Source organism: Callorhinus ursinus, unplaced genomic scaffold (assembly GCF_003265705.2).
Source record: "Callorhinus ursinus isolate GAN/ISIS: 27379988/994484 unplaced genomic scaffold, GSC_fseal_2.0 scaffold7, whole genome shotgun sequence".
Classification (NCBI taxonomy): Eukaryota; Metazoa; Chordata; class Mammalia; order Carnivora; family Otariidae; genus Callorhinus; species Callorhinus ursinus.
The window spans coordinates 44,989,909-45,061,997 of NW_027397069.1; the positions used below are offsets into that span (position 1 = coordinate 44,989,909).

At 35.0% G+C, this 72,089-nt stretch overlaps 1 long non-coding RNA gene across 2 annotated transcripts; it reads right to left on the reverse strand.

Moving 5' to 3' along the window:
* Positions 1-31,523: 31,523 nt before the first annotated feature.
* Positions 31,524-48,548, reverse strand: LOC141373057 (uncharacterized). 2 transcript variants are annotated; one of them, XR_012378687.1, is made up of 3 exons: positions 48,458-48,548; positions 32,744-32,933; positions 31,524-31,581 (listed from the first exon to the last, which is right to left on the reverse strand). It is a non-coding gene; the product is annotated as an uncharacterized lncRNA (long non-coding RNA). The 2 variants fall into 2 exon arrangements; XR_012378686.1 differs by having other exon boundaries at positions 48,292-48,537.
* Between the last annotated feature and the right edge of the window lie 23,541 nt (positions 48,549-72,089).

Genomic DNA, 72,089 nt, shown 5'->3' on the forward strand with positions numbered 1-72,089 from the left:
TATTTTATCATGCAAAATTTTAAAATAGAGATTTAGTAGCCAGTCAAACCAATTTATTATTCATCTTTAATTTAATAAGACACTCTAAATTCAGAAAAGTCTAATATTCTAAAAATGTGGTTTAGGCTCCCCCCCCCACTTTTCATCATAACAATTACATCAACATAAACAACAATTAGATGTTTCAACATGCAGTAGATGAATTACTGACTTCCATTAAAGTCAGTTTCTGACCCTCTTGAGTGAAGGCCCCTTTGTTGCAAACTATTGTGAGGCACAATTTGAGACTTAGCATTTTCTGTTTCAATCGTACTCCATATCCCCTTAGGTAATTCTATCTGTGCTACTCACACAAATCAAGATAATTCTGTGATATGGGTTTTATATTATAGTTTCTTAGGTGCTTATTACTTAGAGGCTGATGCTTCTGAAACTTTTTTTTTTCACTGCAATGTAAACTGACAGCTTGCCCTGAGGGGTTCTTCCTTGAGGAGCAATGACTAGAGGCTGTATTTTATTTTTGTAGCTTCAGAACTGCATCTGTAAATTGATTAAACTGAAATGCATATGTGTTATAACTAGGAAGGAAAAACAGGTTCCTAATGGACTTGCTAGAATAGTTTTGGGCTTTTATTTGTAGAGTTTCAGTTAATATATAAATAATTGCTGTATCAATTAGGATATCTTAAAAACAAAGTAAATAAATTATGTTCCAATCTCAAAATCAGGCAACAGCTTTTAGGGAGATTAACCAAAGTATATTTTTTTAGGACTCTTCACTTTCTTCACTTAAACCTGAAACAGGGATATTAACATTTTTGTTAACTAAGGACTTCCCTGTATTTGAACAGTTATTCTAGAATGTGGTGGATAAACTGACCACAAATATTTATTTAAGGATTTTCTTGTGCTCTGCACATGGTTTACACTCCCTACCTGCATTATTAGTTATCACTCAAGTGTATTTCAGAAAATGCAAGCAAGCAAATACAAATAAAGAAGAGTATGTAAGCTATATCGTATCTTCTCTAAGAAATGTAGGGAACACACAAATAATCAAAGAAACTGGAATACAAGCAGATATCATTATGCAATTGAGAGAATAGAAAAATAAGATAAACTGGCAGAAGTAAATAAAAATTATTTAAACTAATGAAAATTGTAGGGCAAAATGTTTATCTCTGGCACAAGAGCAGAATAGAATGAACATTGTCAGCCACTAATAGAGGTTTGAGTTAGTTGTGGTGAAAATGAAAAGAGTTGGAGGTATAAGAGAAAGAACAGGAAAAGAAATAGAAATCAGAAGCCCGGAGAGAAATACTGCATGAAGAGCTTCTATAACCGACCAAAGCGTACATTTAACAAGTTACATTAATAGGAATTAATTAGTAATTCGAGAAGCTTGGTGTGAAAAGTCAGTCTATGCATGGGGACATTTGGAAGCAAGCACTTTCTAAAGTCAATATTCAAACTGAATGAGGATCCAGAAATGTCTTTCAGGATATCATTATCACCATCTATTTTCAATCAAGCTCTTGAACATACAGATAGGTTTGACAACACATTTTTTTCAGAGTATTTTTGTCCTATGGGAATTTATTTTAATTTAATGAGGATCACACATACTTCCTCTCACTATTGAACAATTTGGAGTGTTATTAATCAATGCCAGTATAGATGATATTAACACCTAATCCCCGTGGTCAGTTTTATATAATTACTATTTTTTAAATATTCTGATCATTTTAATTTCTCTTTTTTAAACTATACAATTAAAAAATGTTTTATGCACATGCCTAACACTGCAGTAAATTATAAGGCTGCAAGTACTTATGGAATATTCAGTAAATGCATACAACTCAAGTTAAAGGTTTTATAGTTTTACAAAATCTCAGGTTCTACATTGTCAAAGACAGCAGTTATTATGGTCCTGGGAAAAAGCACTCTGAAACCAACAAAACCACCTTTTTTATCAAGTGATATGGTGCTAATAAACATTAGAAAATATTTTGTGCCTGGATGTCAAGTACTGAGAAATGATACTGTGCCCTCGAATATGTGCTTAATATTAGTTGACTGATAAAGTCACTGAGGGTGGCATTTATTGCCATGAACTATAGTGCTTCACTTTATCACTCAGACTAGATCGCAATGTTCCAACAGCTACAATCTGTTAACTCTCATCCAAATAGCTAAAATGCCCTTAAAGGAAGCATTACTTGCCTCTGAAGGTTCCCTGGCAATTTTGAAGATTTCATAAAACTTGGTAAGCTCAATATCAGCTATTGGATTGAAATTCAAAGAGAAAAATGTTCTTTTTTTTCCACAAGAAACCAAGCCTTGTATAGTACAATATTTGTAAGATTTGTATGCATATTTCAGTAAAAATAAAGAATTACGCTCTATGGTATTGTCCTTTCAAACTATAAAAGATAATATGCTCATTGGATTGAATGACATAAAATGTACATAAAAATTCAGCACCCACTCCCATCTCTCCATTCCCCTCTCTCACCTCACAAAGAAAAAATATTGATTGTATAAAGTACATCTTTCCAGGTAATTTTCTATGTCCATGTAAGCATAGGAAAACATCTACACACACAAAAATATTTTACAAAAATGTCATCTTTTATGTATATCACTCTGCATCTTGCTTCTTTAATAGAATGCTATATTTATATGGAAATCTATTTTTTTCTTTAATGACTACATAATATCAAATATTTATAAATATGCCATCATTTTCTTAGTCATTCCCCTATTGGTGGTATTTAAGATGTTTTTATTTTTTATCACTTCAAGGAATTCTGTAGGAAATCTTTATATGATGGGGGTTCTCCTTTCATATTTTTATTTCAAAGTGAGAATGTTGAGTTTAATGGAAGGTATACTTCAAAATTAGATTCTGCTATGTTAGCTTCCCAAAAGGTTGCTGTAATTGGCACTTCCATCAGAAATGGAGGGGAGTGCCCATTTTGATACCCTCACCAGCATTGGATGTTATTAATCTTTATTTGCCAATATGATCAGTGAAAACTGTTATCATTGATTAGCTTTTCCCTGATTAATAAAGAGGCTGAACATCTTCTTAAATACTTACTAAATTTTGAATTGAACATCTTTTCTACTCTATATGTTCTTGTCATAGCCTTTGCCATCCTTCCCATTGTAGATTCTGTGCTACATGCTTACAACCTTCCAAAGAAAAATTATGAGCAAAGTAATTACATTTCTGTTAACATTTATGTAAATAAGCATAACAAAGGAAAATATCTCACAGTCTTATGAATTATAGTCAAGCCTTATGTTTTAGATAATGTGTGGGTATTAATGCTGCTTTGGATTGGTTTTGCTGTCCTTAGCAAACACAGCTGCATTTACAGGATTTGGTCAGTGCTTATTCTGAGAACACATTTCATGAATTACAATAATCATGAAACCTTGCTTCCATAATATAACTATGTTGCATATTTATGATTTATCTGAATCTTCTAATTTCGATGACATTCCCATAAAGAAAAAAAATAACTTCATTCTCCTTGGAAGCATTTAGGAAAAGGACCTAAGATGCTAGTACATAATATCCAAGTTTAAATCCAAACATTGAGTACTCAACCTATGTCATAAGAAGTGCTTGAATAAAAGTAGATTCTATATTATGTACGATATTTTGTGCATCACTATGTACAGTTATTTTTACATTTTGTTCATGCTTATTTATCAAGATATTTATGTATATGATCATCAAGAAAACTCTCTTGCAAGAATTCGAGGTTTTAAAATATTAAAACAGTGGTTAATATAGTGAATCAGAAGATATAAAAGAAAAGTATATGATTATACCATTAAAGTCAAGAAAAAAGACCTATTAAAAATCTCATTTGTAATAAAAAAAATTCTTAGTTATACAGTAGGCTAAAAATTTTTTTAAATATTTTATTTATCTGAGAGAGAGCAAGAGCAAGAGTGAGAGAGAGAGAGCATGCATCAGTGGGGGAAAGGGGCACAGGGAAAGGGAGAATCAGACTCCCCACTGAGCAGGGAGCCAGACATGGGGCTCAATCCCAGGACTCTGGGATCATGACCTGAGCAGGAGGCAGACACTTAACTGACTGAGCTACCCAGGTGCCCCAGGCTAAAAAATTTTTAACTAATTAAGGGAATGGCCTAAACATACCCACAAACAAATCTAAGCCCAGCATCACATTTACAGTTGCTTTAGATATATTTTCAATAAAATCACTAGTAAAATTATACTCACTATCATTTCCATTTAACTTCATAGGCTATGTGTGTGGTCAAGGAGGATGGCATATCCTGGCCAATTTCAATAAATCTAAGAATTAAATACATGATATAAAATTAGAAAAATAAACAAAATTGTCATTAATTTTATAAGACAGGTAAACTTTAGAGAATCTAGAAATCATTAGAAATAAAATAGTGAATAGCAAGGTTTTTTTTGGCATAAAATCAATATTCAAAAGTCAGAACAATTTACAATCCTAATTAAATAATTTAAAATATTTTAAATATCTCATAAAAACCTAAAACTATAAGGTACAAGCAAATCATAACTAAATGATGTATAAGGCTTTTATAAAGAAAATTATAAATTTATATTAAAGCAAATAAATGATTTGAAAGATTTGAAAAACATACCATGTTCATGGATGATACTATTTAAAATTATGAAGATTATGGTTTGTCTCCCTCTCTGATTTCTTCCCATTCAGTTTTTTTTTTTAATTATTATGTTTAATTATTATGAAGCAAGTTTTCCTTCCCTTCCCCTAAGGTCCTTTGCACTATTCCTCAAGTTCCACATATGAGTAAAAGTATATGATAATTATCCAAAATTAATTCATAAATTTATAAATTCTCACTCAGAATATGAACAAAATTTTCGTAGTACTAGACTATCTAATTTGAAACTATCCATGTATAAAGACAAACTGTACAAGTGCGAAGGACAGCCAAGGAAATATGGAAGAAGAAAAGATGATAAGACTTATAAGAGTGGATGTTAAAGAAACAGCAGAGATTTCTCCAGAGAGAAAGAGATGCCGATATAATGAGTCTTCATGGCGGAAGAAAAAGAGGAAGTGAAAGGACTCCTTTCTCTTATTTCAAACTAAGTGAGGAGGTTTTAAGCCAACCATCTAGAAAGCTGAACAAATATTCTCTCAGGTTTGGGAACCATAGAGCCTTGTGTCTGGTTTCCATTTGGGGAGGTGTAAAGAAGAAAGGTATAGTTGGGATAGTCTTCTTAGCTGACTGCATTCCAAGCACTCTGTACTTTCTAAATGGTGGTATAAAGATGCATGGTGGGTTACTTGAATCCTCAGAGGCAGTGGAATTCCAACAAAAGAGATATATGAGGCCTCTAGACCTATCAGTGAAGAAAGGAGTGTAAAGCAGCCTTCCAGGAAAAAGACATCATTTGCAAGTAGCTTCAGTCAGAAGTTGCCACAAGAGAATCTCTAAAACTGCAAAAACAAAAAACAAACAACAAAAACACCTAAAAAGAACAACTAGCAACTACCTATCTGCATCACTCAAAGGAAACAAAAGCCAGATTAAATACCACCCAACAAGTAAAGTGGGGTCCTTTTACCTGTTAAAGTTTGATTTTCAAAAAGTTTAAGCATATAACTCAAATACAAAATGAACATGTATCAAAGAAAAAGTAATTGAAGAGAAACCATTATGATGGTTAAAAAGAGCATCTGAGGAGTTGACGTTTGTAGACAATGTAATAAATGAATACTAAAATAAGATTGCTTGGTTACTTATAAAACTTGTTGATTTCTTATAGAACAACAAATCATAATTTCTGGGATTATCTTCTTTAGTAGAGAGAAAGTATCTGCATCTCTCTTGGACAAAAATACACAAGTTAGCATATAATTTCACTAAGTCTGGGACTTCATTTAAATTGAGTTAAACAAGGGACGCCTGGGTGGCTCAATTGGTTAAGCCTCTGACTTCAGCTCAGGTCAGTATCTCAGGGTCCAGGAATCAAGCCCCACCTCCAGTTCTGTGCTCAGCAGGGAGTCTGCTTCTCCCTTTCCCACTGCCCCTCCCCCTGCTCATGCTCTCTCTCTGTCTCTCTCTCTCTCTCTCTCAAATAAATGGTCATGATCTCAGGGTCCTGGATCAACCCATGTTGGGCTCCCTGCTCAGGGGGTAGTCTGCTTCTCCCTCTCCCTCTGCCTCTTCCCCTGCTCATTCTCTCTCTCTCTCTTTCAAATAAATAAAATCTTAAAAAAAAAAAAAAGATGACTGAAGGATTTCTTCTTTGACCAACTATGGATAGTGGTACTATTTATTAAGATGAACAACATTGAAGGCAAAACCCCTTTTTTTGTGGAGGGTAGAGAGTATAGGGTTATGGTTTTTCACACTAAGTTTCAGGTGCCTTTTAGATACCAAAATGAAGATATCAGAATATATGAGTCTTGAGATTAGGAGCAAATGTCAGGGCCAAAGATGTAAACTTACTATCATCATACAGGTGAGACCCGCTGAACACCTAGAAAGTGAGTGAATGCAGAAAGAAGAGACCCTCAGACTAAGCAGAGACTGAAGAAGAAAGTAATGAGACTGATGGATTGGAAGCTACGTTGTAACTGAGTAAATGTTGAGGTGGAAGTGTTACAGAGAGGGTGCTGGGAAAAGAGAAGATTGTAAATAAAGTAAAATTCCTTAAATACTTATATTGAAAAAGGTACAATTGTTATTGCACCTTCTAGGCTGTATGCATTGTCGAAAAATGATTGAAAGTGGAAAGAGAAACAAAACTGTTGAAAATAAGAAGACTTGGGACACCTGGGTGGCTCAGTGGGCTAAGCGTCTCAGGTCATGGGCTCAGGTCATGATCCCAGGGTCCTGGGATCGAGTCCCACATTGGTCTCCCTGCTCAGCCTGGAGTCTGCTTCTCCCTCTGACCCTCCCCCTCTTGTGCTCTCCCTCTCTCATTCTCTCTCTCTCAAATAAATAAATAAAATCTTAAAAAAAAAAAGGGAAGTTCAACAAAATGTATATTTCTCTGGATAATCCTCAGATAGGTCTGTTAAACAATGTCCCTATATGACCTTAAAATGACATATTGCCCATCTTTTAGTCTTATTTCCAACTTGGAATAATTATTCTTAACTTGTCTTTATCCTGAACTCCCTTCACCTTGCCAATCTCCAAGAATAAAAATCCACTTGTAATGACATCTCCTAACCATGCCCACGCTTCACAGCCCACTTCCAAGTCTGAAGCTCACCCCAGATGGAGGAAAAGCTATCTATTTAATTTGAATAATATTCAAGGCTTTTATGATCATACTGTATTATACATTTTAGTTATTAAAGAAAGACTGGTAACGCCGTTTGTATATTTGAAATTTTCTGAGAGTAGAACTTAAATATTCTCACCAAAAAATAAAAAAGGTAAATATGTGAAGTGATGTATGTGTTAATTAACTCAATGGGGGGGGACTCCTTTCACAATATTTACGTATATCAAATCATCTTGTTGTACACTTTAAAATCGTACAATTTCAATTGTCAATTATACCTGAATAAAGATGAAAAAAAAAAGGAAACTGGTTTTAAGACTAAGAGTTACACAAAATGCTATGGAATAAGTCAGATTTCTTTTTCTATAGAATAGATTGGAGAGACAGTAGAAGAAAGAGGAGAGTTGCTTCATGAATCTACCTAAATGATTTCAACTTATTTCATAAAAAAATTAGTTATATTTGTAAGAGTGAAACTTGGAAATAATTGCCATCTACAGGAGAATAAACAATAAATTGTGGCATAATCATACGATGAAATACACTATAAAATTAAAATGAATTAACTCTAAATGCAATGCAGCATCTTAGATTGGATCCTAGAACAATAAAAAATCAAGAATAGAAAATAATGGCAAAATTCAAATAAAGCATGAAGTTTAGTTAATAGTAATGTACCTGTGTTGGTTTGTTGATTTTGACAAATATACGTGATGGTAATATGTACACACACACACATCTATTGCTTCTGTTTCTCTGGAGAACCCTGTCTAATATAGGAACTGTCTATACTATCTTTGAAACTTTTCTATAATACTAAAATTATTCCAAAATAAGAAGTTATTAAAAACACTAATTAACTAAAGCTACACACATAAACAAAGATAAATCACAAAATATGTCTTTGAGGAAAGTTATAAAAAACATATTGCTTTCACTTTTCTACTCCACCTGTAATCTAGCCCGTGCATACAGATATTAAATTCACTGATATTTAGACTTCAGAAATACAATGTCACATACACACTTATATCAATAAAATAAATTAAATTTAGTTAGTTATTAAAGAGAGACTGGTAACACCGTATGTATATTTGAAATTTTCTGAGAGTAGAACTTAAATATTCTCATCAAAAAAATAAAAAAGGTAAATATGCAGTGAATATGTGAAGTAAATAAATACTCATTGGTACACCTTGTTCATAAAGTAAGAGCAGGTTAAAATGTTAAAAAAAAAACACTGACATTTTAAGAACATTAATCATTACTATGTAACATTTTTATACTTTTCAAAGTTAATATACATAATTTTATTTAACTCTTACAGTAGTCACTTCAAGTAAGCAGAGAATTATACTAATTGAGGATATTCAGGAAAGTTAAATGATGTGGCTAGATAGAGTATAGTAATAGTTAAACATGAATCCAATTGTTTCAACATTTTATGAATATAGGATGACTATGGAGTCTATTGAAAAGTTAATGAATTAACAACTTCAAAATATTTTGAGGGTCCTCAGGTGAACCTCTGCTACCAGAAAGTATCCCATGTGCTAACCAACTTGCTCAAAATGTATGTCCTATAGATCTCACATTACCATATACTGGAATATGTCAATATTATGAAATAAATAATAAAGAAATAGGCAAGCCACATTAATGGTTGCAACTTATGTTCCACGACCATGACAGATCTACCAAATATGCACAGTAGAGATGAAGCAGGCCCACATCTATTTCTTCAAAACAGCCAAATGGCTACGTCAGATATATTGTGTCTGAAACGTAACAAAAAACTATTTCCTGGTCAGAGTCCCCTGAATGTACATTAACTCTATTTGACTAAGTCAGGTAGTGTTAATGAAATCTATCAATTATTTTGGTCTTAATACCTTCTCCTGTGGGTGAAGAATAGAAATAGCTTCCTGCTATCTGTCTTATTCAGTAGAACCCCACATTCAGTGAGAGATGGAGGAAATTTTAAATCCAATTGCTATCCATAGAATCCATTTTACTCATACATCTTTGCTTGCTATCCAAGAGGATATCAATCGTTACAATCTTTTTTTCTTAATTTCCTAGGATTCCCTTTCTTTTCAAGCATGTTCCCACTTATACAAAACTCATAAACTTCCAATTTGCAAAACATATGAAATTTCAATTCCTTTTTACTATTTTGTTCCAGTCTCTTTAAAAGTCCCACAACTGTAATAACACATTTTATTTAATTTATGGATCTCTATCCTGTAATAGTTGCAGCTACTTTTGCCAGTCTTAACTTTGTTGTGTTAGATGGTACAACAAATTACAAATGTTTGTTTTAGTTACTAGATAAATACAAGTAAAAAAATAAGTAAAAAAATATGTATTTAGGTAATAAGCAATCAAGCCTATGTAAAATCTCATCTCCTTTTCTGAAAATATATCTATGAAAAACCAATACTACTATTCTCTCCCCAAAAAGCCTTCATTTTGCTTCTATTTCCACTTTTATTTCAATATCTGCCCCATTGTGATAATTTTATTAAGTATTACACCTGTGGAACTAGTTGTGTTAATAATCTGTGTAAATTCTGGTTTGTATCTACTCACCCAGACTGTCTAATAAGAACAAGAGGACATTTTGCTAGTCTGTATTTCATGTCTTACTTCTAGCTGTGAACTATTAAGAAGAAAATATAATATGGTTTTCTTGTCTCCTTCATAGTATATGCAGGTCAGTCTCCCCAAAGAGACCATCCTTGAGGCAAAATTCAAACTCCCTTGTATTGCCTTGGAGAGTTTTTCTCTACTGCTCCCTCAACATGATTAATAGATTCTTTTTAGAAAACATCACATCAATCTTTGCAGAACCTACTTTTTGCTTCAAGAAGTGATATTGTTCCCCACTTCAGAATACTTTCAGCTAGTAATTTTTTGTTTTATTTTCCAATTATATTTAAAGTTCTTTATCCAAATAGAGCAGTTATGAAATTCTTCCTTTCTTTTTCATCTCATTAATGGAAGTAGAATGGAAAGAAAACAATTTACTCTTTTGATTGATTTTACTCAAGTGTAAGTTATAATAAGATGGAAATAATTTAAAATAATGCTGCCCTACTTGAAGAACAATACCAGAGCAAGCACAAGATAAGGATAAAACTTCAGGACAGAATGCTGCCCTGCAAAATGAAAATTCAACTAATTGAAAGCCTTGGGCATCTGGTGACTCTAAGTGAAAATTTGATATAAACATTTTTGCCTTCAGTTCTCCCTATGAATTTAACAGACTAAGCAAAATGTACAGTGCAATCTTGCATAAAGGAAAAAACATAAAAATAATTGACTGAGTTACCTTGTGGATTTGATAAATTTTACATCAGGATTCGATACTGGGAGCATTCTCTCTCCCTGTGCCCTTTCCTGGAAACAACTCATGAAAGAAAAAGAGCATTAGGGAAGCATGATTTTTTCCTTCTACTTGATTGCTGTCTTTAACCTCTCCATTTCAGCCCAATCCTAGGGTCTGTTAACCTTTTTACTCTTAGGACTTGATAGATCATATGCCATTTTTAAAAACATTTCAGGGGCGCCTGGGTGGCTCAGTTGTTTAGCATCTGCCTTTGGCTCAGGTCATGATCCCGGGGTCCTGGGATCGAGCCCCGCATCGGGCTCCCTGCTCTGCAGGAGGCCTGCTTCTCCCTCTCCCATTCCCCCTGCTTGTGTTCCCACTCTCGCTGTGTCTCTCTGTCAGGTAAATAAATAAAATCTTAAAAAAAAAAAAACAAAAACATTTTAAAACTGCTTGTGTTCCCTCTCTCGCTGTGTCTCTCTGTCAGGTAAATAAATAAAATCTTTAAAAAAAAACATTTTAAAACTAGCTTATTTCTGAAATTTAACACTTTCTGGCATTTTCTGGCTATAGGAATAACAGCTCATGCAAAGTTCAGAATTAATCTTTTTTTTATAACCATATGCTTGACTCATTGCAACTACACTGCATATAAACCTTTTTTTAAGTTTTTATTTAAATTCTAGTTAGTTAACATACACTGTAATATTAGTTTCAGTTGTGCAATATAGTGATTCAACACCTCCATACAACACCCTGTGCTCATCACAAGTGCCCTCCTTCACCCCCATCACTCATTTAACCTACCGCCCCTCCACCTCCCTTCTTGTAACCATCAGTTTCAGAACTAATCTTTAGGTATCCTTTACAACTGAAGAAATGCCTTATTCCTCTTTATTTTTTATGTACTTTTTGTGGTGTTTTTCTTGATTAGCAACTCTACATGTCAGGTAACAAATGTGTCACAAGTACAAGATTAATAGAAAATGGAAGGACATTAAAGTAATCTTAATATTGGGAAACAGGGAGTTCCCACTTTCATTGAGGTTCCCAGCTGCATCAATTCCAATCCAACTCCATCCTGATCCAACAGAATCTGGACAAGTGTCTTTTGTTTCAGGATTTCTCTGCAAAAATAGGTACCATTTGGAGACGATATTCACTACATTTAAAAAAAATCATGTAAAAAACACAGCTTAAAAATAAATGTGCTCTGAATGGTGATTTTAATCCAAATCTCCTTCAGAAAAGCAAACGCACATTACTTGATGGATTTACACATTCTAATATTTTTAGTCATTGATGTATGACTACCAGTCAACCCCTTATCAATATAAAGTCTTTTGTATTTAGACAGAGCAGAGGTCTTCAGTATCAGTACAGTCCATTTTTATTGTGGCTTGTGGTATCCCCACCTGGGCTAAACAGGCATGCTTTCATTCTCATTGGAGTTAAGTGAAGTGTTCCCCAAGAAAAAGGTCTCTGTTCAGCCTGTCTCTAAAAAATGAGAGAGAAAACAAAAACAAAAACAACTAGGAGCTCTCTTCTCCGAAATATTCCTTTAATCCAAAGGCGTAATTGGCAGATTGTTAGATCCAATTTTGCTCTAATATTTTCCTATAGTACCCTTTCTTTCTTTCTAGGTTGCTTTTCTTAATGCTAGAAAATGAACCCATCTCTTTCTTGCATCATGACCCATGCTTAGTAAATTCACTAAAATTAGCATCCTATGGCATTTTTATTTCCCCAAAGCCAAATCATTAACACTAAAGATAAATTGTTCTTCATCCATAACTTGATTAAGAATTTATGATATTTAAGGATTTCTGAAACTATTCTCCCATCTCCCCAATTTAAAATGCTTTCTGTAATATACTCCATAGATCTGTGAATCTGGCACATCCTTTTATTATTCCAAGGCTGGGTTAAATTCCAAAATCCCTACAACAATAAAGTATTTAATAAAATCCACAAACGTATTAAAATGTTGTGAGAAGAACTGACATAAAATGTTTGCAAAAATCCTGGCTGGTTTTGTCCCGACAATTACCCCAGTAATTTCCGCCTTCATTTCATTTTCCTACTTCCACAAAAGAATCACGAGCTTAGAGAAATTCCTTCCTATGTTTGGTTTCACAATTTATGATTTCATATTTTTTCAATATCCTTTTCATCTCACTCTGTCAAAACTTCAGGAAACGAGGTAGTTTTAACCCATAGATGATGGAATATCATTATTTTTCTGTTTCTTATGAGAATGACCTTCTTAGTTGTTTATTCACTAATTAGGATTTTTCTGTACATATTTGTGCATCATTCATGGATTTTCCTTTTGTTTAGGATTTGGAATACACCATTCTTAAATGCAGTGGATTTCTTATATTCTAGTTTAAATAATGGCATACATCACTCCACATTTAACATCAATTTAACAAGTTTGGTAAGTCCTTCTTCTCTTTGGTCCTAGAGGAAAAGTTTGGCAGAAAGAACATTCCATATTTGGCTCTTTGCCTCCGATAGATAACTCCTTTTCTTTCAAAACCACTGCTACTGATATAACCATTTTCTCACTTTGCTGTTTCCTATAAATGCAGCTTCAATAAACAATAGGTGCATGTATCCCCATAACTCACACATCTATGAGGCTGTAAGTATCCCAGAGAAAGTTTGAATGAATGACAACTGTTTATATTCTCTAGATTGTTATTTAAGAAGAGTGTTATTAAATACCTGGTACTTACATTATGAATCATTTATGATTGATCTTTGTTATTAATTATAATAAAAACTTGACTCTGAAGATCTAGATAGTGTTTGAGGCTGTTATTATTTCAAAATGGTGTTGTAATCAGAAAACTAATATTAATCAAAATACTTATATCATATTGAAATAAAGTATTTTGATGGCTACTGTTAAAATTCCATATAGTTTTGAATCTCAAAGCTATAGTAGGCCTTCTCTATACTTTATGCTTTGATATTGGTTCTCAAATGTCAAATTCTATGTTTGTCTTTTGTTCTCTCTTTAGCAATAAATTCCACATTGCAAATATGATTTGAGTAAAAGATCTTCGATTAAGCTCTTTCTTTGCTACTCTCACTGCAGTGCCAATATACAGGCAGCAATATAAAGATTTTAGTACCAATGTTTCCCTTGCGTGTGATAAAACAGATAATGAAGATCGGTTTTCCCTAGGTACAGACTGGCCAATAGTAGCTTTAAAAGACACAAAATGTGCTCCTCACATAAGTTATCTACTAAATAAAATACTCAAAGAGATAAAACAGGACTCTTTACAACTATATCAACCATGTCCAATGCCAAAGTGCATGAACATCTGGAAAATTCAACAGGACAAGAGATTTATAAAAACAAATCTGATGATATTATATTAATAATAATTTTAGTAATAGTATTATGGTCAATATTTATTAAAGGATTTCTATGATCATTACACTGTGTTAAATATTTTATATATATATTATCTAATTCAAATTATTCCATAATACCTCTGAGATAGATGTTATTATTCCTCTCAATTTTTTAGATGAAAAACAGTTTATCTGAATTATCTAGTGAGAAACTGTCACAGCTGTGCTTCATACCCAGGTGTGTCTGTCATATCCAGGTTCCTAGTCACTCTCATACACTACATTAAGAATAAATTCATCTTTGGCCCCTGTTAATAGGCTTTATTTTATTTGTGCTCTTCTCTGGAACATCTTATTTCATCCAAACATTATGAGTCACCTTAATATTTATTAGAACTCTATCTTTTATGTTATTATAGGTATTTTATTTTCCTGTAATTATGTGCTATATTTGAATATGATACATATAATCCAATGATACTTCTTGTGGGATTTCTTTTCTTTAATCAGTGTTGTCAAGGCCACTCAACACATACTGAATTTTTCCAACAAGCTCTAATGCAATGCTCTGACTTGCTGATAATGAGGAATGTTGTTATGAAAACACTGTCAGGAAATTTTGTTAATAGTTGCAATATCCATAAGAAGTCTATGCTAGATATCTTCCATTTATACCTCCAGATCTTTTTATTCTCCCTCCTTCTCCTGCGCTCTGATCTGGCCAGCTGGACTGCATAGACTATATTAACAAGTTGCATGTACTCTAATGGCTTCCAGTTGTTTTACCCCAGAGGTAACCAGGCAAGAAGTTGGAGCTATAGAGGAGAGTAAGATTTGTATACTTTTTATTTTATTTTTTAATGATTTTATTTATTTATTTAACAGATAGAGACACAGCGAGAGAGGGAACACAAGCAGGGGGAGTGGGAGAGGGAGAAGCAGGCTTCCCGCGGAGCAGGGAGCCCGATGTGGGACTTGATCCCAGGACCCTGGGATCATGACTTAAGCCGAAGGCAGATGCTTAACCATCTGAGCCACCCAGGCGCCCCTCGTGTACTTTTTTAAAGCAGATTATATTTTTTACAGCAACTCTAGGTTTATGACAAACTTTTGAGTAGAAAGTGCAAGAGAGTTCCCATGTACCTCCTGCCCCCACACAAACTACTGCATCTCCCACTGTCAACATCCTGAGCCACAGTGGTGCATTTGTTACAATCAATAAACTTATAGTGACAGAGTATTATCACCCAAAATTCATAGTTTACATTAGGGAGTTATACACTCTGTGGCCTTGGACAGGTATATAATAACATATATCTACCACTATAGTATCATACATAACAGTTTCACTGCCCTAAAAATCCTCCAAGTGCTATTCCTCTCCTTTTTCCTAACCCTTGACAACCAATGATCTTTTACCATCTCCTTAGTTTTGCCTTTTCCAGAACATTTTAGAGTTGGAATCATGCGGTATGTAGCTTTTGCAGATTGGCTTCTTTTTAAAAAAAAAAAAGATTTTTATTTATTTATTTGACAGAGAGAGACATAGCAGCGAGAGAGGGAACACAAGCAGGGGGAGTGGGAGAGGGAGAAGCACACTTCCCGCTGAGCCAGGAGCCTGATGTGGGGCTCGATCCCAGGACTCTGGGATCATGACCTGAGCCGAAGGCAGACGCTTAATGACTCAGCCACCCAGGTGCCCCGCAGATTGGCTTCTTTCCTGTAGTAATTTGCATGTTGTTTCTCCATGTATTTTCATGGCTTGATAGCAGATTTCTTTTTGGCACTGAATAATATTCCATTTTGTGGACAGGCTATAATTTATTTATCCATCTACCTATTGAAGAACATCTTGGTGGCTTCCAAGTTTCACAATTATGAATAAAGCTGCTGTAAAGTTCCATGAACAGGTTTGTGTGGACATAAGTTCCCAACTCATTTGGGTAAACACCAAGGGGTACCATAGCTGGATAGTATGGTAGAGAATAGTGTACTTTTTCATTTTGGCTCTCTTTCTGCAAGCCAGGAATCTCTACAAGATGATGTCTCCAGTTAGGGTCCCTTCCTTCATTTCTTTAGGACTCTAGGTGCTAATAACTGCACTGCTTCTAGACTCAGATTATGGCACTATCCTATGTGGTTTCTTTGTACCTAACACTCCTCTTTCCGGTGTGCCATCTGTTTCTTATTTTGACAGTAACTGATAGAAAATCCAAAGTAGACAAAGACCCAATGCCTTTTTGTCTGCATTTAGCTATTATTTCCACATGTGGAATATTCAGAAGAAAAGTATTGCAAAGTAAAAATGACATCTTACCAGCCTCTTTACTAAATAGTCTGCAATGTGAGACTCTTTGAGTACAGTAGCTTGAGGAAGGAAAAAAACAAAGTACATCCTTACCGCAGCAGTACTTAATATCTCTACGTCAAAATAATAATGGAGTACCTTTTATAAGAGCTTTCTCTGTACTATATTTATGATAAGCAGTTAGTTATTATCACTTCATTTATTACCAATAGCCATGTAGAAAACTATTATTATCTACATTTTACAAATTAGTAAACTAAGGGTCTTTTACCAATCAGGAATTGAAATGGAATTAAAAACTCGATCTAAATTCAAGTGTTGTGCTCTCCTTAATCTCAGTTCTGCCTTCCATCTGTAAAATCAAAACATTTAGTGTTCTGTACAATATATAAATGACCTGGTTTTAAATTCCAGATCCCGTAATTGAAGGCAAAACTATGAGTTCCCACATGCGTGAACCATCTCTCTGCATTCTGATCTCCCAGCTCCCAGATCCATGTTCAGCAGATTAGCAATGAGGGTGAATGATGCTGCTGCCTCTGACCCCTGTCCCCTTTTACAGTCATCCTGAGACAGTCACAAAGCTCAGACCCTTGCCTCTCCCCACAGCAGATGTTCAACCTGCACATTCTTCTTGCAGGAAGCCATCTCTCTCTTGCACTAGATTAATAAGTTAATTCTGAAAACTGTAAATAGAAGACAGATTGCTTAGAAAAGCAATATATCCGATGTTTTAGCAGCCTTGACCAAAATGAAGTGAAGAGTGTTGGGAAGATGGTAAAGGCACACAAAGCTGCTATGATTACAAAAAGGCAATATTGATAAATTCCTGAAAACAAATTTACTGAAGAGTATTGAAGTGTTAAACAAATATAAGGATATCATAAAAATGATAATATCAGAATTATTAAATCAATAAAAAATATCAGAAAAGCTACTTGTCTTCTGGACTCTTTCAAATATTAGAGTTTCATCTTTCCTGCTGAATATTTGGACCTCTTTCAGAATTGATTTCTCACTTAGCTTCCAACCATAGGTGTGACCTAGACAGACAGATAGAGAATTCGGATACTTAGAAAAACATTTGTAGAAGAAACAGAGGTAGAGAAATAATCACGTTGCCCAATTGTTACAAAACAGAAACAATATATTTGTTATATTTCTTTCAGCTGACTCTCTCTAATGACTCTAGATTATGCTTTTAAGTACACCCATGGAAAACACGAGAAGCTTAATTATTCATGTTTTCTAGTGATGCTTATAAACAAAACACAAAAACAATCATAAGGGGTAGAAGAATTAATAATGACAAAAAACTGGATTACAAAAAATAACACTAAAAAAGAATTTAAGTGACTAGAAGTCAACAGGTTATATACAATTAGTCATCACTACATGCATCCAAAAAAGAAAGTCCTAACGAGTAAACAGAATAAGATAAAGTAATATGCAATTAAATCAGATAGTAGACTTGCAAATTAGTGATAGTTAAGACTTTATCCCGATTTTTGGATCAAATTGTTGAACCATGGATTTATTTTACCTTATATAATGAAGGGTTGTAGTTATTAGCCTGGGATGAAGGAGAAACATAATCTGCATTCTGTGATCACAGGATAGGATCTTTTAAGATGTCCTGCTTTTTAAGCAGACATTGCCGAATATAGCTCATAAAAAAGTGGTCACTCTTCTTTGACTTATCACATCCCTCAGATATTTTAGTTTACCATGACAGTTGGCTAGAACATATTTGTGTAGAAAGACCTAAAAATATGTTCCCTACAACTAATGACACATGTAGATCCTAGTAAAATAATGATTTATATTGCAAAGATTTCTTAGCTCTGTTTCCAAAACACTTTCTGTATAGAAGAAAGTACTTCTACTAGATGTGTGTTATTAAGCACCATACTATTTCACGAACTAAATCCACCTGTTCTCTGTGTTTGGTGGTTTTAGGAGGGCTCTGTTTTTCAGAAGACAATAAAACATGTTTACATCACAGGAAAAATAAGATTTTTATTTTAATTTATAATTAAAATATATATTTTTTAATTTGGTACATATACCAAAAAAAAGAGTAATTATATTAATGTTCATGTTTTAAGTTAACCTCAAATCAGGATCCCTACCACTTTCAAGGTTTGTGTTATACTGGATTGCAGTAAGGACGGGAAGCAATTGAGCAGTTATTTATGGATGACTATGTGTTCTGGATTTGTCTTTAATTCCAGTCCCTTAAAAAGATACAACCCATACATACATAACGTTGGTCCATAGATATTCAACTGCCCTTACAATTAGCATGGGTTTAATCCCAGGAATCCTGCAGGAGCAGATTTTTTTTCCAGTCTAGATTCTCTAATAACTATAAATTACGCTTTTATACATACTCATGAAAAACTTAAGAAGCATAATTATTCATGTTTTCTTTTGCTACTTATAAACAAAACCAATAATATCACATCTTAAGAGTTTCAAATGTACTGTATGCCTCACCCACAGCCAGCATAACACATTAACAGGTTAGTAGTTAACTATTATAAGCTAGAATTTTTTAATACAAATGTTTGTGTGTGCATGTGTGTGTGTGTGTATCAGAAACTCCTCTTCAGCAAATGTGGAACAGCGTAGCATTCTGATATAAGATAAAAAGATATAACATTTGTCAGACACAATTCCTATACCCACAGAAATATGAGAATTCCGTGGGACATGACCCCTTTCCCCAAGTGCTGTGAGATTTCAGAGAAATAAATTATATTCCATTTGTTGAAAGATTTGCTTTTATAACTAATTGGTTAATTGGCGCTTTGGGAAAAGGACAGTGGCTTTCAGGAAAGCTCTATTACTTTGGAGCTTTGAAAGTATAATGGGATTTCAAAGGAAACAAGAAGAGTAAAACCAATACACTAGAAGTAAAATATGTTTAGATACGCTAAAAAACATCAAGTAGACAAGGGAGATGATACATAGAGTTTTTTCATCTATTTATTAGATGTTTCTGAATATCTACCATGTTGTGCCATGCACCATATCAGCTTCCACCTAGACTTCCAAGCTGACCAAATACATGCTCTCAAGAAGTTTATATGTAGTAGGGAAATAAAGCAAGTAAATAAATACATAAATACATTAAATAAGTATAAATTGCAATAAAGGGTAAAAAGGGAACAAGTTGGGATCTAAAAAGAGATACCAAGAAAAGTTTGCCTCCTATTTACATTTTCAGGGAATATTTCTCTGATAATGAGATATTTATGATAAGAGCTGAAGGAAGAGAAAGACTTAGCTTGGGATTATGCGTAAAACAGAACTCTATGCAGAGGCAAATGTATGCAAAATTCTTGGATCATGAAAGCATGGTAGAGCAGAGGGGATTAGGGCATAGGTGAGATGCATGAGATGAAACAAAAGAGGTGATCAGGACCAAGATCATGCAGGGCTTTTAAAACTATGTTGAGAAATTTGAATTGTACTCCGCATACAATGGAAGCCATTAATGAATTATGAATAGAAGTTGACATGATCCAAATATGATTTCTCTGGCTGCCTTGCGAAGAATGTGGAGGGTAATAAGAATGAAAACATAGAGTTAGAAAGATGTCATAGTTCAAGCCAGGAGAAGTAATGATCTAAAGCAAATTGGTGACAGAAGATACAACTATAAATCTGCTGATTAGTTGCATTTGGGGATGAGACTAAAGAATGAAACAAATAATAAATATGGATTCCTGATTTAAACAAGCAGGAAAGTGGTGGTATGTACTGTGATGAGAAATATCTGGGTAGGGACACAGATTTCAGATGTCAGAAAAATGTTCTTTTTGGACAAGTTAGTTCTGAGATGTTGGTAAGACATTGAAATAGAAATAACAAATAGGCAATTAAATGTGTACTTTCTAGAGGAAATCAGACTAGAGATATACATTTGGAACTCCTAGCACATGAATGACTTAAATGTCATGAGAATAATGGGGATGATCTGGAGAGAGTGTGTAAAGGAAAAAAAAAGAGAAAGTGAACACATGTACTAGAATAAACAAGAATATATGGCATCACAGGACTCAAAAAAGAAAAGTTTTTCAATATGTATCATGAAAAAGATGCTTAAACACAACGCTTATGTGTATAAATTGAATTAAATTTTACAGTGTATAAGTAGTCTTTAAATACTTTTCAGTATAAGAGTCATGCAATCTTCATTGTGGTGTCCTAAGACCAGTCTAACAATACCATCTGGGAGCGCCTGAAGGATAAGTGGTCATGGACAATTTAATACTCTAAGACCAGAGTGTACACTAGAGGAAAAGAGCATGTTAGAGGCAGAGCAATGTTGGATTACATAATCCTGGGGAGAAAGGAAAACAGAGGAAAATGCAAGGTTAATATTCTCAAAGTACATCAGTGAGGGGGGAAATAAAATTGGTAGTTATCAAAGATTTATTAAAGAAACCCTTTACAAAACATACAAAAGCAAGGAGTTGGATGATTTTTTTTTTTAAACAGATTGGTAGGGATGTGCCTCATGAACATCCTCTTGGAGATACCCATAAAATGTTTAAAATAAGGGGTCAGTCTTATTTCCCAGATAGGTACCTACTAGCAGATTCCATGGTCATAAAGATAGCATTTAAAAGGGTGGGTGTAGATACTCTCACTAGACTGATGAAGCTATATTTAATGACAGGCATGGAAAGTAGTCTCAGCAACAGCTAACAAAGAAAGCTAAGAATACAATGGGCATTCCAAGAAGAGTTGTCTAGAACAAGACAACATCTTTTCATCTGGAGGAAAGGCTTCACAAAGTCAAGGATTGGAAAAGACTGCAGAATTTCAGACCACATTTTTGTTTAGTGATAAGAGATAAGACATCTTTTAATCTTTTGGGTATTTTTCTTCTACATTTTTAGCTTAATTCCTCCCTTCCTTTTTAAAACTACTTTTCATTTCAACATTAAGAACTGAGATGAAAAAAAAGAACTGAGATGGATTCTATCAAATATTTTTGGGGGGTTCAACCTTGCTAAATTAAGTCTACGTGCACTTTGGGCCTAAAGAATTGAATAATATCAGTCAAACACCTGTTTTTTCTTTCTTTCTCTTCCTTCCTTCTTTACTCTCTACCTCCCTTCCTTCCTCCCTTCCTTCCTCTTCTCTTTTTTTTTTCATTAAATAACTACAATTAGCTGATTTAATAATCACATTCCTTAAGTGGTAGAATTACTCTTTTGAATCAGCATTGGCCATGTATCTGCCAATTTTTGGCCCACTTTCTGTAGTAAATGGGAGGTGGGTTGGGTTAACTTTGAAATTTTTCAACTGTGTAGTTTCCAACACTTGCTAAAATTTTCCAAAATTAATTAAGTAAATAAGTAATTGAGTAATCTTAACATACTGCCTTTGAGTCTCAGCTTTTCTTGAGCTGGAATTGGTACAGAGCAGGTAATGGGATTTCTCAGTGGTTCCTCTATACTTATTTCTAAGATGGACCTTCTTTATGCATTTCTTTCTGCTGAGGCTTCTGTTACTTTTTGTGATCTTTATGTATTTACATATGTGAAGACCATAAATTCATTGAGATTAGAGACATTGTCTGTTCTTATCGTAGTCCTAGAAACAGGTAATAGTGTTTAGAATACTGTCTGGGGTGAAATAAATGCCTGTCTGCTAAATTAACAAATGAGGAAGGAATTCAACTGAAAAAGAAAAAACTTAAAAAAATGACTGAGCATTTACAAAACCAAAGTGGACAGTGCTGATAACTTTCGGCAATATCATATTTTGCAAAGAACTTCCCCTGAACAAAGTCAATTGGCTACAGGCACTGGGTATGGATGTTCAATTTCATTTTTCTTAAAGTAAAGGGTACATTTCTATCTTTCAAACAAATTGGTGCAATTACTGGAACCAGATAGAATTACATTGCTTGCTATTGTATGTGTTCAGTTTCCCAGAATATGGAATATACCTTCAGGGATTTATTAACAACTTTCTATAGTCAGACAATTTTAATGTTATGAATGCCCTGGACACTGAATCCTCAAGGTATGAAAAGAGTTTTATTTCCAGAAGTTTTTACATAGCACTCTTATAATTGTGATAGGAATAATGCAAAATTTAACTCATAAATGTTCATTGGCCTTTTTTCCTTTCCACAAATCCTCTGAAGAATATGCTAACACTGTCTGATTTGCCTTCTCGTTCTTATCATGGCATTTGGGATAGTAAATTATGGCTGGGGTTGCAGGGTAGTGTTAAGGGAGGGGTGGTTGAATTAGAGAAGTGGAGATGTAGAAGGATTTTACATTTTATGGGCAGAACATAACTGGTAGGAGAGAGAAAAATAGAACAAAAAGTAGACAGAGAAAGGAAAAGTAGAAGATGAATACATATAAACTAGAGATAAAGTTGTAGAGTTTGAAAGGGGGATTATTAAGAGACTGGGTCATCTGCAAAGTAGGAGGGACTTAGAGGAAGCAGCCATGGGAAAGATGATTTAAAAATATTACTGAACATAATAAATATGTTCCTCTATTAGTAGCATTTCAGAATACACATTTCAGCAATATCAATTGTGTAAGCATTTACAAACATCGAAGAATACAGTCATCCTCAACTTTTAGAAAATTAAAAAAAAAAACACCTAGTCTTATAAAATGCACTTTTACTGATCTCCTTCCCTCCCTCCCTTCCCTGCCTCTCTTCCTTCCTTCTTTCTTTCCTTTCTTCCTTCCTTCCTCCCTCCTTCCTTCCTTCCTCCTTCCTTCCTTCCTTCTTTCCTTCCTTCCTTCCTTCCTTCCCTTCTTCTTTCCTTCCCTCCTTTCTTCCTTCCAACCTTCCTTCCTTCCTTTCTTTTTTCCATGTTTCTCCATTAAATGAATGAATACACATGAAGTTATTCAAACAGGACCTGCAATATCATTCAATAAACGGTATACATTATTATGTGCCTAAAATACAATGTAAGGATTTCATGATCCTTATTAAATCAGAATAAAGAAAACATAACAACAGTTTAATCTTTAGAAATCTTTGATGATGATCCACACCATGGGAAATATGCCAAATCTTAAAATAAACCTAAACCCATCATATCTATTACATAATTTACTTTTTAACCTATACAGTTGGTAAAATATGGGAATCTGGATATTTAGACATGGAATATGTGTGTATTAATTAGAATAACAGCATTTTCTTTAACTTTACCAAACTATTCAAAAGAAATATCTCATGGATTGAAAAATGGGCAATCTCTATGAAAATTTAAATACAAATTTTCAAACTGGGACTTTTGAAATAGCTAATATTAACCACTAGTAACACAGCTAGCTTATCTTTTCCATCTATTCTCTTTTCTATCTTAATTTGATTCATCATTTTAGCAATAGCTTAAGTTGAACATTCTTTATGAAGTCTCCTATAATGAATTTCTCTGCTGAAAGCTGATAGCCTTTCTGGATTGTCTTTGACTCTTGTAATTAAGCAAATGCTGACTTAATTTTTTCATACATATGTGTGTGCATTTGTTCTTATCTTGTAAACAAAATTATGTCTTCAACGAAGTTTTTTTTTTTCACACAGCAAAAAACCAAATGCCTGGCAAATGGTAGGCATTTACTGAAAATTTTTGAACACATCTAAAACTTTCTCCATTTCTCAACTTCCATCTTTAATTAGTTAAAAATGTCTGGTCACTTTTACTTCTCCAATATCTGTCAAAGCACTCTCTTCATTTTCATTGCTGTTGTCATTGTGTTATATTTTTATAACATCATTTCTCACAAGGGCTATTTCTAGATGTCTAATTGGACTCTCTATTTCCTTCTAGTCTGTCACCCAGTCCACAGTCAGAGGTAGCATCTAAAATTGTAAATCTCATATTTATCCTCTCTGGGATTAGTAAAAGATACTACTATTAATAAGAAGATCTGAAAGCACAGAGATTTAGAGAAGATAAAAACTCATTGTTCTCTCAAGTAATAGAGTAATACTCACAGGGTAATCTAGCCATTCAGGACCTTTCTATGTAGTGTTCACCATTTACTAGGATGTCACTTCATTCACACCACCGTGCCTGTTTCTGATATCGGGAAAAGAGAAAAAGATAATGGAGAATAAGCAGCTTCCTTTTCAGACATGTCCTCTAATTTGCAGACATACCTTCCCTTCACCTGCTATTGACAAGAATGTATTCACATGGCCACACTTGAATGCAATCTCTAGCTGACAAGTATTTTATTTCAAAAGGAAAATTTTTCCTCAGCCAATCCCTATAAACACAAAAGTACCTTTGTTTTCATATATAAAACATATCAACACACACACATACACACACACACACACATTCTAGGAAGACATCCCAACATCCTATTCATGTTCTCTGTCCAGTTCAAGGTCCGTCCACAATCTCTGGATGAGGAAAAGTCCATTCCATCAGGTCCAGATGTGGCTCCTTAATGTTATGGTGACCTCTATTTCAACAAATGGATTTATCTACTTCCCATTATGCTTAATTTACAAGGAAGGAGTATGAGCAGAGTAATTGCATTAAATTCTTTACTCAGAAAACTGAAAGAATGAGGAACACATAACAGTCACTGTTCTATAGTGTTATCAAATTCTGCTTGGCAGAAATTGTGAAGAATCATTCTTTGGCAGCTACTAACACCATCTGCAATCTCAGTAGCCGCTGCTTGTTCATTGTTCTCTGTGTCCATCTCTGTAGTTGCCACTGAAGAGTATGCTCTGACAAGATCTGCCCAAATTTGTCCTAGTACAGATTTGTCCTTTTCAGGGGGGGAGGGGTTTAAGAGACATAGACTTTTGCAAGCCAGGATTATGGTTTCTTTGGCAACATACTTCAGCTCTTTAGGCTTCCAAATATATGCTTCCAGTTAGTTCCATGTACAAGTGCCTTTAGCCAAATACTTTATCTAAATGTTTCCTAACCTTTACGTCTTTGTGCTGAGAATATCCCCCTCTCCTTCAAGCTATTTGTGATTACCTTGATGCCACTTGAAACAAGATGCTTTGTGAAACTAGAACAACCTGAATCTAATATTTACTACTGAGCTAATTCCCATTGGGTAGCAAAGACATTTAAACAGAAGCTGTGAAGCTAGCTTGAGGTCACAGTGATAAATCCTGCTGTTTGGGGTTAAAAAGTAACTGGTCATCCCAACACTGGAAAGCCTCTAATGATTAAACTCCTGGTCATGTTATAGTGCAGGGCGTGGCAGAATCTTCCATAGAAGAACTATACCTGTTGCCATCTCTGCTTCAGTCTGATTCTTCTATAAATTCATATTTCTGATGATACCTTGCTAACTGCTGTAAGATGAAAACTAAAAAAACAAACAAACAAACAAACAGGAATATTCTAACATTTTCTCCCATCCAAGTACTAACCAGGCCCGAACCTGCTTAGCTTCCTAGATCAGATGAGATCGGGCGCGTTCAGGGTGGTATGGCCGTAGACTATTATAACATTTTCTAACCACTTCTAGAGCTACAGATTATGTAGAAATGTGATCTGCTTTCCAAATTGTTATAAAATGGTTTAATATTTTCCCCTACTAACCAGGATCAAAAGCTTTCCAGACTATGGTGTCTATATCCTTTGCTGTCCAGCTTGTGATTATGAAATCGATGCCATATACTTTAGGATTTTATTACAAAAGCACCTAATTGCCAGATACCATTCTTTTTTCTATTGCATAGGAGGGAAACTAAATTTCTACAACTAATAGACCACCAAATACAGTAGTTTATAGAAAATAGATGTTAATACATTTCTCAGCAGAATAGTTCAGGGGTTGGTGAATGGTCCAGAAAGAATTAGGCTACTCCTCCAAAAATTTTGCATGGATTCAGAGTCCTGTCTTCTTACTCTGCTTTTCTCTCAGGTGTAGCTTTCATACACATGATTGTAGCCCGCTCATCAACCAGAATAACATTCAGGTCCTCAGGAAGGGAGAAAGGGAGTGGAGGTTAGCAACTGCTTTTTAAGGCCATGACTTGGAACTTGCACGTTACTTTTTCCTCATATTCCATTGTCAAGAATCTAATTTCATAGGTATATCTGTGTGAAGGAAGAAAGAAAAAGGGTCCTCTATAGTCTTTTCAGCTAAAAGACAATAAGGGGAGGGGAAGTCTATTGATAAAGAAACAAAGGGGTAAACAGATATTTGAGAGATAGAATATAAACTCAAATCCTAACCCTTTCCATTGCATTTGTTCCTGACAAGACAAAAGGATAATACACAAACTACTTAGCATGGTGTACCAACATCTCCCTGGTCATTCTTTTCAAATAATAAAGCTGGAAGGGTGAAATAGTTTTTTCAGATATTTCGTTCTATCAAATCACTTTACCATTAATTTGTGTGTTTCTTTTGCTGTAACAATGAAAACTCAGTAACAACAATTTACGGTCCCCTAAATACAAGGTGTCTTAATTGGTAATAATTGCTAATTAAATGGAAATTACTTTAGATGAGTTCATGGAAGAATTATGGAGGAGGAAAAAAATTGCAAAAACCACTGTTTTAGGTAGGGTGGCTTCTATAAAATCTATTTCTCTTGAGTTATTTATTAAAGCAATTTGCCATCCAGAACTACCCTTTGTCTCTGTCACACACTTGAGGAAATCAGCCATTATTTATTTATTTTTTTTAAGATTATTTATTTGAGAGAGACAGAGAGAGAGAAACAGCATGAGAGGGGAGAGGGTCAGAGGGAGAAGCAGGGTCCCCGCTGAGCAGGGAGCCTGATGTGGGACTCGATCCCAGGACTCCGGGATCATGACCTGAGCTGAAGGCAGTCGCTTAACCAACTGAGCCACCCAGGCGCCCCCAGCCATTATTTTAAAGTAATGTTGAGACACAAGATGCCACTTACCATAATAATAAATATTTTACTCTGTGAGCAGAGAGCAATGAGTTGGAGGGTTCAATTAGGACAGAGAAGGTAGGTTCAACTTGTTCTTTGATAATACAGGTTGATGCAATGGAGAAGTCCAAAATTCCTTTGATTTGAGTGAATTTGCCTCAGGGAATTGGACTTTGTTATGTTCCAATTTTAAACAAGGAATCCTGAAATGTATGTGGCACAATTTTACCATAGGACAGTTCTTTTCTGTGGAAGAAGGGATCCTTCTGCCTTCTTAAGAATACTGTAAATGCTCTTCAAGGAGCTGAAGAGGATAACTGATAAATTTTATATATTTACCTTGGTTTAGTATACATAATTGGTGTTCCTGATTTAAAGTGTTGTTTACATTTTTAAATTCTCTCCATTGTGCTCTGCTCTGGATTAACATAAATATCTAAGAATTTTAAACAAGATAATTTATGTAAAAACAAGACTTTTGAATATAAGCCTGTCTTAAGTCATTAGAATTAGTGCGAAACCGTCAGATTTTTACGTACCATTAACGGATGAAAATTCAAGATTTTTTTTTAGCTATGTTTAAAATCCACTCAAAACATGGTTTCAAATTTGAATCAGATTTAAATCTTCCAGAATTCAAGGGGATTCATATATCAAAAGTACATTATTTGATTCAAAGGACATTATAAGTTAAATAAGGCTTATAAGCTTTACCAATCAACAATTATATCACAAAAAAGAGCATTCTGGCAAATTTAACTTTTATTATATGTTACTATGTTGTCTTTTCAAGGCATGGAGTACTTGGACTCTAATTATTTGTATAAATTTTGTGGTTTTCCTAGAAAACATTTTATCATTCAATCACTTCTGCTTCTGTTGAATACAGATTGGAAAAAAAATACAAGGATAATTTTGTTTATAATTAATTTTTATATTTTTACATTAATACTTGTACATATTTTAAGCACAAATTTATGATGAAAAGCTTATAATAGAACTTAGCAGTAGCCTGGCTATCCATTCATCTGTTCCATACACACACAAAAAAGTAGTTTGTCCTTTGAATCTACTGTTTTCAACTCTTATAAATACTATTTAGATAGAGGCTGGCTTTTATTTCCCTATTTATTAATATTTTCAATGTGCTGATAACCATTCATAATATATTATCTGTTGATTTGTTATTATTATAGTTTTACACTCTCATGTATTATTTTGGAACCTCCCTATTTACTACTTACTGGTTTGCCTTCAATCTTTGATTAAGCATGTCTTCTAATAGATTCCCAGGAAAGGGTGAGTGGGGAATAAAATGTTGACATTTCATTGTCTGAAATTATCTTTATTTTGTTATTTTCCTTGGTTTGCAGTTTTTGCAATTTGAAGATTTGAAGACAAAAATAACTTCATCTCAGACTTTTGAAGGCAGTGCTCCATTCAAACTTGATTCCCAATGTTTTTGAGTAATTTAATGCTATGCTTGAATATTTATCATGACCTTATTTTTACCCTATGAAATTCTAGAATTGACTACTCAGCCCTGGTGATCTATAATTTCAAAATTATGTTAATGATGCATCTACTTTTCAATTCATTGTATTTGGACTTGGTAGGCTATTTCCATTTGGAGTTTTATACTCTTGAGTTCTAATAAAGGTTCTTGTACTATTTCACTGGAAATTTCCTCCCCACTGTGCTCTTTGGAACTCTTATTAATCAGATGTAGCAATTACTTCTTCAATCTTCTAACTTTTCTTCCTTATTTCTCAACTTCTTTTTTTCTTTTACTCTTTGAAAGATCAACTTTAACTCCTAAATCTCTCTAATGAACTTTTATAAAATTTCAGCTTTCATAATTTTATTTATGTATTTTTTTAGAGATAGAGAGAGAGAGAATGAGCAGGGGTGGGGAACAGGGACAGAGGAAGAGGGAGAGAGAGAGAATCCCAAGCAAGTTACACACCCAGCCCAGTACAGGGCTCAATTCCACGACCCTGAGATCCTGACCTGAGCTGAAATCAAAGGTTGGAAGCTTAACCAATTGAGCCACCCAGGCACCCCATCAGCTTTCATAATTTTAATTGCCAATTGATATTTCTTATTTTCTTTTGTTTCTTTTTATAGCAGCATATCCTTGTTACACAACGCAGTATCTTCTCTCTCTGATAGGTGATCAAATTTTCTTTGAAATTTGTCTCTGCTGAATGTCTCTCATGGTTTCCTTTGCTTTATTCCCCATTTACTTTAGAAAATTTTTTAAAAGAAATTTATACTTAAGGTTAAATATCTAAAAAACTAATTGCAAATACTCCCCATGGGCGGACCGAGTTTGTCAAGTGGTGAAATCAATCATTTGTACTCTTTTTACCAGGGGGTTTACTTCCCACACTTAGTTTCTGCAAGATAATCTTTTAAAGACATTCTTTTGCTCCAGAGAGGGGTCCTTTACTCTGTTGTGACGAGGTTGAGGGGGTGACTGCGAAAGAAAAGGAATGAGATCAGGAAAGAATCCCACCTGCATTTTGGGTCCTTGTGAGATCTGGGGCCACATACTTCATTGTGTTGACTTTCAGTTATTCTTTCTTGCCCCATCTTTTACCTCTGCTTTTCTCTGAAACCTTTCAGGTTCAGGTTCTAAAACACATTGCCTAGGACTGGTGGTGAAGGGGAAATGTATCCAGGTCAAATAAGGAGTCACTGGGGACCTGGCCCCCATTCTACTCTATTAATAAGCATTCAAGCAATACCTTTCGTTTCAGCATCTCTCTCCACCTCCCCCTTGTCTTCCACCAAAGTTGTCCTCTCCAATTTCTAAGATTTTAATTTCTGCAATGTGAAACAATTTGTTTCTCATCTGTGTTATCCTCTGCAAGCCTCACTAATCTGTTTTTGCTCTTCACATAGGTCTAAGTTACAAATATCCTCTAATTTCAACAAATTTGAGCATTATGTTATAACTATGTTTCCGCTTATTTTATTACTTGGAAATAATTTTTGAGCCTAGGAATGATGTTCAATATAAAGAAAGAAAGTTGAGTCATTTGTAAGAAGTATAACCGATAAAATGATATTATCTGCTCTTACATTGTCTTGCAGAACTAAAAAAATAAAAATCATATTCCCATTCAAGGGTTTTCCTCTCCCTGTAAAATAAGCAAACCAAAATCATATGAGTTTACTCATCCATTCCATGGCATTTTTTTTTTTTTTTTTTTTTACTAATGTGCCAAGCATTGTGCTGTTGACTGGGAATTCAAGGGTGAACAAGGTGTTTTGCCATCTGGTGTGGGGTGCAGACAATTAAACAGGCAATTACACATTAGTGTGGACATAGAACAGTGTTTTATAAGAGCTCGTAAGAACAACATCTGTCTCAGAATTACAGGGTCAAACAAGGGTTAGCACCTAGTGTAGAAAATTATGTCTAAGCTGACATTTGAGTGATGAGTATAAGTTAGCCAGGTTAATTTTGGAGGGAAAGAATGTCATAGCAGAAGTATGGAAAAACCTGAAGGAGAGAGATAAAAGAGCACATGTAAAGAAATGAAGGAAGTTTAGTAAGGCTTCTGGGAACTGGCAGTCAGAGACAAGGTCAGGACAGAAGCCTGAAGAGGTGAGCTAAGGTTAGATTCTCAGTGCCTTAAAAGTAATGTGAATGGGTTTGAATAGTTATTAAAGGAAATAGGACATTCCTCTGAGGTGAAGTAGATGGTGCTGCGTGGGAGAAAGTGTTAATAAAGGTAAAAGATGTTAGCACATAATTGATGTCATCCAACCTAGATACATTGGAGGCCTCAAATAGAATTATAACAAAGATGATAGAAAGAAGTATATAGAGCAACACCACCATTTTAATAATGCACAAGTAGGAAACTAAGTAAAATAAGAATTTTTTTCTTTCCCCCTTTTTTACTAATCTTCATGTTTAAAATTCAATTTCTTTGTTTTGCAAACTGTCAGCAGCAATTGAGGATCAGTAGCAATTGAGGAACAAGTTTGCCTAGCTAATGGAATTTTTAGGGATCTAAGGCTTAATCTATTAATTGTCTTGATCTATCAGAAGAACAATCCTGGGGTGCCTAGGTGGCACAGTTGGTTAAGCATTTGACTCTTGGTTTAGGCTCAGGTTGTGATCTCAGGGTCATGAGATTGAGCCCCGAGTTGGGCTCTGCAATCAGCATGGAGTCTATTTCTCCCTTTCCTCCTCCCCATACCAAATAAATAAATAAATCTAGAGGAAGAAGAAGAAGAATTGGTGATACTGATGGGACCTCTGGTACTCACTTTCTGCTGAGTGCAATTTTCTAAGTATATGTGTAGGAAATTATACTTCATTGACTGTAGATCATCTATGGAACCAGCAGTTAATGAACTATACTGTCAATAAATTGTGAAACTCAAAATCAGTAGACTTTAATGATTTTAACTAATCAAAATTACCTCATCCCACAAAATGTCACATGCAACTTTATAATTTCATGAATTAGCATTTCTCTTAGACATAATATTTAATTGAAAATGTAGAAAATAGAAATTATCTGATAAGCAATAAACAATTTAAAAATATTATACAACTTAAAATGTCAGACATAACCTTGATAAGGAAACATGAGTTAAGTTGAATATAATAGATTCAGTTAATATTCTATTATTTTGGAAATTAACAAATTAATCCAGAAATTATTATTTTTACTAGGTTCCAAATCTTTGCTTCAGCATCATTTCTTTCCATAAAGTCATCCCCATGATGAGGAGTTCTAGAGCAGTAGGTAAATTAGTAGGAAAAAAAAAAAAAACAAACAAACCTGCCTTTATTTACCATCTACTATATGCTCAGACATAGTGAATAGGTTTTGAGAGATACATTTAAGACATATTTATATTATCAAGTTCCCAGTGGGGAAAAAAAAATGAGATCTCTGCTAGTCTACATATCATACCAATAAGAGAATTAACAATCACCCAAATCAGTAATTATCCTATTATTATACAATCAGCAAGCAGCAGAGCCAGGGTTTGGAATTAGGTCTGACTGCCTCCATTTTTCATGCTCGTTCTACCATCCCCAGCTGCTCAAATTCTTTAAAATAATACCTTAATAGAGCATAAGTTGGGAGAACAATATTAATGGCTTTTTAAAAAATTTTTTGATTAACTTTCTTATTTTTGTGTGCTTTACTTCAGTATTATTTGCATATTCACTAACCATTTATTCCTCTATCAAAATTATTTATTGAATAAATTAGTATAATACATTGCCCCTGCCTTAAGGAAACTTTATGTCTGACTTGAAAAATTAATTAACATTGTGAGATGAGAATATAGTGCCATCACAAGAGAGCATATTACCAACAGCTAATGACACTATACACATAGGAATGCTTTTGGAGTTTAGAAAAGGACAAGATAATTGTGCCTAATCAGGCATAACAAAATAATTTTTAAAAAGCAGAAACTTTATAAAAATAAATATTCCTGAACCCCTCCCAGGAACACTCTTGTAGACTTAGCCTGCTTAACGATTCCAAAATGCTTTTACCTATCTTTGATCGTTCTTTGGAATTTAATTCATATTGCATGTTTTATAAGTTGGATTCTGACATTGCGCGTTGACATAAGTAGGCTCATGTAACATGCAATCTGCTTCCACAAATTCACTACCATCTGCAGTACAAGTATGCAGAGTCACATGCTCCAATAAAACACAATCCTCCTCACTTTATCAGACACTGTAGAAGAGAGTGGAGTACAATAGAACAGAACACAGTAAGGCAGTGCACATCTTAAGCAGAAACATGTAAAACTAATGTTGTACATGGAAGCCCAACTTTGTCAACATTTGCATTTACTTCATATACGTTTTATAATGCCATCACACACTCCTAATCTGTCCCTCTTCCTTTGCTTATCTATAACTTGCATAATTAAATCAATATAAAGAATTATATCTGTCAAGTCACATTTTTCACACACCTACAAACAAATATTATAGCAATTCAGATTTTTCATGAAATAAGCCACAATGAGGATAAGAAGATAAAACTACTTTTCATAAGATAATAGAAGATGGGTAACTGGGAAGGATGAGAATCCTGTCTTTTCCTTTTTTATTTGACAGACTTTGTGGCTTGGTTTCCTCCTATGAAACAGTAGTATCTCAGAAAAGAGAAGTGCTAAACAGAAAGCAAAGATTAAGTGAGGTGGCTGACAGCATCGGGTAGGTTTTTGAAATCTTGAAGTCACAAGAATGGGACAAATAAGTGAATATCACCAATACAAAGTGCGACTAAGTTTTTGGAGATATACTTCACGGGTTCCTCAGGCAACTGCAGACATTAAGAGACTTCAGTGGAGCCTGGGTGCAGGGGTATAGGGTGGATCTGAGGATCACGGAGAGAACATTGCCTTCATGTGGGGATATTTAAAAGAGAGGCTAGGAAGGTTTTGAGATAACACTGGAATGGAGTTGTTACTCTTTCACGAAATCACAATTACAATTTCCATCTTGACTGTTTACTCCATGCCTGGTGGGATACTAGATTGTTACATTCATTATCTAAGTTAATCCAATCTTCAAAACACCTTTATGACTAGGCATTTAACAACATTTTAGAAACAGAGAACCACATTTCAGAAGAAGGAAATAACTTTCCAATCTTAACCCAGAGAGTAAATAATAGAATTGGCATTTGAACCCAGCTCTGTCTTATCCCAAATTATGTATTTGCCTTTCTATATTATGATGTTAAATCATCATTGAAATGTTGGCCCAGGCGTTCTGTCCTAATCCACAGAAAGTATTCATATAATATTAAGATATGTAGGAGCTCCTGGCTGGCTCAGTCGGTACAGCACGAGACTCTTGATCTTGGAGTTGTGAGTTTGAGCCCCACATTGGGTGTAGAGATTACTGAAAATAAGATCTTAAAAAAATAATATTAATACATATAAACATTTTTGATAAATATATAATATTTCCTATTTGATTCAATTAATGATTTTTAGTAGATATAATTTTGGATTTTCCTTCTTGAAAATACATGCTACTGCTTATTTTTATTACTGATGTAAATACTTAATTGAACAGAAATGTAGCAGAAATACTTCAACCTTAAGAAATTTTCATTATTCTATTAAGCTTATATTACTAATAGTTTAATATTTCAAGATGTTTTTAGGGAGACACAGATTTCACTGATTAAAACTCTTTTGTTTTAATGACAAAGTGATATTCACAACAGCTCTTTCTTATTTGATCAAAAATTAAGTGAATTTCTAATGTCAAAATTTTGTTGTTAACTATTTACATTTTCACTTTGCTTTTGCAGACTTATGCCGATACTTTGGCATAAGCTTGGCTACCTCAGGCATGATTATTTATTTCCCTTAATTTGAATTTGTGCCAGAGCCTTGGGTGAAGTTGCCCATTACTTTGTTAAACATCTTCAGTTCTTGGTCTACTCAGAACACCTTCACTCAGCAAAAGGATTACTTATAATTCAGTGTGAATGGCTAATTATCCTCATTTAGTATACCCTGCCATTTTGCCAAGCTATATATTCTTGAAGAACTCCATCTGGTATCAGAGACGCCTGGATTGCTAAATATTCACCTGCCAGAATTTAGGAATTACTGAGCAACTGGTGAAAATTATTTTCAAAACTACCATAATAAATAAGGTGAAATTTTCTCTTAATGTGTTCAAGAGCGTAGCACCTTTATTTGCCTATTTTCTAGCACTTCATTAGAATAATGGGAGTTTATTTTTTCACTTTTCTCTGTTTCAGTAGATTCTCTTTTAAGCTCTAGGTTAATTTGTTCCCTCTATCTACATTGGCTTGTGTCACCTGACGTCTTCCCTTACTTTTTTGTTATATCTTTACCCTTTATTTTCCCTTCTTTCATAAATTTTCTTTCCCCTTTCCTATTACCTATGACAAATTCATGTTTAACTTGCTATAGAATCTTCCCTACAGTCTCACAAAATATTCAGTTTAATATTAATTCCCTTCCCCTTTTCACAAAATATGTAGATTATTTAGAGGTCTAAACTGCTCTTGTCATTATTTTTCTGGCAAGGGCAGAGTCTGATACTTCAGACTCTGCTGACAACTTTTACTGCCTAATCCTAATGAAAATCCTCCACCTCTTATTGTTTGGCCTTTTTCCATGTTTATTTTGAGGATTCCAACAAAGCAGAAAAAAATACTTAAATAGTCTGTTTCCCACCAGTCTTCAGGATTATTTTGTTTCTCATAGATACATTAAACTTAATTCTTTCAAATCCATCAGAAAGCTCATGATTTCAAATCATGATTTTAAAGTCCACATCTAATTTAATCAGGGAAATTTGTTGAAGTCTTTCCCAAATGTATTCTAAAATAATTATTCCACAGCTCCCCTATTCAATAACTGCTTACTAATTTTGAAATAAATAAACTTGATTTCACCACTCAATATAGTTCACGACTTTATCACAGATCAATTTAGAAAATTATATTCTACAAGACATTACAATTAATAATGAAAATTGTATCTCATGCTTTCTTTAGGCTATTCCCAATGATGATTAAGATCAGAATTTAAAATCTTACAGCATACCCTCCAGAGCCTATATCCAGAGAATTACTATTTTCTATTCCTTAGAGCAAAGATTCTAGATTTCTTTTTCCTTTTCTTTTCTTTCTTTCTTTTTTTTTAGAAGCTGTTTATTTTCCATCAACCTTATTTCCACTTTCTGTTTAGAGTCAGTAGTCGTCCCCACACTCAGGCCTGAGCAGTGGGAGCTGCAGACCAGGCCTCAGCAGGGAACCAAGGGCCCGAAGCGCCCGGAGGGCACCGGTGCACCTTCAGACCCCACCACCACCTCGGGCTGAGTAGCAGTGAACTCTGGAGCTGGGGCTGTGCATTCGGCCTGAAATTCCTCCTTGCTCACAGCCTTTCCAGCAGCAGCCAGGTCTTCCTTGTCAGTCTCTTCAGGATCCCTGCGGAAGCAGAGAGCTGGTGTGACTTCCCGCCAGAGCTCACAGGAACCCGGACCACACGTGCGCAGAACTTCCCAGCCGGCCTCTGCCTCCTCAAACCCACCGAGTTCCCTCCCTGTGGTTGCGCAGGACGGCCACGTCCACGTCGGTGGAGGAGAGTCTGTCACACAGAGTGAGGGCAGGCAGGTTAACCTGAGATGCCTCTGGAGAGGATGGTGGTGAGCACTGGGAGCAGGAACCACCAGAAGTCTCAGCTCTGGAAGGCTGCCTGGATCGGGTTATGGACGGAAGGTTCCAGCAATGAAGCAGCTGGCAGCAGGAGTGGCTCCAGGGGCAGCCGCAAACTTCAGCACAGCCCGCTCGTCAGTATTCCGAGGGATGTGACATGACATCACCGGGTTTTCAGTGGCAACAAGGGCAACAATGGCACGAGCTGCCAGCAGAGCGTCTTCCAGGCTGTCTTCAGATTTATGGTGTAGATGCCATTTTCCTTTTGTAGATGTACCGATCCATTTGGAGGTCAAGGTTGGTGCCGTCTAAGTGCATTCCTGCTGTAAGAAATTTAAGGAGATCCCCTCCTTCACTTGTAGGACATCAAGGGCTCTAGACATTGTGAAAATTTCCCTTTAAGTAACGGACAGAAACTCAGAATAACACTGTATGGACCCCTCTCTGGGTAAAAAAAAAAAAAAAAAAAAAAAAAAAAAGCCTATATTTCTTTTTGTTTTCATACTTTTCAAAATTTCTTTTTTAATTTAAATTCAGTTAGCCAACTTATAGTACATCAGTTTCAGATATAGTGTTCAATAATTTATCAGTTGTGTATAACACCCAGTGCTCATCACAGCACATGCCCTCCTTAATGCCCATCACTCAATGACCCCATCCCCCCACCCACCTCCCCTTTATGCTGAGCGAAATAAGTCAATCAGAGAACGACAATTATTATATGGTTTCACTCATATATGGAATATAAGAAACAGGGCAGAGGATTGTAGGGGAAAGAAGGGAAAACAGAATGGGAAGTCATCAGAGGGAGAAAAAACCATGAGGGACTCTTAACTATAGGAAAAGCATATATTTCTTAATTAAATTTTAAAAACAGATATAAAAATATAACCTTATTTTAAAATAACTTGTAGAATTATAAATTTGGCAATGGAAAGAGCATTAAGTATGATCTTATCCAGTTATTTATGCATAATGAAACTGAGGCACAGAGCCTAAGTGACACAAGAAAGTATAGCTCTTTTGTTTGATGAACTCCAAAAATCTAGGTTACTATTTACACACAAAATTTAAAACACTGATATTTCTTTATGTACTTTAGCCTATTTAAAACCAAAATTAAGTGTTTCTATAATTATAAAATGTGAAGTGATTCATTAGATATCACTTTATGGACAGCATTGCAATAATTTCTTAATAAAGAATGATAAAGTACTAGCAGGCTTCTCAGATACTGGTTTCTTAATTGATTGTCCCATGTACTTTAAATTATAAAAACTTTATATTCCTTAGATCCTTCCTTATTTCTAAAAAGTACCTTGGAATGATAGTTACCTTCTTTTTTTTCTTTTTTTTTTTTTGATAGTTAACTTCTTTTCTACATTCTTTTACCTGTTTTCCTCTTTTCAGTTATTTAATGGATGATATTTGTTTGTTGGCATCTAAATACAATTAATAAATACCTGCTATTTACCTTATGATGGTACTCTGAGAGTCTCTCGAAATGGGATGCTAGCACAAGTAAACTAGTGGGTGTGTTGTAATAGATACATTTTGTTGGATACTGAAGAAGACAAGTGGAGGAGAAATGAACTCAAATATTGTGCAGGTTGAGAAATATCTGTAATTACATTTTCATTTGTATGCATATCTACATGTATTTATTTGCTTTCTTTAGTGGGGTAAAATGTGAACAGTTACAAATGCTTCTTGTTTCATTATGGAATACACATGCCTGGACCTTTAAGATTCTCTTTAAGTATTTATATGTGTAAGGAAAAATGGGAAATTCTAATACTTACTGATTCTTGCTTTAACTTCAATGTATATCCGTGGATATTTAATTACTACCATATTTATCAATAAGCCTAAATATTATAATGTATTTTTTTCACTTTCACATGAAAAAAATGAAAATGACCTCATAAAATCTTCACAAAATGGTATGTAATTTTTTGAAAAAAAATAATTTGATTTTAATAATAATGATAATAGTGGGGCACCTGGGTGGCTCAGTTGATTAAGTGTCTGACTCTTGATTTTGGCTTAGGTCGTGATCTCAGAGCTGTGAGATCAAGCCCCAGGGTTGGGCTCCCCGCTCAGCAGGGCATCTGCTGGAATCTGCTGGAGATTCTCTCCTTCTGCTCCTCCCCCTGCTCACATGGTGTCTCTCTCTCTCTCTCTCTAAAATAAATCCTTAAAGAAAAATAATGATGTTAGTAATCCTTGTTGGATTTTATGGTATGCCAGGGAGGGTGGTACTCAGAGTAAATGAAAAAGTCTATGTCTATCTCAAAATAATTGTTATTTATGCACTGTTATTAACTCCATTTTATAGGTGACAAACCTAAGGTTCATGTACTAATTTCTCTAAATTTAGGTATTTTGTAAGGGCTGGAGTCGAGATTATAATCCTGGCATCCTGATTCAAGGTCCATGATCTGGCCTCTGTGAAATGGGAATTAATGTAAACATCATTTTATTGTTTTTCCTGTTACAAAAGTCCTGATTTCTTCAGTGAACATCATTTTGAAATTGAAGGGAAAAGATCAACAGTGATACAAACAAATTTTTTCCAGAGAATAAAAAGAAACTGTTCTATTGTTTACAGAAATCCAGATATTTAGATTCATACTGAACATGTGTATTAAACAGATGGCGCTGTAAAACTGTTCTTATTTCTTTTTGCTTGTACTGCCCTGAGTTTGAAGAAATAATAGATTTTTAAAAATTACACAGCTCTTGCCAGAAAATGAATTCTCAATTTCAAAAGTGGTTAGTGATTGTAAAAATGTGCTTTATTTTGTGTGGCTATGTTTTGAAGTACAAATCTCAGGAAGTGTCTCAATTATAAAGTATCTGCATCTTCTTTTTTTTTAAAGAGAGAGAGCTTTTTTTTTTTTAAGTTTTTATTCGTTTATTTGACAGAGAGAGAGAGCACAAGCAGGGGAGCAGCAGAGGCAGAGAGAGAAGCAGGCTTCCCGCTGATCAGGGAGCCTGATGTGGGGCTGGATCCCAGGACCCTGGGATCATGACCTGAGCCGAAGGCAGACGCTTAACAACTGAGCCACCCAGGCGCCACAAGTATTTGCATCTTCTGAATGTTAGCTTCCTAAGCAGCTGAAAATATGTTATTTCCACTAAAAACTTCCTGTAAAATAGGAATTTCAGGAATAAGTGAATGTGTTCTTGAGACCATAAGCAAAATAAAAAAACTAGAATTCATGTTTGAGTCCATGGTTCTATAAAGTCTCCTTCATTAAATTGGGTTTCTTTTATGCAGTTTCTGAAAATGAAGCTGAGTTCTAGCAATGATGTGAAACTGGAGATAAAAATGAGATTCAGATCTAGCTGAATTCTCTCCCCAGCTCTAAGACTGTTTCAGAATCTGAGGATATTTGTTGACTTGATCAGGACTGATCAGTGACTAGTGCTTTGCCAAGACTCTGCACTCAACAAAGTTCACTAAATTTCATAAAAATACAATGACATAAAAATAACATGTGGCATACACAGATATTAAACATATAATGTTTATGATGTTAATTTTGTAATTAGGTGAGATTTGTAATTGAAATATCAAGTAATGGTAATCTGGATTCTGTGTTTTAATCTTACTAAACACATACATACTTCATATAATAAACATCTAAAAATAAAATGACAAATATATTTTGATGAAATATTTGTGCTTAAAGTATAATTCAAATTGTTAGAGACACCAAATTCAAGTTTTAAGGAATTAGAGTATATGTTGATCATTTTAAATATGTTGAATTAAAAAAAAAAGACACTACCAGGGGTGTTAGAATAGACAGAAATGTACAATTTTGAACTGTAAACTAAAAGGCTTTGGGAGAAAGGAATGCGAATGGAAACTGCAAGGGAGGTAGAGAAATAAAAAGCAAAGAGAGGGGCGCCTGGGTGGCTCAGTTGGTTAAGCGACTACCTTCGGCTCAGGTCATGATCCTGGAGTCCCGGGATCGAGTCCCACATCGGGCTCCCTGCTCAGCAGGGACTCTGCTTCTCCCTCTGACCCTCTTCCCTCTCGTGCTCTCTATCTCTCATTCTCTCTCTCTCAAAATAAAAAAAAAAAAAAAAAAACAAAGAGAGGGAAAAAAAAGCAAAGAGAAAATGAAAGCGGGGCTCAGGCTTAACGGTGTGCATATGTGTTGGAAAAAGGAAGGGCAGTAGGTAGAACCATATTCCTGCATTTCTCCATACCAGCCTGTTGTTCATTCCCAAAGCTTTCTCCTGCCCAATTTATATTCTCTATGAAAAATAAATCTCGTTAGCATGTTATGAATGTTAACAAGTGCTCCAGGCACCTTACAGAAAATACTACCAAATTAAACTTTCAGGAGGGAAACCCATTTTCTACCGTCGCATAACTCTACCAACTCTTGTCTATATTCCAAACTGGTAGTTCACATTTTAGTTTTAATATGTATAAAACTTTGCTTTTCTCCAACATCCCTGAAGAGCTATTAAAGAGAAGCAAAAGTTTAAATTACCTGCATTTTATAAGAACTCAGGCCCAATGTGTTTGGAGGGAGAATGGCAAAATAAAAGAGGGCAGAATAGAAAAGGCAAGAATGGAGAGAAGACAGACAATTTTTAATGACCTCTAGTGATGTCTTTATTAAATTAACATACCTATTTGAAAATAAAGAAACGTAAAATGAGTAGTAAGTGCTTATGTTTCACTCATGTATGTTTAACAGAAATTTTTATACAGTAGCTTACATTTCTCAGCTACAAAATGTTTTATAAGTTTTTTTTCTTTACTTTTTTCTCTAGGAGATGATGAGGCAACTAAAGTAGTTCAGGTTATCAAAATACAAACAAGGTATATTTGTTATTAAAATATAATTAATAAAGATATAAAATGGTAGCCATAAAGCAGCACACTGGTATTTTGTGTGTCCTTGCTTTGCAAAGAATCATTCCTAATTGTAGGAAAACACATTCTAGTCCAATGTTTTTAAACAATAGACCAAATAGTAAGCATGGAGTGAGAATTCTTTAAATTAAAACTGCATGTTCTGGATTTGTTTTCTGGCCTAAGTCTAAAAATAAATAAATAAATAAATTGAAATTCAGCTTTGTGAGCCTGGTAGGAGGAAGTCATTGTAAAAGCAGAATACATTCTCTTCTTATGTTTTTTTATGTATAATTACTGTTGTGCATGTTTTACAGTATTAAGGAAACCTGAACAAATCTACAAGCACCACTACCCACCCTAGAACTTGAAAAGTGAATTTATTTTAAGTAGAGGAATCACATGAGGTAAAGATGGTTAAATGCATTTAACTCTGTATTTAAGGATCCAGTATTCTGTCAGTTTTAGGAGGATCATCTGCCAGAGCAATCAGATATCTCCCGGAGGTCTGTGGGACACTTTCCCAAAGTGCAGGGATAATGGATAGCTGTTTTTACTTACGAAATCTTCCTACTGGCTCAAAGTGAAACAGTTCAGACTACTTAAAGAGGTCGCTACGCCAGGAAACCCATACAGGAGGTAACACAGAGTTAAACTTTAGCCCTTTTTAATGGTCCTTACACCATATATGCTTTCATGTGTTTATATTTCAGTCTCACAATCTTGCTTACATGAGAGCATTGACTTTTCAGGTTATAACCTTTAAATTCCAGATTCCTACAACCAAGAAAAAATTTAGAAAAAAAAAGTATTCAAAATATATTTAATTTTTCAACTCAGTCCCAAAGAAATTAAGGTAAGCCATTATGTTAGTGTTCTATTGCTGCATAACAGATTACCACAAATGTTTTGTGTATCATGGTCTTGGTGAGTCAGGAGTGAAGGCACAGAGGCTGGTTCCTCCCTACTCAAAGTGTCACAGGGTACTTTCTCCTTTAGAAGCTATACTGGAGAAGACTCTGTTTCCAAACTCATTCAAGTTGTTGACAGAATTCATTTTCTTGTAGTTATATTCCTAGGACACTGGCTTTTCGCTGTTCTTAGAGGCTGTCCGCAGCTCTCTGCCACATGGGATTCTCCAACACGGCCACTTCGTTTATTGAGCCACAGGAGAGTCTCTTGCTTCAGTCTGCTAAGATCAAGTCTTATATACTGTAACATCCCATCACGTTTGGCAGATACGGTTAGTTAGAAGCAAGTCACAGATTCCCCTCACACTCAAAGACAGAGGATTACCCAAAGGCATTAACACAAGAGATGAACATCCTTAGCTATTGCATTGGGTTGGTCCTACATAATTATTTAAAGTCATAGAGCAAGTTAAAGGGAAAACTTGAATAGGAACACAGTCCCCCGTGCAAAACACACCACCTTCTTCTCCAATTAACTGCCTGTCTTCACAGTCTCTCCTTCCCATGGCTCCATTAGCCATTACAATGGATTTTAATTAAAAATTCTCTCAGATGTTATTTGTAATAAAAAATTAACATCCTACTACAACATAGCTTATTCTTTATTTATGATTCTACATTAACTTTTTGTAATTTTTTTCTATCTCTACACTAAGGTAAGAATATGAGACAAAGTACGGATAGGAGGAAAATTGAAATAAATTGTTTTATGATATATATAAGTATATATTATTTATATGTATTGTATTTCTTAATCTATTGCAATAAAAATCCCCCTGTCTAGGCTCTGAAAATTACTGAAACTGAATCAGGAGACTTTAGCCTTATGTCCACCACATTTTCTCATATTGCTGTGGTATTGAGAATTAAATACTCCATTATAATGTTTGAATTTGAAATCCACTGACATCTGGCTGAGAAACTCATGGCAAATTATTTAAACACTTTGAACCTTATATTTTTATCAATAGGGCAATAATATAAATTTCATAAGATTTCTTTAAAGATTAAGTAAGATCTACTATTGAAATATTTCTTTTTCTTCCTGGTATTTGTTTTCCTCTATGTAAATTGAAATGTCTGAGCATTTGTTTGTTTGTTAAAGATTTTATTTTATTTATTTGAGAGAGAGAAAGCGAGAGACAGAGCATGAGTGGAGGGGGAGGGGCAAAGGGAGAGGGAGAAAAACATTCCCCCCTGATCAGGGAGTCCAACGTGGGGCTCTATCCCAGGACCCTAGGATCACCACTGGAGTGGAAGGCAGATACCCAACAGACTGAGCCCCCCAGGCACCCAGAAGTGGCTGAGCATTTGTACTAAATTTTCTTTCACCTTCAATTTTCTATAGGTATAACTCTATAATAGGAATAATTCAATACTTCTATTGGAATAAAGATTGATATGTAAGATCTCCCCTGGGATTGACAGAGTTCTGCTGAAAGTCCTTTACCATAGCAAGTGGTCTAAACTGTGTTCTTGCAGAACCTGGACAATGCCAAAATAGAGATTAGGGCATTCAAGAAAGGGATGTCTGATAGCCTTTCATTTTGCAAATAGAACTGACATGATTCTAAGATGGTCATTAATGTATTTTAATGTTTTTGGATTCTTTTTTTTCTTTGCAGAAAATTATTTGGCCAGTTATATTTCTGGAAGGATACAAATCACATCTAGATCATGATCTGTTGTATCCAGAAATACACTAAATTATTGTTACCTAACAGAAATTCCTTAATTTTTATTTCTAATGCCCGAAATCTTTCTTGGTTTGTTTTATCCAAATTTAATGTCTTTGTCTTTAATGTGTATCAAATATTTCTATATTTTCATGGCATTTTTTTCTGCCCACTTTCAAATTCTTTGAGCCTCTGTAGACCATTCACATAACTCCAATCTCAAAAATTTTACTGATTTATCTTCCAACTTAACCTTTTTGTAGCTCAATCATACCTTAAGTATTTGGAAAGTTGCCTGAAAATAAAGTCTCAAGACGTTATGATTTAAAGTAATGAATATTTTCTTTGAATAGGATACCTCATCCCTACTAAATCCCCCTAAAAATAATTTGCTGTTTTCTGTCATCTGCGTTTTGCCTGAAAGGGTGAAAGTAATTACTAAGTCCAGGATTAGATTAGTTTGGGAAATATTTTCATGGCACCCTGGAAGCATTTTAGTTGACTTGGAAACTCTGGCTAAAACAAAGTAGTTTTATTTCCCTTCCTGATTTTGTAGCTTTCTTGCTCCCAGAGAGTTGTAACATGGTGACTAGTGTTGCCTACAAGAATATTGGATTTCAGTGGGTGCCAGATCACACCTTCTTTTTAAGCCATGTTACTTTCAGAGATAATTTGCCCCACTATAAAATCATTAAGGATATTCATTAAGTATGTCAGTCTTTTGTAGGAGATCAATATATCTAAAATAAAAGGCACAGTTGTTTGCATTTAGTTTCAGTCATGTTTTCTTTTAGGCTTTCAGTATTTTGTTTTTAATAAGCCAGAGTAGCTCCTCACATAATGAGACAGCACGTTGTGTAATGAGCTACTGTTTATTATTATTCCTAGCAACAGACCATATAAGGGTAAGTACAAGTGCACACATGAGATGCTCCTTCACCTCGCAGTGAGGGCCTGTATGAGCCGAGGAAGGACAATATTTTTCCTCCTTTTAGTCTCCAGGCAGATTATAGTGGCTCCAGCCTTTCTGTCTAGAGGCCTGGATCTGCTATGCTTGGTGATTCTTTCCCCTAAAAGTCCACTGATATTTTCCAATCCTTACAAACTTAAAAGCACAAAGCAGAAAACATTTACTTCTTATTATGTTAAGTCAAATTTAAAACGCAGGACCAGACTTAAGGCAGCTTAACCCAATCCACCATGAACTCAACTTATACCATCCTAAAAAAGCAGCATGGGTTTCACTTGAACAACTTATGCTTAGTCCACTAACCAATTCTTTGCTTTCACTTTAGTTACTTTTCCCAAAAATTATACATAGTTTGTCTTTAATTTGGGCTATCTAAAGTATGAATACTTTTTAAAAATGTTTATTGAACACTGTTTCTTTTTTTTAAGATTATTTATTTATTTATTTGAGAGAGAGAATGAGATAGAGAGAGCACGAGAGGGGGGAGTCAGAGGGAGGAGCAGACTCCCTGCTGAGCAGGGAGCCCGATGCGGGACTCGATCCTGGGATTCCAGGATCACAACCTGAGCCGAAGGCAGTCGCTTAACCAACTGAGCCACCCAGGCTCCCTATTGAACATGGTTTCAATTAAGACCTCAAATATATTGAAAATACTCAAATTATTTTAAGTTACCTATTAGTAATTGACCATCCACCAATTACCTAAGCTGAATGAGGTGTAATTATTTGGCAAAGAAAATAAGCAGGTCAGGGGCGCCTGGATGGCTCAATTGGCTAAGCATCTGACTTTTGATTTCAGCTCAGGTCATGATCTCAGGGTGGTGGGATCAAGCCTCGTGTCAGGCTCCATGCTCCGCATGGAGTCCACTTGGAATTCTCTCTCCTTCTTCCTGTGCCCCTCCCCCCACTCTCTAAATAAATAAATTAAATAAGCATGTCAGAGAGGACAGGTGGACCAATGAAGACACAACTCAAAATGAATTTAGACAGAAAAGAAAATTGCATATACAAAATGAAATCATTTGAATTGAGAAGGAAGAAAATCCATAGGAAAACCACTATTTATGGTATTTCTAGGTTTTAAAAATGCTACCCTGTATTTGAATATTTGACAAAAGTGTAAAAAAGAAAATCTGATTACAGTTGTTTTTGGCTTGGTGGAAAAAATACGCACAAAGAGGGAAATGGATTTTTTTTGTTCCAATGAATTTGACATTACATAGGGTCAATGCATTTTAAATATACATACTATTTAGTGAAAAGCATACTCTATTGATATTCTTTTGGGGAACAGGAGTATCCAGAATGGATCTTCAATAAGATCTACTCGTTTAGCACCCCTAACTCTATGTCTCTCGCAAGTGAAGACTTGGAATAGTTTGTATTATCCATTACAGATACGTAATTCTATGACCATAATATTATTATCTGTAAATAAATACCCAAGCAAAAATAACCAAGTTGGATTCTTAATCTGATGCCATCAGGGCTACTTTCTGCATTGTAGAATGTACCAAGCTTAAAAATCCCAGCGAAAGCTTGAATACATGCAACTTTACTTAATTAGGTTCTTTAACAAGCAAAACAAACACATGCAATGGATGCAACTTTTATAACTTTTCCTCTTAGACTTTTCTAAACTATATTGGTTAGTTTTAAACTATTGACTTTCATTCTGCACATGTTGTTACTAACAAATGAGTCAATATAAGATCTCTTTACACATGCTTATCAGAACTTCCTATTTGCTTCATCCAGCATATTTCTGGGCTTAAAAAAAGTGTCAGAAATACTGCATGGTATAATATCTATCCTCTAGCAATACAACAAATACACTTTTTTTTAAAATTTATTGCTATATATTTCAATTATAAGCTGTACACAAAGATAACATTTGGGTTATTAGAGACTCCTATCCAGTATGCGTTGAGCAATGTTACTGAAAGGTATGATACAGACAATGGCAAATATAAATATGTGGTGTTTGGCAAACAGGTTAGGAGCCTCATTGCCAGTAGTTGAAAATGAGCAATGTAGTTTTTTTCGCCTGTTTCTTCCTTTAAATGTAACATTTCACAGTATGAAATTATTCATTTTCATTCATTTCAGTATATTGATTGAATCATATATAAAGTTTATAATTCCAAAGAAATCATATTTCTTTACATTTCTTTACATTACATTTACATTTTGAAAAATGTTACTAGGATTAGTTTTCATATTGAAAAATCATATGCAAGAATTTAATATGTCTGTTTTTTTTTTAAGATTTTATTTATTTGACAGAGAGAGACACAGCGAGAGAGGGAACACAAGCAGGGGGAGAGGGAGAGGGAGAAGCAGGCTTCCTGCTGAGCAGGGAGCCCGATGTAGGGCTCGATCCCAGGACCCTGGGATCATGACCCGAGCCGAAGGCAGACGCTTAACGACTGAGCCACCCAGGTGCCCCTAATATGTCTGTTAAGAAGATATTTCTTTGAAGAGAACAAGAGATTTTAGGGTTTGAATAAGTAAAACGAAGTTCGATTATATCTTAATGTGAATGATGGGGAAACTGGAAGAGAATTATGTACTATTTTTGCAACTTTCCTATAAATCTAAAACTAAATCCAAAATGAAAATGTCTTTTTAAATAAGCAAATAAATAAAATGAAGGTAGATGGAAAGGAAATTTACCACACTATGGCAGTGCACCAAGAATTGAGCTAGCCATCTTCAAGGTATTATTTCATTTGTAATGTATTAACAATACCTATTGAGAGAGTAAAAAGGCATACCAACACTAGAGATTAAAAGGAAAATCAACAGCACTGCAATAGCCTTGCATAACAGCAACCAACAAAAACAAGTTCTCTATTTTACCAAACTAAACTATCATGACAACATTTTGCATGTAAAATGTCTTCCCCAAATTCACTAATATAGGTTATTTTAATGTTTTTGATAAATTTGCTATAAGGGCAATGTATGCTTATGGTGGATTTTTAGAATATGTGGAAAACAAAGAAGAAACTAGAAATCATCGTAATCCTACCATTCGCAGATAATATATGTGTTCTTTTTTATCTTTAAGTCTTTTGGATATGCCTATGTGTACATAAAAAGAAAACAAATTTTACACTATATACTGTTTTATGCCCTACTTTTGTGTTTATTTTCTAATTACACAAATTATACACAAATGCATTTCATAATTGTTTTGTGCATTTTTTTCATTTCATTTTGTGTAGATTTATAATACACATACAGCATATTTTAACACAAGTTTGATCACATAATTGTGTTTTTCAGGGTTGTAATTTTTCATTCATTACTATAGTGGTTTATATTAATGTCTCTCTCACCCATAAATCCTAAATTCTGTAAGGGTACATACCAAGTCTCCTGTTATCTTCGTATACCCAGGCCTGAGTATCAATCCTAGCATGGCTGTAACAAGACCTCTCTATAGGTCTTGAAGTTAATTTCAGTTCTTCCCAGACATGTCACTAGATTTTATATCACTCTGTTTTGTATTTGTTTGTTTTTATGATTGCTCTTACCTTCTATAATCCTTTTAAATAATATATTTTAGTGTTTCAATTTAGAAGTTGTACTGTGAGCTACTAGTTGCCATGTAAGCTCATATAGATAGTTTCTTAACCTGAAATGGAATATTCTTTTGAGAATATTCTGTATTGTTCTGTGTTCTCAGCATTGTTACAAGTAGAATTACTAAAAGAATAAATTTTAGCAGTTGTGGGGATTAAAGCAAGATACTGCTTTTCTATTTAAAGTCCTAAAAGAGTAATCAAGAGATATTGCTCCAGAAAATGAAACCATAGTCATCTCCATAAAAATATTCTTTTCATTGTCCTCTTGTTGTCAAGTTTCCTGTAGGAAAGCATTTGAGTCTGATCAGATTCTCCCACTGCACATTGTAATTCTTCCTTCATAATACTCATCACACTAGTAGTTACTTATTTATCATCTATGTTCCCCACTAGACTGTAATTATAAAAGAACAGAGACAATGTTACATTTTCTCACCTCTACAAGCCTTGCACCTAGAAATCTGCTTGACACATAGTTATTTGTCAAGCTGAATTGAACAGAACAGTGCCATCCTTGGATACAATGCTTGATCTTCTTGATCAGTACTTCCCAGCCAAGAAAAAGTAATCATGGAAAATTGTAGAATCAGGAGGTGTAGCTAGATCAGCTTATTAGAATTACTAAAATATATTTCATAAATCTTTGTATGAACCTAACATGACAGTGCTTACTGGCACACAACTGATGCTTAATAAGCATTTATTGAATTATATATGATTTATTGAATCATTAAATAAATAAATACTTGCATGTGTTAATGAATGAGACAAGATGTCAATTATGAGACATCATCCCTGATCGAACCCTTTTTGTCACTTGCTCAAATATTTAAACAGGGCTTCTTCACATGGAAAACACAAATACTTGTCGCAGGGTCGTTATGGGGCTTTAATAATATTACACTTGAGAAATCCCCTAGCACTATGTCTGGTATATAATAAATACGAGGTACGTATTCTGAAGATTCTGGTCACCATTAGAAATCCCCTCCTGGTATGGATTAGAAAAACTAAGATTTGTTTATTTTCATTTGTTTTTGAGAGGAAGCAAATTGGAGTTTTTTAAAGAGTATATAATACCTAACTTGAATAATCCCCATAAATTTGATAAAATGATATTATCCTTATTAAAGCATTTAGGAAATGCTTTAAGTCACATTTTATAGTTATTTTTATCTTATAAAACCTTTTTTAAAATTTGCCTTGCAAACTCCTCTAATTATATAAATTTATAATAGAACATATTATTTCAAAGTACAGATATGTTCTTGATGCCTTTTTACTGGTAACTAAATTGTCTGCCAACTTCTTTTCTTTCTTCAATCAATAATTCCTGATGCCTACTCATTGATTTACTTACAATAGTTTAATTAATTGAAATATTGAAGATCAAGGTAGGAGGCAGTATGCAGAGGTAGTATTTGACTTTAAATGCATTATTTTATAATTAAAACATTTCAATTTCTTTTAAGGATATTTCATGTTATCAAAGAAAAATAAGAAATATTGATATTTCACTATAAAACAGGACATTTAAAAAATTTGGAATTATCTGCTTTCTTTATCATCAAATGTCTTCAAAGAGGTATGTGTTTATTTTCTCTACTCCTCATTTATGCCTGTTTTATTTCAACATTCTGATTCTCTTCCTTAATTTCCAATTGCTCCCTTTTTCTTCTTCATTTGGTGTACAAATTTTGTCATTGCAACTATCAAGATCTTTAGTCTCTCCTGACCTCAATATCTTCATGTAGGAAGGGGACTTCAAGATACTCACTAGACCCAGGAGTTTATGTATCTGTGTTTTTAAGGATTTCTTATTTTTTATATCACCTTCTAAATGCACATATTTACCAGGGTTTATTCTTTGACTTTTCTCTCCTGTGCTTTACACAAATAGGCAATCTTAATCTCTGCTTCAAACTACAGTTCTATGGAAACTCCTATGGTATCTCTAGGCCTAATGTTTCATCATTTTCTCTCTTAACTGAAATTCTTGAACTTGGCTGTGTCTCTGAAACTCTTCAGGAAGCAGATTTGAATAAGCCACATGAGACTTCTCTGTGTTCTGAACATGTCTGGTGTATTTTCTCTGCTCATTGACATCATTCCATCCACTGAAAGGGATAAACCTATGTGAATAAAAACCCAGTCTGGCTTTAAGCAACAAAATACATCCACCTTTCCCATGAAGCTTTTGTTCTTTCACTATTCACCTAGAACATTGCCCAACCCTTTGCAAAGAATATGGAATAGAATGCAAATAAAATAGAGAACACATGTCTGTTCTTACAGAAGACATTATTTAGTTCTCATTCTCAAACCCACTTGGAAAAAATTTCTTCCTTTTCTTTTCCATGTTTCTAGTTTTTTATTTAAATTCTAGTTAGATAAGATAGCATAATATTGGTTTCAGGAGTAGAATTTAGTGATTCATCACTTACATATAAGACCCAGTGCTCATCCCAAGTGCCCTCCTTAATACCCGTCGCCTATTGAGACAATCACCCCACCCACTTCCCCTCCAGCAATCCTGTTTATTCTCTGTAGGTAAGAGTCTCTCTTTTAGTTTGCCTCCCTCTCTTTTCTTTTTCTTTCAACCCTATGTTCATCTGTTTTGCTTCTTAAATTCAACATATGAGTGAAATCATGTGGTATTTGTCTTTCTCTGACAGACTTATTTCGTTTAACATAATATTCTGTAGCTCCACCCATGTCATTGCAAATGGCAAGATTTCATTCTTTTTGATGGCTGAGCAATATTCCATTATATATATATATATATATATATATATATGGAATATTTATGTGTGTGTGTGTGTATATATGTGTATATATATCTATATCTATGTGTATATATAGATAAATAGTATCCTTTGTGTAAATACCTTGTAGTGCAATTGCTGGATCCATAAGGTAGTTCTATTTTTAACTTTTCGAGGAACCTCCATACTGTTTTCCAGAGTGGCTGCACCAGTTTGGATTCCTACCAAAAGTGTAAAAGTGTTCCCCTTTCTCCGCATCCTTGCCAGTATCTATTGTTTCCTCTGTTGTTAATTTTAGCCATTCTGACAAGTGTGAAATTGTATCTCATTATGGTTTTAGTTTATATTTCCCTGATAATGAGTGATGTTTAACATCTTTTCATGTATCTTTTAAATCTTCTATATGTCTTCCTGGGGAAAAGGTCTGTTCATGTCTTCTGCCCATTTCTTAACTGGATTATTTACTTTTTGGGTGTTGAGTTTTATAATTTCTTTATAGATTTTGGATACTAGCCCTTTATCAGATATGTCATTTGCAACTATCTTTTCCCATCCCACAGGTTGCCTTTTAGTTGTTTCCTTCACTGTACAGAAGCTTTTTATCTTGATGAAGTTACAGTAGCTCTGTGAAAAATGCTAGTGTTATTTTGATAGGGATTGCATTAAATGTGAAGATTGCTTTGGGTAGTATAGACATTTTAACAATATTTGTTCTTCCAAGCCACGACCATGGAATGTTTTTCCATTTCTTTGTGTCACCTTCAAATTATTTCATGAGTGTTCTATAGTTTTCATAGAACCTTTAAATATTTCAGGAGTGTTCTATAGTTTTCATAGTACAGATCCTTTACCTCTTTGATTGGGTTTATTTCTAGGCACCTTATGGATTTTGGTACAGTTGTAAATGGAATCGATTCCTTCATTTCTCTTTCTGCTGCTTCATTATTGGTCTATAAAAATGCAACAGATTTCTGTACATTGATTATGTATCTTGCAACTTTACTGCATTTATTTATCAGTTCCAGTAATTTTCTGGTGGAACCTTCTGGGTTTTCTACATAGAGTACCATGTTGTCTATGAATAGTGGAAGTTTGACTTCTTCCTTTATGATTGGATGCCTTTTATTTCTTTTTGTTGTCGATTGGTGAGGCTAGGACTTCCACTACAACGTTAAGTAACAATGGTGAGAGTGGACATTCCTGTCTTGTTCCTGACCATAGAGGACAAGCTCTCAGTTTTTCCCCATGGAGTATTGTATTAGCTGTGGGTCTATTGTATAAGGCCTTTGTGATGTTGAGGATGTTCCTTCTATCCCTACTTTATTGTTGAGGGTTGTTACCTAGAATGGATGCTGTACTTTGTCAAGTGCTTTTTCTACATCTATTGAGAGGATCATATGGTTCTTATTCTTTCTTTTATTAATTTGGTGTATCACATTGATTGATTTGTGAATATTGAACCACCCCTGCAGTCCAGGATAAATCTCACTTGATTGTGGTGGATGATTCTTTTAATATACTGTTGGAGTTGATTAGCTGGTATCTTGTTTAGAATTTTTGCACTCATGTTAATCAGGGATATTGGCCTGTAGTTATCCATTTTAGAGGGGTCTTTTTCTGGTTTTGGAATCAAGGTAATGCTGTCCTCGTAGAAGGCATTTGGAAGTTTTCTTTCCATTTCTATTTTTTGGAACAGTTTGAGAAGAATAAGTATTAACTCTTCATCAAATGTTTGGTAGAATTCCCCTGGGAACCATCTGGCCCTGGTCTTCTGTTTGTTGGGAGATTTTTGATTACTGATTCCATTTCTTTGCTGGTTGTGGGTCTGTTCAAATTTTCTATTTCTTCCTGTTTCAGTTTTGGTAGTTTATGTGTTTTTAGGGATTTATCCATTTCTTCCAGATTGTCCAATTTGTTGGCATATAATTTTTCATAATATTCTCTTATAATTGTATTTCTGTGATGTTGGTTGTAATCTCTCCTCTTTCATTCATGATTTTATTTATTTGGTCCTTTATCCTTTCTTTTTGATAAGTCTGATGAGGTATTTATCAATTTTATTAATTGATTCAAAGAACCAGCTCCTAGTTTCACTGATCTGTTCTTCCTTTATGTTGTTGTTTCTATATAATTTATTTCTGCTCTTATCTCTATTATTTCCCTTCTTTCTGCTGACTTTAGGTTCATTTGCTGTTCCTTGTTTAGGTCCTTTTCTTGCTTCTTGAGGTAGGCCTGTTTACTTCCCTCTTAGGACTTGTTTTTGCTGCATCCAAAGGTTTTGGATCATTGTATTTTCATTTTCATTTGCTTCCATGTATTTTTTTATTTCTTCTTTAATTTCCTGGTTAACCTATTGATTCTTTGATAGGATGTTCTTTAACCTCAATGTATTTGTAGTTTTTCCAAATTTTTTCTTATGGTTGACTTAAAGTTTCATAGCGTTGTGATTGGAAAACATGCATGGTATGATCTCAGTCCTTTTGTACTTGTTGAGGCCTGATTTGTGACCCAGTATGTGATCTATTCCGGAGAATGCCCCATGTGCATTTGAAAAGAATGTGTATTCTCTTGCTTAAGATGAAATGTCCTGAATATATCTGTTAAGTCCATCTGGTCCAGTGTGTTATTCAAAGCCGTTGTCTCATTGTTGATTTTCTACTTAGATGATCTGTCCATTGCTGTAAATGGGGTATTAAAGACCCTACTATTATTTTATTATCAGTGAGTTTCTCTATGTTTGTTATTAATTGTTTTATATTTTTGGGTGCTCCCTAGTTAAGGGCATAAGCATTTACAATTGTTATATCTTCTTGTGTGATAGGCCCCTTTTTATGATATAGCGCCCTTCTTCATCTCTTGTTACAGTCTTTGGTTTAAACTCTATTTTGTTTGATATAAGTGTGGCTACTCTGGCTTTCTTTTTATGTCCATTAGAATGATAGATGGTTCTTCATCCCCTCATTTTCAATCTGCAGGTGTCTTTAGTTCTAAAATGAGTCTCTTGTAGGCAGCATGTAGATGCATTTTGTTTTTTTTTTTTCTTTTTTTTAATCCCTTCTGATACCCTATGTCTTTTAGATTGGAGCATTTAGTTCATTTACATTCAGAGTGATTAATGAGAGATATGAATTTAGTGCTATTTTGTTTCCGGAAAGTTGGCGTTTCTGGTGATGTTTTCTGTTCCTTTATAGTCTTGGTCACTTTTGGTCTTTCCTTTCCACTCAAAGAGTCCCCTTTAATATTTCTTGCACGGCTGTTTTAGTGATTACGAAGTCCTTTAGTTTTTGTTTGTCTGGAAAACTCTTTATCTCTCCTTCTATTCTGAATGACAGCCTTGCTGGATAAAGTAATCTTGGCTGCATATTTTTACCATTCAGCACATTAAATGTATCATGCCAATCTCTTCTGGCCTGCTAAGTTTCTGTGGAGAGGTCTGCTGCTAACCTTATTTGTCTTCCCTTTGAATGAGGGATTCCTTTCAGGATTCTTTCCTTATCTCTTGAATATGTCTTGGTGTTGGCCTGCTTTTGTTGATTTTGATGGGAGCTCTCTGTGCCTCCTAGATTTGGATGTCTGTTTCCTTCTCCAGATTAGGGAAGTTTTCAGTATAATTTGCTCAAATAACATTCTGCCCCCCTTTTCCCTCTCTTCTTCTTTTGGGACTCCTATGATATGAATGTTATTATGCTTTATGGAGTCGCTGATTTCCCTGAATCTCCATTCATGATGTAATATTCTTCTTTCCCTCTTCTTTTCAGCTTCATTATTTTACATAATTTTATCTTATATCACCTAATCATTCCTCTGATTCTTCCATCCTTGTGGTCATTACATCTAGTCATTTTGGCATCTTAGTTATAGCATTTTTTATTTCAGCCTGACTAGTTTTTAGGTCTTTTATCTCTGCAGTACAGGACTCCCCGGTGTCTTCTATGCTTTTATCAAGTCCAGCTTGTATTCTTATTATTGTTGTTTTAAATTCTGGATCAGGCATATTATTTATATCTGTTTCGATTAGATCCCTGGCCATGACCTTTTCTTGTTCTTTCTTTTGGGATGAATTCCTCCTCTTGGCATTTTGTCTAGGTCTCTGTCTCCTTCTGTGCATAAGGAAAACCTGTTATATTTCTTGCTCCTGAGAGGAATAGCTTTATTAAGAAGTGGTCATATATTGTCCAGGGCCTGGTGCTTCAGGAAGTATATCTGGTGTATGCTGTGTGCACCCTGCTGTTGGGTTTTGGCTGCTCTTTCCCTCAGGAGGTCAGTCCTCTGTAGAGTTTCTTCTTGCCTGCAGTGGGGAATGTTTGGACCTTGTCCAGTGTGTAGTGAGTTTTAAATAGGTGTGCTCTGGTCTGCTTGTTAAAAAAGGGCTGATCACTAGAGCTGGTCCTATTTCCACTAGAGCTTTGCAGCACTTTATGGTTAGTACACTTGGTGCGTGTGGGGGGTTTGTGCTGATCTTCTGGAGGAGGGGCCAGCTACTCTGGCTCTCAGGCACACTTGCCCTAGTACAGAAGCATCTGCAGAGTTCAGGGGAGTAGAGCATCATGTAAGCTGCTTAAGACTCCACTGTGCAGCTCTATGCTGCTCAATGAATTCTATCTGTGCTGATGGGTGGGGAGATAAAAATGTTGCCAGCCCACTCCCTTATCCATGGAGAGGGGAATTTGCATCCACCACTGTGCAGGAAGCCCTCATAGAAGGGCAAACAATCTCCCCTCATGTGTCCCAGCCATCACTCATATCCCTACCTTTACCCTGTCTGTGTTTAGGCCATCTGCCCACCTGGCAGCCCAGTGCACCTATGTTTTATCTCAGGTATGCTGGCTGAGATTCAAAACTCCAAATTTTAGGGACCTAGCATGGTACACTGATCCTTTGGGGGAGGGTCTTAAAATGTTGGGGCTGGTGCTGGTTTATCTCAGAAGGGCAGTTGCATGAATGTTCAGGGGCTTGAAGTTTAGAGTAAAGCACAGCAAAAATCTGGTGTCCAGGGTAGCTGCCCTAAGCAGGTGTCTCTGCTCATATGCTAATGAACAGGGCAGCTCAGTGGTGCCCACCAGCCTCTTTTATCCCCAGAGAGGCAGTGCCACCTCTCCCAAATGCACTCCAAGAAGGGGAACTGTCTCCCAGTTGACCCAGGGCATCCTCCAACCATGCTGTCTGCTCTTGGGCCCCTGCCCTCCTTCTCCACAGGAGCACTGCTATGCCTGCTGATCTCCACATTGGCCATACCATAGACTTCTAAAACTTCAGTCTTTGAGCTCAGCTGCTTGTAAAAACTCATGATGATCATCCCCTCTTATTTTCCCAGTCATTGGTTTTGGAGAAGTGTTTTTCTTGTGCAATCTCCTGTGCGCTGTTCTCTGTCTCCCTCTCTCCTCTCTCTGTGATCAGGGCTCCCTCCCCACCACAGCACCCATGATTCTTTTCTCCCCCAAATCATGTCTCTGCACCTCCTACCTTCCACAGTTTGGCCTCTTCTCTCTCTCTAGTGCAGTTCTTTCATTCCTCAGATTGATTTCTTGGATGTTCAGAATGATTTCATATTTACCTAGCTGTGTTCAAGGGATGAGGTAAGCATTGGGTTCCTTTCTACTCCACCAGCTTCACCGAAAGCTTCAGAAATTTCTTCTGTATTTTCTCAAAGTTAGTATAGGCATCTCTCTTCTGACACTTATCCATCCTGGTGTGCCTCACAAGACATTATACATACTGACATGTTGCCACATGTCATGGCATTTGGTCAATGAAAGAAATGTCTAATTTTAGATAGTGTGCAAAATAGAATACAAATTGTTTAACCTGTATGATCTTCTACACCATATAACGCAAATTAGAAATAAATAAATAAACCCCAGTCACAGTACAGACCTAGATGAGCATGATAGGATGACATGGAGTGAGATAAGAGAAAGATAAACAACCAAGGTCATGTGTGGATTTGTAGGAGGGTAGAGAAAAGAACCAGAAGTGTGAGTCTCCATTACTCTTGTTTAAAAGAAAGAAAGAAAGAAGAAAAAGAGAAAGAAAGAAAGAAAGAGAGAGAAAGAAAGTTAGTTTAGAGTCAAATTTGTTAGGATCTCATATTGGTAACTATGTTCCCTAGAGCTGACAGGATAGTCCCAGGGTACAAAAAGACAAATCTGTTTAGCTTCCAAGTAGCAAATAACATTGAGGGAGCTATGTCAGGAGGAAGTCCTCAGACCCATGGCAGATATTCAGTAAGGGATTTTAGTTCTTGGGCAAGAGATTTTTGAGAACCAAGTGCACACCCAAGTTTTAGGACCAGGACGCAGAATATGCCACCAAGCCAAGGACCTCGATGTTGTGAATAAAGGCAAAAAAACAAATTACCAAACTCTAGTTCAAAGGGATACATGTTTTTAGAAGAAGACATATGTCTGGTTATGGGTACACTGGGCGCTATGGGTAAATGGGCGCTAATGTCAGCAGGAACAGTTTGATGTTGAGTTTATGAAAACTGGGCTATAATTATTTAAATCCTTCCTGTCAGATGTCAGGGTTAGTCTATCAATCTGAGACTGCTGGTTGAGGTCAAAGGTCTTTTTTTTTTTTTTTTTTTTTTTTTTAGAGAATGAAGTAAAAGGAATGCACAGGTTGCAAACAGCAAGGGGGAGAAATCATTGATGTATATTTAATCAAAAAAAGGCAAATGTTCTAACTAATAATTTTTAGAAAGTGAAGTATTTTGTAAGTTCAAAGTAAAAGTTATTGCCATCTAGTATAACATAGAACTATTTATATGTACTAATTAAAATTTAAAAAATTAACAAGAAAAATAATTGTTTTGAACAAAATATAAAGTTTCAATTTGGAGTATACCTATGTAAGGTAGGATATAATATTTTTATTTGAGAAAATGGAGTAAAATGGTTTTATATCTTAAGATGTTGTAGTATTTTTTCAATGATATGTATTGTGCTAGAAAATTAATAATTTGGCTTTTTATTATGTCTACCACTACACTAAAAGAATTTTTAGATAATATTATTTATCATTTTTACACTCATTATGTGTTGGTCTCTATGCTAAGAATTTTACCTATACTCTATCACTTAATCCCTTTTATATTCATATATCACATATGCCAAATATTATTTTCCTTTTAAAAAGAGAACTTTGAAGTTCAAAGATATTAAATAATTTGTTCAGAGTCTTGCCATTGGTGAACAGAGTTAGGTTTTTACTAAGGATTTGGTGGATTTTCAAAGTCCTGGGTTTTAAAGAACACACTGCTAAAACCAGGTCAGCATGAATACTCACAGTATCTTAGAATGGGGATGCCATAAAATTCATCAGACAGAATGAAAGATTTTGAAAATATACCTATAAGAACGCTTTTAAGATAACACTGGTTCACTCATTCATGAAATGGTGAGGTAAAATTGTAATTTATCTTCAGAACTGAACTATTTCAGCTTATTTGCCCAGAAGCTTGAAGTGTTCTAAATTCTTTGCATGGGTCAACAGATAGTGGTGAGGGAATGTATGGGTGGAGGGTAAGTCTATATTATTAATCTCCACCATGGGCCCCAGTAACATTACTTAAACCTTTATAACTTTTCTTCATTAGCATAGCTTAGTGGAAATTTACCTTACCTCCTATCAGAAAATAGCTTGATCTTGCTACCTACTATGAAATGTATACCTTTTGAACAATACCTTGAATAAGAAAGCACAAAATATTACCTATAAAGTGGCAAACAGGAAGACCTTGCAAAGAATATAGTGATTATATAATTTGGTGAAGTTTTAGAATTAATTTAATAACCTATCCTGTGGTATGTAAAGCAGTTTTGCACAGCTAGGCTCAAAATTATGGGGGCAACAGTATATCTTTAAGTAGTAGAAAGAAACAGAAACTGTAAAAATGAACTTGCCTGAGTTTTAATTAACTTGTGAACACAGAAGAAAGGAAATGGATAATTTTCTAATAAATGTTCAGTTCTATTCATCAAAGAAAAAAATGTTTGTCCTAGTTGCAATGCTGGGAATTATGGGAAGAAAAGCATTGTATAAATACAATTAAGGCTTATTCTAAAACATTATGCAACTTTATGAAATGTAAGTCCTGCTCCCACATGCATCTCTGGTTTCAGGAAAATAGGCAATATATTGGCTTACATACATTTCTAATTCCTCTATTGTTTTTAAGCTTCTAAGTCAAAAGATTACATAGAACTGAAATTTAAAATTACAAAGGCACACAACTGTCCTTTTCTCAGTACTCTGAACAACAACAACAAAATGCTAAACAAATAAACAAAAATCCCCTCTTGCTGTTGAACATTTAATTAGATTAGCAGCAGGTTTTCTTAGCACAGATAACACTCCTAATCATTCCTGACTCAGAATAAAAGAATTGTTAGAGGATTATTAATTGAATAAGAGACTATTGTGCTTTTCTTTTTGTCTTCATTTAACTTTACTCTTACATTGTCCAAAACAGGCAAAAGTTTAGCTCCACGTACCAGAATATAACAAAGTTTTCATAGTTAGCAGCTAAGTGGTTTGCTTCTGTTTTGGTTATTACATAAGCCCAAGGAAAGTGAAAATATCAAATTATGAATATGCATTTATTGGATAAAGCAGTTTGAAGTATGCATAACACTGGCTTTGGAATCGGAAAGAATAGGTTTGGAGGCCAAGATCTGTGTTTACTAACAGTATGGCCTCTGATAAGCTCCTTAATTTTTCTAAACCTCAGTTTCTTTATATAGAAAATGGCATAAGCACACCTCAGAATTGTTCCGGGGATTAAAAGGTATAACATATATAAATCACTCTGCACAATGTCTGGCTTATAGTAGGCACTCAAAATTGTTAGATCTCATTTCTTATGCTAAATGAAAAGGGTTGGAGATTATACACTAACAGGTAACATTGATCTCATTTTGGTTTTGAAAACTGGTGGTTTATAGTATAAGTAACTTCTCACCAACTCTAAAACTGCTGCCCAACAATAACATTACCCAGCAACTGTTCTGTGCATCCATGTGCTTTACTTTTACTCCTAGATAGATTAACCCTCAGAGTAATTATCTAAAGCCAGATCGCAAGCCTTCTTACATACTAAAAGTCATCCTCTAAATCTTCCTTATCTTTCTTAGACCATTGGTTTTACTCTTACATACTGGATAGTTTCCATTGGCAAACATCCAAAATAGACTTTAGAAGTCTTCTCTTGACCACAGCAGTGTACCAAGGGGCTGTAATAGATGCAGTCTCTCAGAATGCGGGCAATATTAAGAGATGATCATATAATGTTATATATGGAATGTTATATAACGTGTGTGCATGTGTGGTTAAAATTAGTATATTTATAGCCTACCCTTTCACAAACATTATTATTACATTGATGTTAATTTCTAAAACTCCAGTGTAGTCTTTCCTGGACTCATGAGAACTGAGGTACATACATTCCTTTTTGGGGATTAATCAATAACAGGTTGGAATTATTAGAGCTTGCTTTAGATGAAATTCATGTCTCCAACCCCAGTACATTAAGGTACACAAAAGAGAAAAGGTAATAATGCATTTAAATTACTGCAATGAATTGCCTAAGAAAAGGAACAAAAGTAGATGAAGAAAAGCTTCTATAAGGCTTAGAAAATGATTTGTGCATAGATGACAGAATTGAAGTAACTCAGTTCTGTTTCTCATGTTTATAGTCTTTGTTCTCCCATTGCTCACTTTGAATCTCCTGTTTAAATGCAGGAATATGTCAGAGCATTGGGGTGCTCCAATCATACTAAGCACAACCACCAAAATAGACAGGTACTTACTTACTTACAGAAGCAATTGAATAGAAAAAATGATCTCATACATGAGATTAAAAAGTATGGTCAAGCAAGAGGAAACTATTCACTAGTTCTTTACAACTCTATGGATGATTTTTATTTTTTTCGTTCTCTTTTTAGCTAAGCAAAGTGTTTCGGACTTCACAAAGAAAGAGAACAACTTATCTTGTTAAACCATCTTTGAGAACTATACTTGTCAGTGATGTGTGTGAATCTTCTATAATTGTTTTATGAGATCTGCATACAGAAAATATCTCTTGGAGCATACTAATGATATCAAACTACACACTTAAGCTCCTTCAGCTCTAGAAGAGTTCATTTATTTTTAAGTTTGTTAATTGATGCGTTTTTGCAAGATAGTCAGACTGTCCCAACTATTCCGAAAGAAAATCTTTTTTACTCATGAGAGTCTTAAGAATGAATTCAATATCTTATCCATAAGATGACTGTTTTATTCTTACCCATATTTATTATCTGCCCTTTGTACATTTTATCACTCTATAAAACATTTTGCTAGCATGATCTCATTTATCATTTATTGCCTCTCTTATCTTTTTGCTACTGGCAGGACACTCAGTGAATTGTGTACCTTTTCAAAGTAACACATGCTCCATGAGGCAAAGTGCCAAATATCACTCCCCAGGTTACCATCTCTTTCTCAAAATATTGATTTTCTTCTCTGAGGTTGATCCAAGAGTCCCATGATATTGGTGTCTGTCTACTGCTCTCCCCAGTGAGGGGAAGGCCCTCTAGGGTTCCTGTCATGGCAAGCTGTCATGGCTTTAAAAACTGGCACATGCTCTGTCAGGAAAGAGAGATTAAAGTGTAACCTTGCTGTTTCATACTTCACTGCTAATACCACAGCCATCTATTAAAAGTGCTTTCTTTGGAGGCATATACTGCTGTTTCTGGTATAATATCACCTGTGTGTTGCTTAAAAATCTTGTGGTGTGGAAAATTGCACACAAAATAATGGAACTTATGGGAAAAATATGATGGAAAAATTTATGCAACTTTGTACCTAGAACACTAACAGATAACTTTTTAACTATTAAAACAAGACACTGCTACACTTAAGAACACAAATTGCTAATGACCTTCCTGTTAAAGCAATAACCATTTAATGACAGTTTGATAGAAAGTGTAGAAGGAAAGGATTACAATAACTGAGTTATTTAGACAAGAACAAAATGTATAAATATAATGGAGAAACCCCAATAAACACTTCTAGAATAGAGTATGTGGCAGAAGGAAGGATGGCAGATGAATGACATCTTATATAGCAGCTCTACCTCCATTATTTATGACAGTGAGCATGACAGTAGTCTAATATGGATTCAGCTGCCCTCTCAGCAGGGCCAGTTATGAATGAGTCAAAAAAAATCACAAAGAACCAACGCAGTTTCTTTCCTGAATTGTTGAAACTGACAGTTTTCCCTAATGAACCTGAGAAAGGTGAGTGGCCCTACCTTCTCATCCATGAATCATCCAGAAAAGAGTTGTATTTTCAGGGGTTACCATTATTGGAGTAAAGAGACCATTATATGTACAAGTAGCAATTCTCAAAAAGTGAACAAGAAACAAACATTTGTAAGAATGGAAATTTTAATATTAAATTTTAAAATTTATATGTATTAATTAGTTTAAACCCTTTATATTATCTCATATTCAGCTCATTGTATTTTTAATTTAGAGATGGCTGAATATGGGATATTTCTAAATTTTAGAAGTGTCAATGGTCAAATTATTAACAATGATTTTATAACAAATATGTATGAAGCTTGAAAATTGTATTATCATATTATTGATGTTTTTATTTTTCCTTCTTTTTTTGGTATTTTGAAATATTTTCAGTGTTCTTTGACAATGGAAAACAAAGATTTGGAAGGTCAGACTCCAATAATTGATAGTCCTAATTCAGAGATTGTGTGGGCCAATAACAATATAATGTGCTGATTTTATTTCACTTTAAACATCACAGCTACTCATATGTGGAACATAAGGAATAGTGCAGAGGACAATAGGTGTGTGGGGGGGAACTGAATGGGAATAAATCAGAGAGAGAGACAAACTACATGAGACTCTTGACTCCGGGAAACAAACTGAGGGTTGTGGAAAGGGAAGTGGGGGGGATGGGGTAACTGAGTGATGGGCATTAAGGAGGGCACGTGATGTGATGAGCACTGGGTGTTATACTGAACTGATGAATCATTGAACATTATATTAAAAATCAATGATGTACTATAAAAAATAAAACAAAAAACAAAACAAAAAGATCACAACTACTCTATGCAGTATATACTACTCTTAGCTATATTTTACAAATGAGAAAATCAAGGCTGAGAAATATTATATAAAGCTCCTATATTATAACTAGTCTAGTAGGTAGTAGATTTGTGATTGGAATACAAGCAGTTTTATTTGCATCCTATGCTTTTAGGCAATATAATATATTAAAACATAGAACCAAATATTGATTCTTAATGTATATAAAATACAGAAATTCAGGAATAGGTAAATAAGCTAGAAAGATCTATAGTGAGAAGATGACTACAGAAAATGGCTCAAGAGGAAGCAGAATGTTCATGCCCTAAGAAAGAAAGAACTTATGGAGGGAAAAAAAAAATGTATGGAGAACAGAAGGGAAAGAAAATATGTTCTCTTTCCTGTGGCACAAACAGCAAGAAATTTGGCACCACATGACCTTGGGATTCAGAATTAGACTGACTCATTCGGTCTGGAATGTGAATAGAGTAGGATCCAAGAACATCAAGAAATTTAACAATCTCAACAATCATTTCATAAAAGTTATGACCCACCATAAGGTCAGAAATGCAGATTGGAAGCTAATCCCATACTGGACAACCACTAGAAAAGAAAGATTAGGCACCATATGACCTGTAAGATACAAATGTCAATTACTAAATTAATGCTGTTTTATATTATTTTATATTATTTAGTAAATAAGTTCTACATTTTAAATATTCCTAGAAGAGTTGTGAAGAAGGAAAATATTCCAATATGGCAATGTTTTCATGAGTATACTTAGCTCGAGAAATTCATAGAAAGATATTCTTGCTAAATGTTCTTAATATAGTCAATATTTTTTTTTTCTCCAAATTGACTTTTAATCTCACACACACAAAACAGTGACTTTACGGAAAGACATTAACATAAACTGCAAGAAACAATTTATTTGCATTGATGATATAATGAATTGTTTAGAATATACATGTCTCTTTTTATAAGCAGTACTATTAATTTAATAACACATTTTCAAAAAAAAAAAAAAACCCTTGTGTTTTTGAATTCCTTGATTTTTAAAGGAATCTCAACTTCAGGCAGCTGCAGTGTACTCACTGAAGTAAGTCAGGGGGCCACCGTAGAGAGATTTTTCTCAGCTCCCTGCTTCCAGTTTCCACTTGGTGAGGGACAAACGGCCTTGTGAAAACTTCTCTAAGTTCTGGCTCGCAGTGTAGCTCAAATATGGTGGCAAATTTACAGGACTTTGTTTGTAAACATGCTTAGAAACAGACTAAAATAACTAAAATAAAATTTCACTGGTTATGTATCAACCGGCAAAATGAAGTAATCAGACTTGCTGAGGTGAAAAAAAAAATACAGTCTAAATTTAGTCCATTTGCTAAAAACAATGCATTCTTTGAGAATGTGCTTCAAGCACAAGTTCTTTATAGAGCAGCGCCCAATTCAGGGTAGTGTACTGAAAATGCATTTTCAGAAAATGATGCAAAAGTCAAGAATGAGGCTTTGTTGGAGGGATGTTGGTCTGACTTTTGAAATGCTGTTCAGTGAACAATGGAAGAAACATTTGCTGCAAACTTTTGGGACCCACCCCAACATATTGAATTAGAAACTCTGGAGGAGGGGGCTCAGCAATTTGTGTTTGAAAAAGTCCTCCAGGTGATCCTGATACACAATCAAGTATATGGACCACTGAATCAGCACAACCATTTGCATGTTTTTAAATGTTTAATTTTTAATGAAATTGAAAATATAACAAAATAATGTAGAAAATTCCTCACTACAAAGTGTTTAGAGTTTAACTTAAAGTGTTTGTACATAGAAAGTGATGATCCATAAAATTTTACAAGTAATCCCTATGAAGTAAAAAAATGAAATTCTTATTGAAACTGCATATTTTCATCCATCTATTACATAAAACTGACATAGAATAATTTTTCCATTTGGGGAAAAAACTTTTCCTTAAAACTCTCAGAATGGAATTATGAAACCCTATGTGATTTTTTTCGAAGAACACTGGCAATGCAACAATCAAGTAACAGCTTTAAATGAGAGTTTATATAAAGACCTGCTTGTTTCATGCAACAAGACTATGAGTCACAAAAATCCCTCCCTCTCCACACACACACACACACACACACACACACTATTCTTTCTTCCCTAGGCTATAGCACTTTCATCTGATATAATAGATGATTTGGGAAATAAGGATAATCACTGTTTTTTGTTGTCATTTATGGATAATTTTATGATTTGACCAAAATCATGAGAGTCAGGCCTATTCCTAATAATCAATATGGAGGGAGGGAAGTGCTTTATAAACATTCAGTGTTTAACTACATTGCAAAAATTAGTAAAATAGCCTGAAACACAAAGTTGCAGCGTAGTATTCTTGGACACTTATTTCTAAATCTATTTAATAGTAGTTATTAACTTATACAAAAAAAGTAATAGAGGGAAAACCTTTGATATATAATGTAAGCTGAATAAAATTAGAGAGGTGGAGATGAATAAATACTTTCATAAGGAGATTTTGAATTTGGAATTGATTTGATAGAAATTTCAGCATATTGCAGAAGACATTAAAAGATCATCATCTACAGAAAGGTTTGCTTAGTACAAAATGAGAAGTGGAAATAAATCTTACAACAGACATCAAATTCTCATTTTTCTCTACCCAAGTTCTAATTTACTGCCCACTTTAAAATAATATTTTTCTAACCTAAGTTCATTTACCATTCTGCTTTTTTCACTACCTCCTCTGCTACGTCCTGATCCAAGCTACCATCATTGATAATGTGGATTATTGCAGAACGACTCCCACCCCGCCACGCCACGCCCCCGCCCCACTCCCAGCATCCCTTGCTCCATGACGTTCAACTATTCTGTTCCGCCCACACCGGCTTCCGTGATGTTCCCAGGACGTATCAGGCATGCTCCTGCCTCACTGCGTTTGTCTTTTCTGTTTTCTTTAGTTAGCGTGGGTTTTTCTTCAGGTACTTGCATGGCCCATCATTTTTTTCCTTGAAGATCTTTAATCAAATACCGATTTCCAAAAAAAGTCACCTTTGGCCACTGTTCAAGACTAAAAGCCCCTTTTTACTTTATTTTCTCCCTTATCAGTTATTACTATCTAACTTGCTCTATATTTAATCAGTTATTTATCTTATTGCCAGTCTCCCCACCCCACTCCTATGCATGCTAACTCCAGAGGGGGTAATTCTCTTCTGTTCTACATGGTATCCTCAGTGCCATTAGAATCATCTAGCACAGGGCACCTGGGTGGCTCAGTTGGTTAAGCGACTGCCTTCCGCTCAGGTCATGATCCTGGAGTCCTGGGATCGAGTCCCGCGTCCGGCTCCCTGCTCAGCAGGGAGTCTGCTTCTCCCTCTGACCCTCTTCCCTCTCGTGCTCTCTATCTCTCATTCTCTCTCTCGCAAATAAATAAATAAAGTCTTCTAAAAAAAAGAATCATCTAGCATAAGCACTCAAGAAAGTATCTATTAAATGAATGAAAATATAAACAATAGTGATACAAAAACAGGGGGTAGAACATCAACATTGGTTTATAGACGTAAAAACCCCAAAGGAGACAAGCCTATAAAAAATAATCAAATTCATACATAATCAAATAAATGAATATTTAAAACCTTTCAGTTATAAAATAAATAAGACAGGGAGATATAATGTACAGCACAGGGAATATAGCCTATAATATAAAAACTTTGTATGGTGCCAGATGGTAAGGAGAATTATTGTGGTGATCACTTTGTAATATATATACATACCAAATCATTATGCTATACATCTGCAACTAATATAATATTGTATGTCAATTAGTCGCCAATAAAAAAATTAGTGAAAATACTCTGTACTTAGAGAGTACAGACTGAAGAGATACTGAGACTTGCTAAACAATGAGGAACCATTATTTGTTAATGCAAATAAAATCTCAAATTCTTTGTCATGTGTACTTTCTTGTAAGACTGTTTCAGTAGATACAAAATAATTCCTTTAATCTGACATGGGCACCAAAAAGAAGAAAAACCTATAAAAACAAAATTTGAAATAGGAGACAGTTGGAACACATTCTTCATTGACTGGAAAATATTCAGCATTTCAGAAAACTGAAAAGCATTTACAAGAAAAAAAAAGAAGAAGAAGAAGAAGGAATTCACAGGGACTTAAAAGTTCAACAAAGCAGCCAGCAATGTGAAACAGCAGCAGAGCATTCTGCATGCTGGCAAAAACTGGGCTCATTAGCAGAACCTTGGCTTGGAGCTGACTGTAGGGGAGGAGACAACTCGATTTCATACAGTCCTTCCTGCAGAGCTGATTGTGAGACATCCTTGGTCTCACATTGTGGGAGGCTGCTCAGCGTGCTTCCTGGCCTAAGGTAAGATAGGAGTCAGTACAAAGGCAAGTGGTGAGGGTCCAGCATTTTCAAATAAACGGAATGAAAGTCCACCATAAAAGTTGGCATTGTATAAAGTAGGATCCCAAATTCCTATATGGGTCTTTTGAACGCAGAATGTACCAAAGCTACTGTTGAAGCACACCAAAAGTCTCAACACAGAATCCTAAATATATAGATCTATGAATACACACATACATACCTATATGACTATTTGATGCTTCTGATTCTAGGAGAAATTTCTTTAAAAACTTTTTGTTTATGAATTTTATGACCAGGTAAGAATGTAAAAAGCATCTAGTTTTAATCCTCTTAGGTTAATTAAAAACAGGATAATCTACGGTCTCACATTTCAAAGATAATTCTTTAATGGTGAGAGTAAACAAAACAAAAATTATCACCTCAGTTATTGTTTTACATAGATTCAAAGAGAAAACTGCTAACAATAATAGCAATTACATGTAAATTTTTTAAAAATAAAATGTACAGGGTGCCTGGGTGGCTCAGTTGGTTAAGCAACTGCCTTCGGCTCAGGTCAGGATCCTGGAGTCCTGGGATGGAGCCCCGCATCCGGCTCCCTGCTCAATGGGGAGTCTGCTTCTCTCTCTGACCCTCTTCCCTCTTGTGCTCTCTATCTCTCATTCTCTCTCTCTCTCAAATAAATAAATAAATCTTTAAAAATAAAAATAAAATGAACAGAAATTATTATATTCCCCTTGGGATTTCTGGGGCGCTTTTTTTTGGTGATTATTTAATATTTACAAATTTCCCAAGATAATCAACTCTTGAACTTCAGAAAAAAATAGTTGTAATTTTATAATATTTATAGGTTAATCATATTCAATTTTAAAACTTGAAAATCAATCAGATACTGTATCAAACAATATGAGAAAGTAGAGGAACAATGGAAATGACCAGCCACAATTCCAGTGGAGCATGGAACCCGTTAGAACAGGGAGGTTGGAATATCCAGCAAAGTAGCATCATTGAGAAAGAATGTATGTGTGGAAATCATTTTCTAATCAGCTTGTGTAAGTGATTCAAAAGGAATGGGGTCAGTTTCAAAATTAGATCCAAAGAAAAGAAACAAACTTGACAGCCACCTAGGCTTAACAGGGGCAGGAAGCTGGAAAGGGAACTGTATTCTGGAGCCCTGAGGCAGGAAAAGAGGTGAATGTGTATGTTTGGGCAGGAGATGGGGGTCAAGCCCTGAACAGCAGGAATGAGAACTGATCTGGGAAGACTACCCAAGCAGAAAAAAAGCAGATCATCAGTGAGCAGGGCAGATGGCAGGAATCAGAATTCAAAACACAAAATTAGCCCAATCAGTATATAGTACAGTGGTCCCCCCTTATCTGTGGGAGATATGGTCCAAGACCCCCAATGGTTGCCTGAAACCACAGATAGTACTGAACCCTATATATATATATCTATATACTTTTTTCTTATACACAGGTGCCTATAATAAAGTTTAATATATAAGGCACAGTAAGTGATCAACAATGCCTAATAATAAAATAGGACAATTATAACAACATACTATAATAAAAATTACGTTAATGTGGTCTTCCTCTCTCTCTCTGTCACTCAAAATCTCTCACTACTGTACTCACACTTCTTGTGATGATGAGAGATGAGAAAATGACTACATAATGAGATGAAGTGAGGTGAATGATGCAGGCATTGTGACTAGTGATCGTGGGTTAGGCTGCTATTGACTCTCTAACCGTATGTCAGAAGGAAGATCATCTGCTTCTGGACCATGGGTGACCACGGGGTGGGTTACTGAAATGACAGAAAGTGAGACTGTGGATAAAGGGCAGGGGAACTATTGTATGGTAGAATCCTCCTTCCCAGACCTAGGGAACTTTTTAATTCAGACAGAAAAAGAACATCACTTTTAGATCTCCATTCTTCTCGCCATCTCTCAGAATACCTCCCCAAAGCTGTACATGTAGGGATACAGAGAATGAAATGCACTGATTCTAACACACTATTGCTTTTTGTTTGAACCACTCTCTCATGGTTAATTCACAGAGGAACAGGGCCAGGTACTAGGAAGTGCTTAAAGCATATATATTAAATTGCACTCAGAGCCCATGAGGGCTGATTCTTGGTCTGACCATCATTAGTTCCACCAGTGATTTTGATATTAAAATTTAGCACCTTCTCATTAAATCCTCTAAGAATGTCAATATTGTGACATAGCTACCTTAGAAGACAGTTTTAAAACTCAATTTGACCATGACAAATTGTGGAAGCAAGCACAAATGAATTAGATAAAGCCTAAAAAATCAGGAGCGTGCTGCCATTTTCTTATTGAAACACACTTAAAAATGTTTTATCATTATGTACATTCTTCCTTTGATTTATTAATTAACATAGCATGGAGATTAAATAGCAGTCTCTAGCATGGTTTTTGGTAAGCTGGTGTCACAGGTAGAACTTTGTGTTTTCCTTTAAAATGGCTCATCTAGAATTGCTTGTTAATTTGAAGGAGAAACATTTCTTTTAAGCACTATTTTCAGTTTAGCCAAGATGAGAAACACCTTACCCCATGTGTTCTTTCAGATTGCTCTGAATGCATGTGGGTTGCTTCTTAATTTTTTTTTCTATTTCTATTTTTTTATTCAGAGAAATCATATGAAGTATTAAAATGTGTGATTTCAAAAAGTCATACATGGGTGCATCACCTGCTGTAAATTCAAATCGTAGAAATGACTTTCTTTTTCTATTCTTTACGGATATTTGTTAAAAGTTAAAAATGTGCTGCATCACAGGCAAAACCTTGATGATTCCTTCATAAAGAAAGACAAAAAAGTCACAGAAATGTGTTACTACTGGAATAATAGATGAAAATGGTCGAAATTTGGAGGCAATTTTGGCTAACAGTTTTTCTAGTCTTTCTAGTCAAGGACATCTAAGTGTCACTGTCCAAAGCTATCCAAAGCAGTTCATATTCATTGCATTCTATTGTCAAGTGAAAAACAAATTCAGACTCAGTAGGGAAGACTTTATTGAAAAGCATCATCTCAGGGCAAGGCGAGGGACATTGCAAGGGCGGGGCAGAGAGACTACTGCAGTTGGGAGAAGGGCTCTGACCAGAAGATCTGCAAGCATCTCAAGGACTAGGCTACAGATGTTTCATAGGGAGGAGTAAACAAAGCCAGAAAGGTCAGGGTGTGGGGAAGTGAGAGGCTAGATGATACGGTGGTCTGCTGAGCTAGTAGGTCAGAGAGGGTTCTACCCTGCGGCCAGCCTACTTCAGAGGCTGTGGTTGGGGAGGTGATGCTATTTTAGGAGGGCTTGTCCCGGGCTCAGCTTACTAGTGGGCAAAAGGTCAGGAATCTGGTAGAAGAAGAGAATTTTTTTTATTTTATTTTTTTTTAAAGATTTCATTTATTTATTTGAGAGAGAGAGAATGAGAGATAGAGAGCACAAGAGGGAAGAGGGTCAGAGGGAGAAGCAGACTCCCTGCCGAGCAGGAAGCCCGATGCGGGACTCGATGCCGGGACTCCAGGATCATGACCTGAGCCAAAGGCAGTCGCCCAACCAACTGAGCCACCCAGGCGCCCAAAGGAGAGAATTTTAACGAAAGTTAGCTAACAAGTATTTTGTTCCATCTGATCACCGGAAACAAGTAGTTCAGCCAATCATTTATGAAACAAAGAATGGGAATGTGGGGAGTCCATGTTTGCCCTCCCTGGTTATTTATGGGTGAGCAAGTGGGGTGCCCTTACGTCTTGTCGAAGTCATATAGGGAGGGTTGTTCTTTTCGGTAACACGTTTCCTAGAATACAAAAGGGTCAGGAGATTTCTTAACCTTCGATGTTTTCCGGGAGCACTGGGCTCATTTAAAATTCAATATTGTAAATATGCCCAAGAGTACATCTTTTGTAATATCATTATTCTTGCTGTCTAGTGACTAGTGTTTTAAATGTGAAATGCATTCTTAACACACATAAACCTTTATAATTTTGTACCTCTATAAACCTGGGATTTGTGTATCTTTTTGAAAAAAATAATATACTATGTATTTAGTTGTTGAAAACTACATGCAAACAGGTGAAGATATTATTTATTAGAAGATTTATAGATCTTCTAAACTGTCAATATGCTAAGGTAAAAATGTTTCCTTTTCTGACTTTTCTCAAATTTAGCATGCATGAAACAGAGAGGTCCTCAAGATTTACTGTTCAGTATTTCCCCCATCATTATCAGGACATTGGCAAGAGATGCAATTTAAAGGGAATGCATAAACTGCTCAGTTTCATTTTTTTCCCAGGTGCAGCCTCATACTACTTACTACAAATATA